The sequence below is a fragment of the Eurosta solidaginis genome, chromosome 5, assembly GCF_040869045.1.
Source record: "Eurosta solidaginis isolate ZX-2024a chromosome 5, ASM4086904v1, whole genome shotgun sequence".
Lineage (NCBI taxonomy): Eukaryota > Metazoa > Arthropoda > Insecta > Diptera > Tephritidae > Eurosta > Eurosta solidaginis.
The window spans coordinates 175,747,819-175,819,907 of NC_090323.1; the positions used below are offsets into that span (position 1 = coordinate 175,747,819).

Here is a 72,089-nt window from a genome sequence, read left to right on the forward strand (position 1 = left end):
TTTTTATAATCCGTTGGACCTTCACCTATAACTTTTGGGCACTGTTTGCATCCCAATTACGTCATTAGGTCGAGGATTGATCTCAATGAGCAGGAGTGTGAGAGCCGAAAGGTGCTATCAGCGGCTATCCGTTTCAAGAGCACCTTTTCAACAGCAAGCTTTACTTGTGTCGCTGTGGGCACCCTCTTCGCCGTACAGAGGGATGTGCATATCTTGGCTGCCACGAGGTATTTACTCTACATAATAAAACTTGTAAATTGCGCATGTCCATAGCATTGGTGCTACGACTGCCGGAGATAATTTTTTCGCTACGAAGTATTTTTTTCGCTACAAAACATACACCGGAAGCTTGGTTTGCTTTTCCATGCTACTGACCATTGTCATATACTACGTCGCAAGGTTGTAGCCTTTCTCCGTTGTTGTGGTTGTTGTTGTAGCGATAAGGTTACTCCCCGAAGGTTTTGGGGAGTGTTATCGATGTGATGGCCCTTTACCGGATACAGATCACGTACGCTCCGGTAACACAGCACCAATAAGGTGCTAGCGCGAACTAGGAACGCTAGCGCTAGGGAACGATTTACATGACCACATTAAACTTTCAGGCCATCCCTTCCTCGCCAGAACCTCGTCTGTTAGTGAAACGGGATTCGCCGCCCAAGCTGTTGCTTTCCCTTCTTTGAAAGGGTCCAAACGTGCCATCAAATCTAAGTCATAACAATTAAAGAGATCATCATCCGAAAAAATAGTTCTCTTACAAGTCTTGCTGCCACTTTTTTGTTTCATTTTAGGGGGTTTTATGTGACGAATCCCAAGCTCATGCTTCACTAATTGTAAGAGATTAATCGATAATTACAAATTTATATGGAAGACATAGGCGCACTTAGTAGTGAAAATACTCTGCAACCTTTGGCGATTAAGCCACAGGTGGGCCGTGTTTGTGTCTCCTTCTGCAGTGATCTCAGGCGTTACACGAGTTTATTGCCGCATCTTGGGAATGCATGCCCAGTGGTACAACCACACTCTATTGCACTCCACAAGCACAGGTAATTCAGAGGATGCAACGCTTTTCAAATATATAACGAAAGACTAATTCGCCTAAAGTACTTCTGACAGCCCTGTTTTTATAAAACTAACTTTTTACCTAGTATTGTCACCAGAACCCCCAAATGCACCTTTAAGAAAGAACGTGCTGCTTTTGTTGAGCTCTGAGAGCTTCGTTTTCCCACAACTGTGCATATCAATGCATATAGCAATCCTTTGTTGCCTTTGCTTTGAATTCCATGTAACTAAAAGAAATTTGTTATGCAGTGATGTTATTATTCGTAAATTAGTGTTATTGTAATTGTTGTAGAACATTGCTGCATTGACATAAAATTTGTCATAATCAAGCACCGATTGGCCGGATATCCGTCAATGCTACATATCCTGTCAACATCAAACTTTTCAAAAGCAACAATAACGCAATTCATTTACATGAACGTGTACATGTTTGGTGTAAATTGTTGTTGTTATTTTGTTCGATCTTAAAAAATTACAAACATATTTTGTATGTACATTGTCATATATGGATGAACTTTACTTGTTGTGTTTGCAAATAAGCTTATTTCGTATGTGAGTGTGTATGTACCTCTTGTATTGTGTGTTATAATGCCAAACATATGTATGCTTGTAGATCATTAAGGTGACTGATAGAAAATCAGGCCTCTTAAGCTAGCCAAACACTCCCAGTCCAATCAAAAAACGAGACCGTACTGCAATTGCACAGTATCTAGTGAAATTTCGCGTTTCTAGGACGAGGATTGAAAGAGATGGCGGGCGATGTGCACAGTCATTTTATTCAAGGAAAGCTTGACTTGAATTCCAGTAGATTTAGAACACTCCGAAATCCACTATGTAACATCTCTCCATGTTTTTAAGCTGGTCGACTTCATCTCGGATTGAAATATGGCCATCTTACTTCAGTACCAGATTGAGTTAGGTTGGCTGGTCCGTGAAGAACTTACATCTAAGGAATGAGTCCATAAAGTTACCAACAATTTGCCCAACGACCAAACAGAAAAAACTTATCAAAAAACGGAACCTATGTTAGAAAATTTTTCCGTCCTTGCTGCTTATAAATGTGGTAGCTGTATCAATCCAAATAACTATAGCCTTAGACTGGCGTGCGCAGAACACAAACACTTTACGTGCTCGATCGTTTCCAGCTGCTACCCGCATTTCCTATAGCTGCTATCACTGATGAGGCCTAATCTACAAGCATGTAACGTCAGTAGGCAGTGTTCAGTCAGAATACACATAACGAACTCTTCAGTCTCCTCTTTTTATACTCAGCTGAGCAGAGCTCACAGAGTATATTAACTTTGTTCGCATAACGGCAATCCGTAACGGCATAAATTAATCGAGATAGATATAGACTTCTATATATCAAAATGATCTGTGCGAAAAAAGAAATTCATTTAGCCATGTCCGGCCGTCCGTCCGTAAACACGATAACTTGGGAAAATTTTGAGGTATCTTGATGAAATTGGGTGTGTGGGTTCCTGGGCGCTCATCTCAGATCGCTATTTAAAATGAAAGAAATCGGACTGCAACCACGCCCACTTTTTCGATATCGAAAATTTCGAAAAACAGAAAAAGTGCGATAATTCATCACCAAAGACGGATAAGGCGATGAAACTTGGTAGGTGGGTTGACCTTATGACGCAGAACAGAAAATTAGTAAAATTTTGGACAACAGGCGTGGCACCGCCCACTTTTAAAATAAGGTAATTTAAAGGTTTTGCAAGCTGTAATTTGCCAGTCGTTGAAGATATCATGATGAAATTTGGCAGAAACGTTACCCATGCTACTATTAGTGTGCTAAATAAAAATTAGCAAAATCGGATGGCGAACACGCCCACTTAAAAGAAAAATGTTTTTTTCATAAAATTTTAACAAAAAATTTAATATCTTTACAGTATAAAAGTTAATTATGTCAACTTTCGACTCCAGTAATGATATGATGCAACAAAATACAAAGATAACACAACATTTCAAAATGGGCGTAACTCCGCCCTTTTTACCCAATTTACCAATCCTTGTGAAATTTGGTAGGGACATAGATTCTATGACGATAACTGTTTTGTATGAAAATGGGCCAAATCGGTTGAAGCCACGCCCAGTTTTTATACACAGTCGACCGCCTGTCGTTCCGCTCGGCCGTTAACACAATAACTTGAGCAAAAATCGATATATCTTTACTAAATTAGTTCACGTACTTATCTGAACTCACTTTATATTGGTGTAAAAAATGGCCGAAATCCGACTAAGACCACGCCCACTTTTTCGATATTACGAAAAATGAAAAAAAATGCCATAATTCTATATCAAATATGAAAAAAGGGATGAAACATGGTAATTGGATTGGTTTATTGACGCAAAATATAACTTTAGAAAAAACTTTGTAAAATGGTTGTGACACCTACCATATTAAGTAGAAGAAGGGTGGAATCTTGTAGGAATACTGTTCGTGGTATTGCATATATAAATAAATTAGCGGCACCCAACAAATGATGTTCTGGGTCACCCTGGTCCACATTTTGGTCGATATCTCGAAAATGCCTTCAAATATACAACTAAGGGCCACTCCCTTTTAGAACCCTCATTAACACCTTTCATTTGATACCCATATCGTACAAACACATTCTAGAGTCACCCCTGGTCCACTTTTATGGCGATATCTCGAAAAGGCGTCTACCTATAGAACTAAGGCCTATTCCCTTTAAAAATACTCATTAACACCTTTCATTTGATACCCATATCGTACAAACACATTCTAGAGTCACCCCTGGTCCACCTTTATGGCGATATCTCGAAAAGGCGTCCACCTATAGAACTAAGGCCTATTACCTTTAAAAATACTCATTAACACCTTTCATTTGATACCCATATCGTACAAACACATTCTAGAGTCACCCCTGTTCCACCTTTATGGCGATATCTCGAAAAGGCGTCTACCTATAGAACTAAGGCCTATTCCCTTTAAAAATACTCATTAACACCTTTCATTTGATACCCATATCGTACAAACACATTCTAGAGTCACCCCTGGTCCACCTTTATGGCGATATCTCGAAAAGGCATCTACCTATAGAACTAAGGCCTATTCCCTTTAAAAATACTCATTAACACCTTTCATTTGATACCCATATCGTACAAACACATTCTAGAGTCACCCCTGGTCCACCTTTATGGCGATATCTCGAAAAGGCGTCCACCTATAGAACTAAGGCCTATTCCCTTTAAAAATACTCATTAACACCTTTCATTTGATACCCATATCGTACAAACACATTCTAGAGTCACCCCTGGTCCACCTTTATGGTGATATCTCGAAAAGGCGTCTACCTATAGAACTAAGGCCTATTCCCTTTAAAAATACTCATTAACACCTTTCATTTGATACCCATATCGTACAAACACATTCTAGAGTCACCCCTGGTCCACCTTTATGGCGGTATCCCGAAATGGCGTCAACCTATAGAACTATGGCCCATTCCCTTTTAAAGTGCTCTTTAATACCTTTCATTTGATACCCATGTCATACAAACACATACGAGGGTTACCCTAGGTTCATTTTCCTAAATGGTGATTTTTCCTTATTTTGTCTCCAAAGCTCTCAGCTAAGTATGTAATGTTCGGTTACACCCGAACTTAGCCTTCCTTACTTGTTAATATAATAATTTTGGCCTAAGCTCGTAAGACCTGCACAAGATCTTAGACACTTTTCAGCCCTGCGTTTGGATCCGTCCATCTTCTCGTGCGTGTTCGATAATGTGCAAGTCTTGTCTTATCTTAATCTCACCCAATTAGGACGTCTACGGAGCAAGCTTCGAGGGATGCACCCTTTTAGCTAATTCATAAACTTTTTCATATCCAGCTGTTCTGATATGTTCCGGAACCCAATATAGATATATGTATGTCTATTTCGATTCATCATAGGGATTGCTTACATTCTAACAAAAGGCTTCGGTATATATAAAAACAAGAAACTACTGGGCTGTCTCTCTGATTTATCAATATCTAAGATCACTAACCGCTTAAGTGTTTAAAGATGGTGATCACTATTTCTATTGTGGTTCTACATGCAAATTAAAGTACAGGTAGGGGCGAGTCCGATGTTAGAGGACGCTGTACGGATAAGTTTTTCAATAAGAAAATTATTTTAAGCTTCTCAGTGAAAACTCGTCTGCCTTGCAGATACCATTTGGAGTCGGCAATACAAAGTATTCCTCCTGCAGCATAACATGCTATCTATTCGACCCGTCAAGGTGGTATGTATTTCAATGGAATTACGACCATTCATGATCTCTTGTTTCGTAACATTATTGAAAGCCCTGACAATATCCAGAAAATCACTTAGGGCACATTCGTGATAATGCTACCTCATGACCACCCTATGCAGTGCTCCGTATGCCGACTCGCCTTTAATGGAGGTGTGTGACTTTGTATGCACTAAAAAGATTTAGAATATATAAAGATGATGCCAGACATCCCAAAAGCGTGCGGCACATGAATTATTCGTATGATCCCATCAAATATTATCTTTAGCCACTTTATTAGCCTACTCCCCAACGTTTGCAGCATGGTGGGGAATATTCGATCCAGAATCGTCAATTTAAGCCTGGAAAGTTTTTAATCATAGAGTTAACTTTAGAATAATCACTCACGCTGACACTACTTACTGCCAGATCGGAATCTAAGTATTGCCTTTTGACTCCTTCTCATCATCCACCAAATTAAAATGTGCACCGACGAGCGCTACAAAGACTCTCCACTGCTCAAATTGCATTTCACATCAAACTCTTTATGACTCTCTGAAATATTTTGCTTCTAAATGTGGTTATCAAAAATTTGTTAATATATTAGACCATGGCGCAATAAAACCAGAAGGATGAAGTCATTAGCACAACAAAAAAACTTTGACGGCTCTCATATACCGGTCTTTATCCCCGACAGAACGGACTATTGTATGTCGATAACTGCTCCCTATACAACCTTCATCCCAGTCATTCCACCGAGAGAGGAGTGGGGAAGAGGAATTATCTGGGGCATGGGACCGGTTAAATTGTTCACGGAGGGGTCGAAGCTGGACGGAAAGGTTGGGGGGGGGGTCTTTTGTAAAGAGCTAAATGTAAGCCGCAAGTTTAAGTTAGCTGATCACTGCAGTGTATTTTAAGCGGAAGTTGCTGCGATTAAGGTTGCGGTGGATGGAATGCTATCCAGTGCTACTACGGTTAAGAAATTTAACATCTACTCTTATAGCCAAGCGGCTATCAAGGCCTTGAGCTCAACTACAGTGCAATCGAGGGTGGTCGGGGAGTGCTTCACCTCGCTTGCGATTGCATCGGATTATTTTACAATTAAGATTATCTGGGTCCCGGGCCTTAGTGATATCCCGGGTGACTGTCAAGCGGATCTCTTAGCCCGCATCGGTACAACTGAACCGGATGAAGATGGCTGTAGGGATTTCGGGATTCCGCTAGCCACCTGTGGATTGCTTCTCCATAGCTGGGCCTCGAATCAGCTCAGCAAAGGTTGGGCGGACACCACGTCTTGCAGGATAGCAAGATCTTTCTGGCCGAAAGTGGATGGCAGGAGGTCTGCTGAAATAATTGGGTTCACTAAGGCTCACCTATCAATGGTCATTGTGGTTTTGACTGGGCACTGTCCCATGGGTATCCATGCGGTACGTCTCAATATATTTGAAACTCCACCCTGCTGCAGCTGTATTGAGGATGATGAGGTGGAATCACCAAATCACTTTATGCTTGATTGCCCAGCTTTTGAAAGATCTAGGATAAAGTACATCGGTCGCGACTCACTTGGATCTCCAAAGTTGAGATCGGTATCATTTGGACCTTTATCGTTGCTACTCAACGATTCTCTAAGTAGCTAGATCTAAGTCACCGTTATTTTTGATATATGTGGTATCACAACGGACCTTCGTGTTGTCCAAGTGAGCTATCCTTATCAGGGCAGCTATCACCTAACCTAACCTAACCTATAATCCGGTCATGAATTTAAATTAGCAGGAAGGGAAAATTTTTTGGTCCTATTTTGCTACTTTTTTACTGCCTTGTTAATGTACTGTGCAGAAAAAAAGAAACTCGATGTATTTCCACATTGGAAACAGTGACATGAAAAAAAAGAAGAGAAAACAGAGGGAATGGGTTGAAAAAGTACAGAAAGTTGGGAGGAAGTGGGAAAAGTGAAGAAACAAGACGAAGAGAGAAAGTGAGAGTAAAAGTAAGAATAAAGATAATGGTCTGAGGTTAACAGGAAGGGTAAGAATAATAAAGTCAGAGATAGAACTAGATAAGAGCAAGATCAGGACGATTAAGAAAAAAAAAAAAACGGGAAGATTTACGGAAGAATAAAAGGCATGGGGGAGTTGAATGGGACGATTATGGTAAACTTGAAAATGCAGAGGGGAGAGGAAATAAAAGAGGAAGAAAAGGGATAGCCAGAGGAGAAGCTGGTAGATTATAAAGAGGGTCAAAACCATGTCTGTCGGGTTTCATAATATGGTTATTTCATGTCTGTCTAAACGTTTCCGGGGTCAGCGAGATCTGTTTAAAAAAACGTTCTTATAAATCACATATTTCTTTTTTGTCTTCAATGAATTTCTATAAACTCTGATTTTTTAAGCATCGTTGATGTAAAACCTCTGCCGCTTAATATTTTTACGTTAGCCATCTTTTTGTGCTCGATGAGCTTACATCATAACGCTTCGATTACATAGATAAATGTTGGGTCTGGGGACTGTGTACCGCCAATCCTGAGTTTTGCTATTAGAAGCCACCCAGATACTCTGAAAATCCAGCTATTCAGTTCCGTCGACTAAAACTTTTCAATTTCCACTTAGGAAATACAGACGACGGGCATTGTTTTCCTGCACATTACTTCGTATTTCAGAATGGCATTAAATTAGTATTTTTATATTATACTGAAGAAATGAATGCTGTGGTTAGTCAAGAAGCAACACTTAAATTCATGAGGGCGTGTATGATGGAATACGAATCCATTTTGTAGATGAAGTCTTCTTTTCCTAAGTACAAATGGAAAAGTTTTAGTCCACGAAACTGTCCACCACCTCCTTAGAGTACCCCACTGTCCACAACTAAGAAATATGGCAAGAGGCTTTTGACGTTTATGAGATGATTGACGACCTGGAAAAATATTATAAAATCGCGGAGGAGTATCTGGGTGGTTTCTAATAAGAAAACTATAATATAATAAAGAATGGATATAACGAGTACTATTTGTCGCTAGTACAAATATGCCATTAATCCGATCCACCTTTCAAGAGCTATTGTGATTTAAAAAATTAGTTTCTATCACGGATCGTAACACGTAATACGAGCCCAGGATTGGCGGTCCCAAGACCCAATATTTACCTATGTGAACGAACGTTAAGTAGTAGGTTCATTAGCAGAAAATGTTGACTGGCGTAGAAATATAAAGCGCAAAGGTTTTATAGCAAAGATGTTTACAAAAATCCTGCTCTTTTTTTATCCAAGTCTCACTTTCGCAATTACTCTTGATCTTATCCATATATTATTCTTACTCTTCCTGTGAACCTCTTTTTACTAATTTCTCTCACACCATTAACCTTATTCTTACTTTGACTCCCACTCTCCCTCGTCCTCTTGGTCTCTTTACTTTTCCCATTTCCCACCAACTTCCTCTTCTTTATCTTCCTATTGCCTTTGTTTTCTCATCACTTTTCTGTCATTTCCCGGTTTCCAATGTGTGAGATATATCGAGTTTGACTCTTTTCCGCACATTACATTGCTAAAGTACTAAAAAAAGTAAAAAATAGTACGAGCAATTTTCTTTTCCTGTTACTTTAAAACTCATGACGGATTTTGAGGGTCGCAAAATTTTTGTTGTTGTAATAACTACTGAGTTCACCTGCCTGGTTTTATTGTGTCATGCTCTGATGGAAATAGAAAAGAACTAGAGTGCGACAAGCTGTGCAGGTTTTGTTCGAGTTGGTACGAAGTTGTATTGATTGAGATAACGTCCGCTGGCTGAGACTATCCATAATAAACATTTCCCGTGTCCTGTGAATAGGGTAAATCCGGCTTTTTCATTCGCACGTATATTGAAAAAATTTCTGACTGCCCTAGTGCAATGAAAGACATATACATATATATACTTGATAATAAATAAACATATAAATATAAGTAATTTGATATCCTTTTAATTTGCGAAAAAATTATGTCTTAGTGTCACATCTGTGATTATTGGATGAAGGAATTAAAATTGTACATGACTTCACTAACATATTTTCGATATTTAATACAAATAATCTATTGCTTTGTTATAACTGATATCATAAGACATATTAAGTTATTCGAACGTGCCTTATGCTCACAGTATAAAGTGTATGTGTAATTTTATATTATTCGAAGACAATCATACCTACCATCCATGATTCTAGAAATGCAAAGACATATTGAAGGTAGATACCAATTCTGACAAAGAATAACTGATTCCGCTTACGTATTGCACGCATTTGCCTCGAGACCACCGGATAATGTCGCTTATCTTGAATCTCCGTATGAGACTGGAATAGTATCGCGAGATGCTAAGGAGGTTTGTGACCCGTTCTTTTGCAGGGTCCTATCCGTCAAGAGCTCCCACTAAAACATCGAAATCAAGCGCCGTTGGATGATCAGCAAGAGTCTGATCAGGCTAACGAACCGACTGACTTCGTCACATATAATGATGTCTGGCCTTAACAACACCAGATTCCACCGTTACCAGCGTCGCTTTCAGGCCGAAGAGTGTAAATAGCAATGGTTTACTACATGGAGAAGGGTCTCAAGGTCCCTTCCACATTTGATACAGCGCTTATCAGCGAAAGTCGCAGAAACTATGAATTTACCAGTTCGGAGGAAGTTGTTCGTCGAATTTCCCTTGGTCCGGTATTTCTATCAAATGGTACTACACCGCGCAACTTCGAGGTGATGCACTTACACTCCTCTGTCTCGACAACGGCGAAACCAGGTTTGATCGGTCGGCCACACTGGATCCAAAACTCCAACCTTGCTGAGAAATATGTCAAGTGTATTTTGATCTTGGTGTTAAATCTGGCCGATGATTTCCCCACATTCGACCAGTAGCGGTTTGTTGGATAAATACCTCGCCTCGCATGCTGTATTTCTTCATCTTCCATAGCCTGCCTTGGCGATGATACCGCTAGACTGATCGAGACCAAGCCCTTTGAGCTCAACATCTTAAACGCATGGGCTACGATGAGCAGATTTCTCATGTCGGCCAGAGGTAGTCACCCTCCAGAGGGGGCAGAAATACAAGTACGCGACGAGCATGTTGAACCAGGTTCATTCATGTCTTAGCAGTCTTTTAAGATAGTTTCTACCTACGTGTTGTTGTTGTATTAACGATAAAGACACACTCCGAAGGCTTTGGGGAGAGTAATCGATGTTCCGGTACGTTCCGGTAACAAAGCACCATTAAGGTACAAGCCCGACCATCTCGGGAACGATTTATATGACCATATTAAACCTTCTAAGCCATCCCGCCCTCCCCACCACCTAGTTCCAACAGCAACTTGGGGTCGCCAGAGGCTCGGCTGATAATGAAACAGGATTCGCCGCGGGTAGGTGAGGTTGACAATTGGGTTGGAGAAGCTATAAATTGCGCTGAACCTCTTGAGAGGGTTGCGCTACACAACCCCTTGAATCAATTTGGTATTTTAGTCGCCTCGGCATACCTACCGCGGGTATATTGTAATCCCCCTACCAACATCTGCAAAATAAACGGCGCAATAAGAAGGTTGCAATAGCGTTTTTCTTCTGTCTAGCTCCGTTTCGTCCCTAGCGGTCCAGCACTCGCCATTTTCTCAGAAAGCCAACTATGGTGGTCTGCCAAATATGAAAGCGATTGGGTATTCCTAAGTGGTCATAATGCTGTTCTGGTTCCAATGTTCGGATAGGCTATCCCTGTAGTAGCTGTCGTGTTGTTTCCCGCAGGACGGTGCACAATTGACTGCTTCTATAGCTGAGCGCGATGGCTCGCTACCTGTGATTGGCACCATATTGTCGGCGTAGGCCAAATTATTGAAAATAACGTTGCCCAATTGGTAGCTGAACCCTGCTTGATCCACCGGCGGATGATGATCTTCAGAACCAATTCAAGCACAATATCTTCCACTACAAAGCTGGCGCACAGTAATCTGCCTAGCTCTAGCTGTGGTCATTCTTCTAGCAATGCATAAGCGCTAGAGTTGGTACTGTACGGAGATACCCGGTGATTCCAACCAGAATCATTCGTTGCACTTTTTTCACTTTTTCGACATTAGAAGCCATGCCTAGTGCGTTTTATCAGACCAACACTGCATAGAAGAAGGGATCGGCTGGACCATCATATCATGCAGCCAGCGCGTAAAACGGGGAGAGAGCGTCCAGCATCTGCCAATGGTCTTAAAGCAGAAGTACAAGCCGAGCGAGGCCGTGTTAGCTCTGTCTTCTATATTAACTTCTACGACACCTCATTGTCAAGTATAATGATAAAGTATATAGTCTGATATGGTGATTTTTGACCTCCTATAAACATAACCTGCTCAGTTTTATTGGGGGTTTGTTGGGGGCTATAGCTTATTCGCGGGATTCAGTTAATTTAGTCAGTTATCTCTGCAGAAGATCCCATAGGGTGTATGGAAATTTCTCCTAGATGAAGCCCTTGTTTTCAACGTCTTGAAGAAGATAGTTTACGATCACGGCACATAGACAGAAAGGCGTTAACAAGAGGAAGAAACAGAGAAGGGTCAAAACGGAAGGGGAAAGGCAGACATGAACTAACATGGGGAAGAATATTAAGAGGAATAGGAGAAGGAAATAGAAGAAGAAATTAAAAGAAAATATAATGAAAAAATGTACGCACCGGCTAAAGGGCCTAAAAATGACTTAACTACATCGAGATAAAGAAAAGATAGAGAAATTGTTTCACGGGAGTCGGACCAGTACTTAAAGGTCCTAGTACCTGAGCGTACTGGATTCATATCCTGCATAGGACTGCTTAAATCCAAAAAATTTCTCTGAATCTTCGCTGATCGTTTTTGTGGTTAAAAAACAAAAAATTCAACAATATCAGAAAACTAAGAGGGAGAGGAAAAAGAGAAAGATTGACCTTGTGCAAGAGAAGGAGAAGGGAATGCTTGTCTGTTAGCTCCAAATATATTAATCCTTTTAAATTTTTCTATAGTTTGCAAATCGATATCCAATTTTTATAAATACTCATTTCGCGAGCCCGAAAAATTTCAATTTTCCATTAACCCCTTAATACAAATTACATAACCGGTATGAGCATACCCATTTATTTACCATATAAAAAGAGTTATTTATGTAGATTACACACACACACACACATACACAGTGCACACGATATGGAAAATAAGCTGAGTTTTATTATTTTGCCCTCTACATTCAGCGACTGTGGGATTAGTGGTGGCGGTGAATGTCAATTGTTGTGACACTTTGCACGCTACCGACCCATCAAGGGAGTGAAAGTGAACGAACGCAAAACGTGTGTGGTTGGGGTAAGTGAAAGGTTAAAGTTGTTTAAAGTAAAATTGGGTGCTAATTTAAATTTCAACACATCGACCATAGCAGGTTTTCATCGCATTTGTTGTTGTCGGTCGAGTGTAAACGAGAGGTATTACATATTTTATGAGTTCTATACTTAAGCTGAGTAAATTCATACTTACATACATACATATGTACATATATTATACATGTGTAAGTAGATGAGCTTTTGTAAACATGAAAACAAGTAGAGTAATCGCGTTGAACTAACAATAAATATAAATTTGTTTTGAGCGCAAAGATAACGGGTATTACGAAACTAATGCAAAATTATTAGAAAACGAGAGTTTTTTGTTAAACAGAAAATTGACCACGATTAAGTTTGCTTGCAAATAATTAAATAATCTGTATTTTCAATTGGGTATCGCAAAATCCTACGTTTTGTTATAATGATCGTTTTTTTATTATTATGTTTTGAGTTTGATTCTTCGCTCAGAAAATAATACTTAATCTTTGTTTTTTTTTTTTTTTATAAAAAAAATTTTAATTTCCTGAGGGAAGTAGAACACAAGCTGCAAGCAACTGCTTGATCTAGCCCTGCCTCCAAGAGGGTTAAGGCAACATCTCCATAAGCACTATGATGAGCTCCGGCACCTGCAAATACAGCCGTTTGGTCCAGAAGAGCATAAGGAGCTCTCCTTTGTCAGGATGCGCTCGGTGAGCCCCGTTATCAATATACAATATCCTACTCTTGCTGCAGAATAAAGCAACAAACGAGACACCCTGGCCCAACTTCGTTCTGGATACTATAAGGGGATAATTTCTTACTTTCCCAGAATCAACCCCGACACACATAATGTATGTCCTGCATACGATGTGTCTCCACATGACAACAACCATCTTTTCAATTATAATGTGGAACCCTTTAACAACACCATCCCTATGGTCAGCATCTGTTGGAACTGGTAGTTTCCTTGGACTTTGATAACAATTTGTGAGTGGTCGCACCCACTGAATGGGGCGAAGCACCGTTAGCACAACAATAAACACAGAAATATTTTCAAAGTGAATTAAAAAACTCAATAAATAACGGTTATTTTCGGAACGAAATAAAATATGCATAATTGAAAAAACTTGTTCCTTAAATTTTGAGAGTATGAATTATATATATATGCTTGTAACGCGAGTACCTTCCATTTTAGGCTCAACCTCACGGTGTCAAAACACACGGATTTAATTACATGATCAGTGGCCCAACTTTAAACTCTACGTTCCTTGATCAAACACTTCGTAGCCGAATCATTGGCAGCAAACTAGCTTGTAATCGAGAATACAATCACAAGGTCTTTTCCTTGGTAAGATACGGAGCCTATCAAACCTCCTACCATTTCAAGGATAATGGAATCCGGTTGAAGCGCAACTGTATCTTGAGTTCCATTATCTTCGATTCGATAAAGAATTTGCCGCATCAGTTTTAACGCTTGGGAAACCGCCAGATGCATGATTCCATTTCATAATTTTATTAGAAGTATGAAGGAATGTAAACAATCTCTTTTGAGCATCAGGATATCGCGCATCACAATTAAGGGATGCGATTACAACCTTTCCGCCATATTGAATTGAAATTCTCGTTCACTGTAGGGTTGTAACCTATCTCTAGTCCCCAGCATCTAATCACATTTCAAAGGAAGATTGAGTACAAACCTACTCTTGCAATTGTCAATTGTTATTTACAAAAGATAGGCATCTGTTTTCGCCATTTACCCAGAAAAGTTTCATTAAATGCACACAGCACAATTTAGCGATGGCGTATCTCAACTTTTTCTTTGACCTTCCGCAGATGATTCTTTGAAAAATGTATGCTTAGACCAGAGTAGATAAAGAGGCTGTTTTACCCTTGTGGCAAGCCAAGGAAAAACTTTATTTCCAACTTTACAAGGAAGAAGACCGCATTACTCCGAAGAGAATACTTTATTGTCTATTCCGAAAGCCAAACAGAGCATATTACTCCGAAGAGAATGCTTTATTGCCTACGTCAGCAGAGAAGAGACTGCAAAGCTTCTTTAATATGCTTTATTGTCAACTTCCCCAAAAGTGAACTTCCCCGTATGTAACTAAGGAATAAACAAAACATGCGAGTTTAAATACCAGCGTACCGTGAATCCGGGGGGAATACCGGGGGCCAATCCCAACTGATACAACCATCAAGATTTGTCTACTCCCCACGGTACAGTTTTTATCGACCATGACAAGGTAGTGTCCGCATTGCTCCCTTTCGAGTTAGCCCCACTCAGGATTGGAGAGCCTGTTGGTATTTTGCTCGCCTTTTACAACCAGTATACCTACTGCGGGTATATTTCAAACCCCTTACCCGCAGGGGGATCACCAGTATGAATGTAGGAGATTTCGAGTTCAAAACTTAGCTTCCGAAAAGCTACCTGATAAAGAAGTAAAAAACAGAAACATTCCCTGGTAATATCATGGATCGATAAAAATAAAAAAATAAAAACTCAGAAAGTAAGTTTTATTTCCCCAGCAAAATAAGGAACTCATAAAATAATTTTTATATTTAAAGTGAAAGCTCAAGAAATAACTATTAATTTCCAAGGGATATAAAAAACCCAATACACGCCCCTACTTTCCGAGTAAAATAAAAAAAAACTGATTAAAAAACTCTTAGTTTAAGAGCGAAATAAAAAACATAAAAAATAATTCTTGATTTTCTAGCGAATAAAAAAACAAGTAAGGAAGGCTAAGTTCGGGTTTAACCGAACATTACATACTCAGTTGAGAGCTATGGAGACAAAATAAGGGAAAATCACCATGTAGGAAAATGAACCTAGGGTAACCCTGGAATGTGTTGTTTGTACGATATGGGTATCAAATAAAAGGTGTTAATGAATATTTTAAAAGGGCGTGGGCCTTAGTTCTATAGGTGGACGCCTTTTCGAGATATCGCCATAAAGGTGGACCAGGGGTGACTCTAGAATTTGTTTGTACGATATGGGTATCAAACGAAAGGTGTTAATGAGTATTTTAAAAGGGAGCGGGCCTTAGTTCTATGGGTGGACGCCTTTTCCAGATATCGCCATAAAGGTGGACCAGGGATGATTCTAAAATGCGTTTGTACGATATGGGTATCAAATGAAAGGTGTTAACGAGTATTTTAAAAGGGAGCGGTCCTTAGTTCTATGGGTGGACGCCTTTTCGGGATATCGTTATAAAGGTGGACCAGGGGTGACTCTAAAATGCGTTTGTACAATATGGGTGTCAAACGAAAGGTGTTAATGAGTGTTTTAAAAGGGAGTGGGCCTTAGTTTTATGGGTGGACGCTTTTTCGAGATATTGCCATAAAGGTGGACCAGGGGTGACTCTAGAAATTGTTTGTACGATATGGGTATCAAATGAAAGGTGTTAACGAGTATTTTAAAAGGGAGCGGTCCTTAGTTCTATGGGTGGACGCCTTTTCGGGATATCGTTATAAAGGTGGACCAGGGGTGACTCTAAAATGCGTTTGTACAATATGGGTGTCAAACGAAAGGTGTTAATGAGTGTTTTAAAAGGGAGTGGGCCTTAGTTTTATGGGTGGACGCCTTTTCGAGATATTGCCATAAAGGTGGACCAGGGGTGACTCTAGAAATTGTTTGTACGATATGGGTATCAAACGAAAGGTGTTAATGAGTATTTTAAAAGGGAGCGGTCCTTAGTTCTATGGGTGGACGCCTTTTCCAGATATCGCCATAAAGGTGGACCAGGGATGACTCTAAAATGCGTTTGTACGATATGGGTATCAAATGAAAGGTGTTAATGAATATTTTAAAAGGGCGTGGGCCTTAGTTCTATAGGTGGACGCCTTTTCGAGATATCGCCATAAAGGTGGACCAGGGGTGACTCTAGAATTTGTTTGTATGATATGGTTATCAAACGAAAGGTGTTAATGAGTATTTTAAAAGGGAGCGGGCCTTAGTTCTATAGGCGGACGGATTTTCGAGATATCGCCATAAAGGTGGACCAGGGGTGACTCTAGAATTTGTTTGTACGATATGGGTATCAAATGAAAGGTGTTAATGAGTATTTTAAAAGGGAGTGGGCCTTAGTTCTATAGGTGGACGCCTTTTCGAGATATCGCCATAGAGGTGGACCAGGGATGACTCTAAAATGCGTTTACATAATATGGGTATCAAACGAAAGGTGTTAATGAATATTTTAAAAGGGAGTGGGCCTTAGTTTTATAGGTGGACGCCTTTTCGAGATATCGCCAAAAAGGTGGACCAGGGATGACTCTAGAATGCGTTTATACAATATGGGTATCAAACGAAAGGTGTTAATGAGTATTTTAAAAGGGAGTGAGCCTTAGTTCTATGGGTGGACGCCTTTTCGAAATATCGATATAAAGGTGGACCAGGGGTGACTCTAGAATTTGTTTGTACGATATGGGTATCAAATGAAAGGTGTTAATGAGTATTTTCAAAGGGAGTGGGCCTTAGTTCTATAGGTGGCGCCTTTTCGAGATATCGCCATAGAGGTGGACCAGGGATGACTCTAGAATGCGTTTATACAATATGGGTATCAAACGAAAGGTGTTAATGAATATTTTAAAAGGGAGTGGGCCTTAGTTTTATAGGTGGACGCCTTTTCGAGATATCGCCAAAAAGGTGGACCAGGGATGACTCTAGAATGCGTTTATACAATATGGGTATCAAACGAAAGGTGTTAATGAGTATTTTAAAAGGGAGTGGGCCTTAGTACTATAGGTGGACGCCTTTTCGAGATATCGCCATAGAGGTGGACCAGGGATGACTCTAAAATGCGTTTAGATAATATGGGTATCAAACGAAAGGTGTTAGTGAGTATTTTAAAAGGGTGTGGGCCTTAATTTTATTGGTGGACGCCTTTTCGAGATATCGCCAAAAAGGTGGACCAGGGATGACTCTAGAATGCGTTTATACAATATGGGTATCAAACGAAAGGTGTTAATGAGTATTTTAAAAGGGAGTGGGCCTTAGTTCTATGGGTGGACGCCTTTTCGAAATATCGATATAAAGGTGGACCAGGGGTGACTCTAGAATTTGTTTGTACGATATGGGTATCAATGAAAGGTGTTAATGAGTATTTTAAAAGGGAGTGGGCCTTAGTTCTATAGGTGGCGCCTTTTCGAGATATCGCCATAGAGGTGGACCAGGGATGACTCTAAAATGCGTTTATACAATATGGGCATCAAACGAAAGGTGTTAATGAATATTTTAAAAGGGAGTGGGCCTTACTTCTATGGGTGGACGCCTTTTCGAGATATCGATATAAAGGTGGATCAAGGGTGACTCTAGAATGCGTTTATACAATATGGGTATCAATGAAAGGTGTTAATGAGTATTTTAAAAGGGAGTGGGCCTTAGTTCTATAGATGGACGCCTTTTCGGGATATCGTTATAAAGGTGGACCAGGGTTGACTCTAGAATGCGTTTGTACATTATGAGTATCAAACAAAAGGTGTTAATGAATATTTTAAAAGGGAGTGGGCCTTAGTTCTATAGGTGGCGCCTTTTCGAGATATCGCCATAGAGGTGGACCAGGGATGACTCTAAAATGCGTTTATACAATATGGGCATCAAACGAAAGGTGTTAATGAATATTTTAAAAGGGAGTGGGCCTTACTTCTATGGGTGGACGCCTTTTCGAGATATCGATATAAAGGTGGATCAAGGGTGACTCTAGAATGCGTTTATACAATATGGGTATCAATGAAAGGTGTTAATGAGTATTTTAAAAGGGAGTGGGCCTTAGTTCTATAGGTGGCGCCTTTTCGAGATATCGCCATAGAGGTGGACCAGGGATGACTCTAAAATGCGTTTATACAATATGGGCATCAAACGAAAGGTGTTAATGAATATTTTAAAAGGGAGTGGGCCTTACTTCTATGGGTGGACGCCTTTTCGAGATATCGATATAAGGGTGGATCAAGGGTGACTCTAAAATGCGTTTATACAATATGGATATCAAACGAAAGGTGTTAATGAATATTTTAAAAGGGAGTGGGCCTTAGTTCTATGGGTGGACGCCTTTTCGAAATATCGATATAAAGGTGGACCAGGGGTGACTCTATAATGTGTTTGTACAATATGGGTGTCAAATTAAAGGTATTAATAACAATTTTAAAAGGGAGTGGTGGTAGTTGTATATGTGAAAGCGTTTTCGAGATTTCGACTAAAATGTGGACCAGGGTGACCCAGAACATCATCTGTCGGGTACCGCTAATTTATTTATATATGTAATACCACGAACAGTATTCCTGCCATGATTCCAAGGGCTCTCGATTTCGCCCTGCAGAACTTTTTCATTTTCTTCTACTTAATAATGGCATGTGTCACACCCATTTTACAAAGTTTTTCTCTAACATTATATTTTGCGTCAATAAACCAATCCAATTACCATGTTTCATCTCTTTTTTCGTATTTGGTATAGAATTATGGCATTTTTTTTCATTTTTCGTAATTTTCGAGATCAAAAAAGTGGGCGTGGTCATAGTCGGATTTCGGCCATTTTTTATACCAATACAAAGTGTGTTCAGATAATTATGTGAACTGAGTTTAGTAAAGATATATCGATTAACGGCCTAGCGGAAGGAGAGACGATCTACTGTGCATATAAGCTGGGCGTGGCTTCAACCGATTTTGCCCTTTTTCACAGAAAACAGTTATCGTCCTAGAATCTAAGCGCCTACCAAATTTCACAAGGATTGGTAAATATTTGTTCGACTTATGGCATTAAATGTATCCTAGACAAATCAAATGAAAAAGGGCGGAGCCACACCCATTTTGAAATTTTCTTTTGTTTTTGTATTTTTTTGCACCATATCATTACTGGAGTTGAATGATGACATAATTTACTTATATACTGTAAAGATATTAAATTTTTTGTAAAAATTTCACTTTAAAAAAATTTTTTTTTAAAGTGGGCGTGGTCGTTCTCCGATTTTGCTAATTTTTATAAAGCATACATATAGTAATACCTGTAATGTTCCTGCCAAATTTCATCATGATATCTTCAACGACTGCCAAATTACAGCTTGCAAAACTTCTAAATTACCTTCTTTTAAAAGTGGGCGGTGCCACGCCCATTGTCCAAAATTTTACGTATTTTCTATTCTGCGTCATAAGTTCAACCCACCTACCAAGTCTTTGGTAATGAATTATCGCACTTTTTCGATTTTTCGAAATTTTCGATATCGGAAAAGTGGCGTGGTTATAGTCCAGTATCGTTCATTTTAAATAGCGATCTGAGATGAGTGCCCAGATACCTCAAAATTTACTCATGTTATTGTGTTAACGGACGGACGGATGGACATGGCTCAATCAAATTTTTTTTCGATACTGATGATTTTCATATATGGAAGTCTATATCTATCTCGATTCCTTTATACCTGTACAACCAACCGTTATCCAATCAAAGTTAATATACTCTGTGAGCTCTGCTCAACTGAGTATAAACAGACTGGCATGAGAACTTCCCACATTTTCACTCAATAAGTACCAGGTGGTAGCACATTGGTCCAAGCACATTACTTCCTAGTAGTTCGCAACCAACCACATTCTTTCTCTGAAGATATTAAGTAGGAGTAGGAGGATGATCAACCTGCTCAGTTTCTGCCAGACCGTTAAAAAATTGTGCGGCCTAAATACCGAGTCGTCTTTTTTGCAGTCCTATACATCTGCAGTGAAAGTGAAAAATCAAGTCCTCTTATTCTGAGTCGTCTTCTTTGCAGTCCTAGACGTCGGCAGAGAAAGTTAAGAATCGAGTCTTCTTCAAATTTTTTTTAGCTTGAGAAGGAAACTAGTACCTTTCCTATTCAAAAATGGCCATAAGGACTTTGACACCTCGCAATCATCGGAGTTTGTCCACAGCCGCTGCAATAAGTTTCATATTTTCGACATTCCTCACGAAATAATCCAGCAGTGGTCGTACGTAGTTTTCCGCCTCGCTTACGTTTTTTTCCGAACCCTTACTAGCCATCTTATCTTCAAATTAAATATCTCTGTACCCAGCGACCTTAAAAAAATTATTTTTTTCTCAGCAAAATAAAAACGCCAAAAAATAACTTATAACTGTTACAATAAATGCCGCATATACTTAACTCGAATCTTTAAATACTCAAATTTCCATTTACGCACCCTGTATTTTATATCAAAGGCTGCTGGAATGCTGTCATATGAGCATAACCTCGCAGTAATTTTATCTTTTTAATTTTAGAAGTGAATGTAGTTTACTGGGCGTAGCTCTTTGAATTTGGTATTCATAACGCAGACTGAAGCACGTGTCATGAAAATGCATCAAAAATAGCAGCAGCAGCAGCAGCAGCGAGTATTAATAATGAAATAGTAAACGCTTTTTTAAGCTTAAGCAAGTTTTTAGCTCTGGTGTTATATTTGAGTAGTTGTTGAAGTTATTACAAACTGAACAGTGCTTCACCTTAAATGAAAAAGGAAGCATTCATTATTCCAAATGTCTGGAAAATATTACCGACCATCTCTTCCGCAGCATGTTGGATGCGTCGTGATTGATAAGAGACCAACATGGCGGCTGATTTGTGTACCAAAACGATTCGCGCTAGGCTTAGTGAGATACCCCACAAGGCGGTATCCTGTTCCTGTCCTGAATGCTCTGAATTTGAGTAAAAGAAAGCACATTTCATATGCTCGACAGAAATTGGGATAAAGTAGGGGCTTACGCGAATGACGTAGTAATAAGTCGATGACTAGCGGCGTCACTGAGAAAACTGAATGAATGGGAGAGACCTTAGAACTTAGTTTTAAAGTCTAAATAAATGAAATGCAATGTGCTGTTGTTTGACTGTTTTATCAAGAAAACGAAATACAAGAGTATTCTCAGGAAGCTGGAGCCTCGTCAATATCTTAGCATATCTCTAAATAGCACCGGTTACAGGGAAGCCGTATTATCCAATAGCCGCGGTATATGCGCTCTAGCGTCTGTAGTTGGAAGGCGATGAGTCGAACTATAAGCCAAAGTGACGAAATACTATATTCAGCCATTTATAAAATTAATAAATTAGTGAATACATTACTTGCGCGACTCAACGAGTATTGGGTTCGTACAATAATATGTGCAACATGTTTCCAGTGTACGGATACAAATTTTTGCACCTTAGCTAACATATCGAAACATTTAAGCTGTTGTGATCTTTCTTACCGATTGATATATTGCAGGAACTCGTCGGCTTATAGAGGTCAAAAAATGGCCACACGTAGAGTTTCTATAAGACGAACATTTGTAGGTAATACAAAAGTTTCTGCACAGAAATTAATAGCTTCTGCTTTTCAATCTTAACTACTACTGGCAAATCCTGCTTAAATGGTGGGCGAGGCTGTGGCGATTCCAAGTTTTCACGGAAGGAGGAAGGTGTACGACCTAGAAGGTTCAATGTGGATATCACAGCGTTGCCAAGATGAGCTATTACATTAATTATCTTCAGCATTTAACTAACTTTTTTTCTCTAAGTATTGACTGTCATAAGCATCCGGACTATACTGTAGATCCCAATCAGTAAATGTCCAATTTTGAAAGGACTTCTTCAAACATTCGAAGACTTCAGACATTTTTTGTATCTTTTTGTTACATTGTCTCGTTGCTCTAAACCATGCGTAGGGTTTGAAGACTGTAGCCCATTGCGAGTTATCTTAATAGAAGTCTCTTTACCTCTGAAACGCGATTGCAATTACCAGTCTTCAGCTTAACGAAAGCTAAAATCCACGCGCTCCCTTACGGAAAGACTCAAGTTTATTGATCAATGCTCAAAGTTAACTTGATTCTTGCCCCGTCTAGCAGAACTTTTATAATAAAAAAAAAAAACTCTTGGTTTGATGGTATCTAAGGCAATGTTCAAAGTTTCAAGGGAAAGTGTTATCTTTTATGTTGCAATGTAACTTGGTGCTGTACCGAGGAGCTTGTATGTGGAAATTTCGAGGACACATAACTGCACCGGAATTGCTTAGAAATTGATTTCAAAACTTGCAAAAATGAAAAAATTTCTGAACAAACAAGAAGGTAACATAGTATGAGGGTAGTAAAGTTTCACTTGATTTCAAAATAGGGGCATAACGCTTCTTAAACTTTACTCTCTATGTATTAAGTATGTCTCTATTGGACACTAAGCCATGTAGTTCGAATGGAAAAAGATGTACCTAGCTTAACGGCCCCCAGCGGGTCAGCAGGTTTAGAATATACCCGCGGCAGGTAAAATACAAAATTGATTCAAGGGGTTGCGTAGCTCAGGTGTAGCGCAACCCTTTCAAGGTCTTGCTAGTTCAAATTATAGCTTCTCCAACACAATTGTTAACCTCAACTACCCGTGGCGAATCCTGTTACCTTAACATCCGAAGCTGTGGCGACGACCAGTATCTCAAGGATTTAGGGCGTAGGGGGGCGGGATGGCCTTAAAAGTTTCATGTGGTCATACTAAATCGTTTCCGATATGGTCGGACTGGTGCCCTAATGGTGCTTGTTGCCGGAACGTACCGTATCTGCATCCGGCAAAGGACCATCAACATCGATAACACTCCCCAAGGCCTTCGGGGAGTGTAAGTAAGTAAGTGACGCCTAGTCCTTAAAAATACTGTTCTGAAACTAGTGAATTAGACCAAGGAACTATGCGATTATCTACACATGCACAAATCATATAAGTTCAAGACCTTTGCGTTCAATGTAATTTTAATAAATTTACAATGAAATGACATTAGCGGCCATTTATTCCCAAAATACACACGCGTGCATATTGGGGATGTCAATCTTTATGATTTTTGTGATACCGAATAACGTTGGTGTTTGTGAAGAGATATTTCATATTAGAACTAAAATTCGTATAACTGTTTTAAGTGAGATACAGTAAACCTTATGAATTATTTGGTGTTACATAGTGGTGATTACGGTTATGAGCGACCTGTCTCTTAGCTTGCAAGGGCGGATTCCCTCTTCCTTTTCTTTTTTACGGCCGCTGAATTTACAAGACCGTGGTACTGTATTCGGGCTCAATAGCCCTCGATTTACTCATATATAGATTTGTCTATATTTTTTCCTTTTCAAAGGACGCTTCACTCCTCTTCTTATGGATATTTTACCAAAGCATTGGCGGTCGTCCACTCATATCGCTATTTCAAATCCCGGTTTTCCCGGGGCTTATAAAAAACCAAACCCAAAATGCATATTAGGTAAAAACACACGCACGCTCAGACACAAACGTTTACACACCAAAATATGAAATCTTGTTGTATGTGCAACAATAACGACAACACAATGACACCCACCAACAATCACATTCTATTATTGTACATTATCCACCAAACATTTTGTATGTCAGTCAAGTGAACACAAAAATATTATGCAGATTCAAGCGTTTTGTATAGAAATAGAAGTTAGACAGGCTGTACTTTGGCATTATCAATGAGTTGCAGCTATAAATCAGTGCGTTTTGCAGCACTTAAAACCCACCAGGGGGGTGTGGTAATCAGAAATTGATTTTCGCCTTCAATGTTACTGGGATTTAGACAATTACACTTTTGTGGCACAAATGTGACATTATTTACACGGGCACAAACATACACATGCACATGAATGGGTATTAGTGATGTATAGAACTAGAGAGCTAAAGACCGAATATCGTTTTTTTTGTTATAGCTGCAGTTTGTGCCAAAATACAGAAACGATACGCATTAGTAACAACAGCTCACGGAGAGCTTCCAATAGCGAAATATCTGAAACAGCTTTCTAAGAATCAGCTGTTGTTGTTATTGTAGCAGTGCTTCGCCCCATCCAATAGGTGCGACCAATCTGAAATAGTCATCAATATCGCCTAACAGCAGTCCTAGGAAACTTACCGTTTCAACAGATGTGGACCAGAGTGAGAGGAGCGTTAGGGCCATTGGCTCTACATTGCAATTAAAAATATGGTTGTTGTCATGTGGGGGCACATTGCAAGCTGGACATACATTATGTATTTTGGGGTTAATTCTGGATAGGTAAGCTCGAAGTTGAGCTAGAGTGACGCTCGTCTCCTTAGGTTGATTGCTTTCCTCTTCTGCGAGCTCAGGGTATTTATCTTTAAAGACAGGATTCGCCGCGCAATTCCCGGCATAGAGGTCTGACGTCTTTTTATGGATATCACTGCTGTGTTATCGGGTGCCGTGTTTTCTCATAATGCTTGCGAATATGAATTCTTAGGTCCCAGGGAGGCGGCCCCTTCAATCAGATATCTGTTGGGATGGCCAGGTTTCTGGGTATTTAACAGCAACTGTTTGTTTAGCATTTAATTTCTGTCCCTAATGGTGAGAACTCTCATCTCATTGCGTAGGTGATGTTCTAGGCACATGAGAATACAGCACGTTGCGGCTCTGAGAGCGGTATTTTGGCAGGCATGTTGTTTCTTCCAGTGAGTAACCTTTAAACTCGGCGACCATATCGGGGACGCATTGCATGCAAGCGGCCGGCCAATTGCTTTGTAAGTGGTAACTAGCGTCGCTTTATTTTTACCCCAAGTGCAACCGGCAAGAGATTTGAGCATATTTTTACGGCTCTGGATTTTAGGTACAATTGCGGATGCACGATTACCAAAATGTAAATCCTTATTGAACGTCACACCCAGTATTTTTGGATGTGAGACAGTCAGTAATGTAATGCGATCGACGTGGATTTCCAATATGGTCGACATTTGTTTTTTGTATGTTGTAAATAAGGTCGCCGATGATTTGGTTGGCGGCCCCTCAATAGATGCATTTTTTTCCAAATTATATGGTATTCTTCTCCGTCTGTCTAGTTTTCTCACCACGCGTGATCTGAAATTGCCACCGACCGAAACCACGGCTACTCCGCTCACGACGTGGAATCAAGTGATTTGGCAATTACTGAACGTTCAAAGATAATATGTGAAACATTCGACAGCAGTCTTAGCTTCAAGGCTCTGACAAAGACGCAACAAAATTCTCAAGTCGCTTACCGGCAGCACATGGAGGATGGATAAAGAAAAGTTGCTAACAACATAATGCAATTGTTTACCATTTTGGTCGCCTGAATATGTGACTGAGAGGCCTTTGCATCTGCGCCTCATATGAGGACAGCGGTATGACCAAGTATTGCAAGCTTGCCTAATCTAGGGTGTTATGCGAACTATGCCTTTTGGATGATTTGCAGCCCATATCGGGCCACCTCAGATGTGGAGGACAGCTATTTCTCCCCATATTTAGTACTAGACAGTTACAAGCTTAGCATCGGACCTGGGTAGTGAGGGAGGAATGGAGTCAGTGTGTTCGGTGAGCTCGTAGAGGTAGTAATTTTTGTGCCCCGACAAAGAATGAGTGTCGACGAGGGAGCAAGATAGATAGATAAAGAGAGCCCTTTCAAAATAACGCGCGGACTAAAAAATTATCCAGCCATAGTTGAGCGCGAGAACAAGCGCTTGTAATTGGCCCGTGATACAGTGAAAGCAGGTCGAAGGCAATTAGCTGATAAGAGCTTTGATGCGAGCAATCCTCGATTATGTTACCAAATTGCAAGCTCCTAGCAGGCAAAGGAGGCAGCGAATAGCTGAAGTTGAAAAGTCTGATTTTAACCGACGGAAGCATAAGCGGCGAGGAGACTAGCAATAGGGAGAAACTACTAACAGGGAAAAGTGCTAAGCAAAAAAAGAATGGTGGTAAGTAAACTAAAGGATGGCAACGAAGATACTCTAGCTTTCCTGCAATTTCTAAAGGTAGCAAGCGCTGCCAGTTTTCCTCGAAGGTTTTGGCAAATGTTATCGGTGTTTACAATCATTTGCCGGTAATAGATGTGGTACGCTCCGAAACTAGCCTTCAAAATATTTCGAGAACGATTCTTTTTATTCAAGTTTTACCTCCTCTTCCGATCTTTTCCATTATTTCTCCTTAATCGTCCTATTTCTCTGCCTCTTGGCCTTACCTTCGTTTCTTCCCCTTTCACCTCCATTTGGCTCCTATCGCCTTCTGTGCTCAGTTCCGCTCCCTTCGGTGTCGCGCTTACTTTTAAATTACTTGATTCTCTTTGTTTCAAATCCTCGCCCATTTCTTTATACTTTGTCAATTCATTTGCGCCCCTTTTTGATCTCCGTCTTCTCTAATCCTTCCCTCAACTGCTATTCTCTTCATGCCTCCTCTTCCGTTTTGTCGCCACGTCACTCTCTCAATTTTTGTGCTCTTATTTTTTAACACCTTTCCCTCTTCCCTACCTTTCCACTCATTTTCTTCTCTGCCACCAACTTTTTTCCTCCTTCTTGCTCAACGACACCCCCTCCTCCATCGTTTTCTATATCTTTTCTCCCCTCACCCCTATTACTTTCTCCTCTCTTTTTCTATTTTTTTTAATAACCGGCTCAAAGAACCCGTTTCCGCACATCCCTGATAAACACGCGTCAGTGCGTATGCATAAATAACTCTGTGCATTTTGTCTTACGAAGGTTTGACTGCAATCAATTTTGAGCAAAAATTATTTATTTGTCCATTTTGCAGTTTGGTATTAAGGGACTATTCGTTGTTCAATTATTTATATAAGCAATAATGATCGTTTAGTATAAGGTACGCACGTAATAAATGGGTTTTAATTTAAAGTTTTACAAATTTTAACAATGCTTGAGTTTGTATGCCCATTTATAAAAATAATTAGAACTGTAGTGTTGAAGTTTTAAATTAATATCCTTACTTAAAGTGCGAAACAATATTTCTAATATCTGGTACAAGAATTAAGAAAAAGGAGGCTTAGGAACACACGCCCTTTGGCTGCAGGAGGTCAGGTTTTCAAGTCTGATTTGCATAGTTTCACTAGACCAATAACATTCTTATAGAACCTTGGCTAAAAAGGGAAGATGGACTTCCTATTATTCCCACAGACTATCGAAAGAACAAGCCACATAGTATTACAAATTGACTGGGTATGATGATTAGACAGGTTGAGGTGTAATTTTGCAAACATCATCTCATAAATGACATCTTTCCTGTTAAGGTGGTGCACCCGAAGTTGGTTAGTAAGTTAATGTGGATTGCTCAGCTTTGATTCCAATTAGCGCTTATATCCCGGTTTGGTACCACAGCTCGAGAATAAATCAATGGAAAATATTGTAAGAAGACCGAAGAATGTTCAAGAGTCGCATATTTGGAATGCTTCCCAGGCCTAACATCATTGAGTTGCGGTAGGCTTCTGCAAAATGGATTTCCAAAAAACTTCATTCGCTTTCACATTGTACGTGGATTTCGCACAATAGGTGCTTCATCGTTTCCTCTATCTCTTAATGATAAAACTCTGATATGGAGATTGAGTGTTGCAAGGATGTCCCTCTCGTTTCAAAGCACCAATTCAATGAGTCTCGACAATTCTGCAAAAAATCAAATTTTAGCACTTTCGGTTTCAATATTCCCTCCCCATATTCAATTCAGAGAGTAGAAATCTGGAGGAACCATGCCATACAAACTAATATCTCGCAACTCGGCCGTTTAACTTGCGATATTAGTTGTTTGGAAATTCAGAATTCAATTAAGTACGTACATAGTTGCGTTGTTATAAGAGCCCGCTTATTCCATTCACGACAACTCACCACCACTTCCATCCTCTTGACCATTGAAGGAATACCTACTGCTGTCCATCAGAGCACAATTCCATATATATATATATCGTTTTGACCACTATACGATACAACCTATGTACTACCGTCGCAGAGAGAACCCTCAGTATAACCCAATTGCCCCTCCACAACATTGCAAGGAAACCAATGCCTCCCCAGACTTGATTTGTACGCTTAGATAATTAAATTAATCAAACGAAACCAGCGGTTTTCTTCCAAATGAGCCTGAACTACGCAAGAAAAAGAAGCAGTCGGTTCTATGTACCGGAGCGATTCGGGATTTTTCCCGATTAAGGACTGTCATTTCAGAGTAACCCCATTAATTTGTTGCGTCCCTCCCACAAATTGTCATCCTCCCAGCAGCTCCTTGCAGCGGGACTGCTCCATATTCTCTTGCTCCGGGAAGGTATTGAATCCAATCCGGGTCCATCTCCTGACCCGGTCCTGAGAAATGGTTTTGCTGCGTCTGCCGGAAAAGAATCTTTTTAGGACGGTCATACTTTTGTCATTGTGTCTCGAGTAAGGGATGGTTGCATCGGACAGGTTGTTCTGGGCTAGATCCCAAAATCAGACTTCCACGCAACTTCTATAAAGCTTTTGTGGCTCCCTGCTGTTCACGCCCAAGGGCGTCCCGTAGTCTACGCATTAGTGCGCCCCACTACCTTCCAACAGGCCCGATGCTCAGCAAGCCACAACAAGTACCCGCGCCACGGCACCACCAACTCATACGGCTGCTCCCACTCACACCTCAATCTCCGTAGTAGAGTCGGAAGTAATGCCGAGCAGCAGCCCCTGCCCCAGTCTTCTCTCCCCTCTTTTCCGGCAGCCATCGTGTAGGTCAGGGAAACATACTCTTAGTCCCTACCTCCTTTTGCACCGTTTGCCAGCACAGAAGATATATGTTTGCGACATCCGCCCAATGCAGCTCCTGCCTTGGACGGTGCCACTTTCCTAGATGTTCTGGTCGTCGCGACGGCAACCCCCCGACGGGTTTCATTGCGCCATGTTGCCAGGTCGCATACCCAAATACACCGGATACCCCAATGCTTACCCAAGGACGTCCAGTCCCAGGGCCACAAAAGCAGTTGCGTCCTAGCCTTTCACAACCCAGGAGTAGTCACTCTCACTTACTCCCAGAGTGACGACGTCTCCCCCGTTGCACTTCAGAATTCTGCAGTTAAACTGTAATGGTTTAACTGGGAAGATCACGGAGACAGTCGATTTCATGAAGCGGCACAACATCCGCATTGCTGCGATTCAAGAGACTAAACTCACAGCAAAATATGCTCTGCAGACGTATTCTGGGTATAATGTCCACAGAAAAGATCGCGAGAGCGGAAATGCAGGCGGCCTCGCGTTTATTATACACCACTCTGTGCAATATCATATAGTTGATCCCGACATCGGTCGCAGGGACAGTGCCTTAGAACGTCAAGGCTTATCTGTCCGGTCAGGCGATGCTAACCTAGAAATCGCCAACATCTTCATCCCTCCTGCTACCTGTTGCCCCAGTGGATACCGCCCTAATACCAGCGCCTTAATCACTGACAATAATTGCATTATCTTGGGCGATTTCAATGCCCATCACAATCTATGGCATTCAAACTTGCAGGCAGACAGTAGGGGTGAGATGTTGGCGGATGAAATAGAAGAACGATGTTCTGACGTTCTGCACAATAAACGGAGACGCCCCACACGTATGGTAGGAAGCTGTCACAGTTCGCCGGATATATCAATCGTCATCGCAGGACTCGTAAACTGCGTCAACTGGCAGCCGATGGTAACATTGGCATCCGACCACCTGCCTATACTTATTTCGCTCGAGCGTACCGCCGTCCTCATCGTCACAGAAAAACGCACTTTCATAAACTTCAAAAAAGGAAAGTGGAACGAATACAAATCCTTTACAGACAACCGCTTTGCTGCGCTCCCTATCCCGACTGATGCTCGCCAAAAGGAGCGTGTTTTCCGCAAGGTCATTGAATCCCCCTCGGATCGCTTCATTCCCGCCGGTAGTGAGAGAACGTGACCTTATAAGACAGCTCGATCCTGGCGACCCCCAAATAAGGGATATAAATCAACGCATCAGAATGCTTGTGGATGAACACAAGCGGGCGAAATGGGAGGAGCACCTAAGCCGTTGTAACCTCTCTGCCGGTGTAGGTAAACTTTGGTCCACCGTAAAGTCCCTATCGAATCCGTCTAAACACAATGACAAAATTTCCATCACATTTCGCGGTTAAGTGTTGTTGGATGCGCAAAAATGCGCGAGCGCTTTCTGCCGACAATATATAATGCATTCTACGGTCGACAAAGATAGACGGAGGGCCAACAGACACGCACATAAACATAAATTCAGCCCTTTAGCCGTCAACAATTACCATCACCGTCAAAGAGGTTGAGGATGCCATCGGTTATGCTAAACCACCCAAAGCAGTGGACCCAGATGGCATAGCCATGCCGATGCTTAAAAGCCTAGGGAAAGAGGGTTTCAGATATTCAGCACATGACTTCAACCTGTCTCTTTCCACCTTTGTCATTCCCGAAAAATGGAAAATGGCCAAGGTGGTCCCGCTACTAAAGCCTGGGAAACCAGCTAACATAGGAGAGTCATATCGCCCATATATCTCCTATCGCAAGTAGGCAAGACGCTTGAAGCCATTTCGCTCCCCTACTTCAGAGCAAATTTGCAGTTAGCCTGTCCTCAGAATGGCTTTAGAAAACTCCATAGCACCACCACCGCGCTAAATGCCATTAGCACCCAGATAATTTGCGGTTTAAATCAAAACCCCCACCATAGAACAGTACTCGTTGCGCTAGACCTATCAAAAGCTTTTGATACGGTCAACCATGGCACGTTACTGCAAGACCTGGACGGGTCTACCCTTCCCCCATGTCTTAAAAGGTGGAACGCAAATTATCTGGGTGGCTGGCAGGCATCGGTGCAATTTAGAAACGAATCATCTAAACCAAGAATAATTAAACAAGGGGTCCCACAGGATGGTGTCCTATCCCCACTTTTGTTTAGCTTCTGCATATCAAAGCTACCTTCGCCACCAGAAGAAGTTACTATCGTTTCCTACGCCGATGACTAAATAGAACTAAATAGAATGAGAGATAATGGGCAATTAAATAAAGACTAAAAACTTGAAAATAAAATAATTAAAAAAAAATGTTAAGTTACGTGGTTTTATTGAAAACCGCGATTGCTAGGCCTGAAACCATAATGCGTCTTACAACTAAGTTTGTATCCTACTCCTAATTCACAGTCCTGGTCTTTATCTTATTTTTCGTCCTACCATAAAATCAAAGAACAAAGAATCTACATTCGTACGGACGTGATTTCGGCTTCTGCACTTTGTTTCGACAAACTCTATCCTGCGGGTGCTTGTGCATATATCCGGCCTATTAGCAATTTCGTATCTACATATTAGTATTCTCCAATCAATTCACAATCTAAACCAATTGTCACATCAACGCCACTGCATTGCTATTCTACATATTTGACATATTGGCGCCATTTAATTTCAAATATTTGCTTGTGAATTGCATTACACATGTATGTAAATTTGTTTATAAAGAAAATTAATTTGTTTGTAATTTATTTCCGGTGCAGTCATATGTTAAATTGTACAACAAAGCCCTCAGATAGCCACCATGTTGGGTTGATGGAATTATTATGGCATGAGATGACATTTGGCTATAACCGAATATTTATTTTGGCAGGAGACCATGGCGCGTCGCACTGGTACGCATAAATGCTTAAATGCAAACAGTTTTTGTTAGCAAATATTTTTATATATGTGCATGTGTGTAAGTATATGTGTAAGGGTGGGCAAAAAAAAATAAGGTTTGTTTTTGTGAAACAAAATTTGGAGTTAAGCATATTTATAAATTTTCGGAATCCTGTAATTTCTAAAGGACGGTACTGTACCCTTCATGAATCGATCCGAACAATATTTTGGTAAACTTTCAAAAATTCTCAACATCTGAACGATTAGTTGTATAAGATATATCTTTATTTCCAATGAATCTCAAATCCATAACTGATTGGTAGTCCTCACACAAGTTTTTAGCGTTGATACGAGGAAGATATTACGAAAACCGTCTTATCTGAGCAATCGTTGTATGGGATGTAGTTATATAGTATCAATTTTGATGATTTTTCTACACAACAATAAACGCCATACATGTAAATCTGTGGTGAAATTTCAAAGTTCTAGCTTTTAAAATGAGGAAGGAATGTGAAGACCCTTATCTAATCCTTCTTATAACAATTGTTTGGATGGGGCCGATCTTGTTGACTTTTTGGGACAATAATGTATGCTTTAGCTGCAAGCATCTCTTAAAATTGCATACCGAAATGTTGCCGATATCTTATAAAAAAGTTATCGATTTTTTTATAGAAAAGTTATCGACTTTTTATTGAAAAGGTGTCGACATGTTCCCAAAAAGGTATTGATTTGTTATCGAAGTCTTACAAATTGGTTATTGCTGCGTTATCGATTTACCTTCGCAAGGTTATCGATTTATTATCAAAACATTATCGATTCGCTATCGAAAAATTATCGATTTTCACCAAAAAATGGATGCCTATACTTTTTGAAAAGGCAGATCTCACGAGTTTTTGGGAACACTTATATTTTATTCCTCTCTCCTGGCGAGTTTCGGAACACATATATCGAATAGTCTGGAACGATCTACTGTCTATGTTTTTTCCTTGCAAAAAAGGGGAGGAGCTCACGTTCCTGGAAACAGTAGCTTTTAAATTATTTTTTTTTTAACGTAAGGCTCTCAGCAAATTCTAGATTGATGATACTAAGTACGTGTAAATATATGAATCGGGCTGTAAGAAATTTAAGAAAAGTAGGCCATATATGAGACTGGTGACCCTAGAATAATGATATTTAGTATATACTTAGGGCGTAAAGATCTAAAGTAAGCAGTGTTATTTCGGAGTTACCTTCAGATCACTACGAGATTATTTCGCTATTTTTCCAAACTATTTTAACACCATTTGGAAATCCCTATCACTTCAGGACTGCAAATGTTTTGGGATTTGCTGTGGGCAATTCCAGAAAAGTGGGCCATGCACAGTCTTAAACAAAACCTAACTTAATTTAATTTATTGTAGTCGTGCAGAAGGAGAAAAATGATATCGATTTTATATAATGCATGATTAGGTCGATGCAGCTAGCAAGTCACTTACCTAAAATGGTGATGAATAACCATTTTACTTAAGAAAAATTGAAATATTTGTTGAATATTTTTTTTGGGATGGTTTGCAAAAAGCTTTTTGTATGGTATATGAAAAAAGAATAATTTCGTTTTTTGGCCCACCTTTATTTTTTGTAGTGTGCCTGTAGTATATGTCAGAGAATTCTGTTAGCGTGCAATGGTGTGAAGTTTTTAATTACATTTAATAATATGTAGTATCATCAAAATCTCTTTGGGGCTTTTGAATATCGACAACGCATTTGAACATACTAGTTGTAGAAGACTTCAAAACTAGTTTGAGCAGCATGCACAACTTGTCAGCTGAGCTAGTTGCATTTTGAATGCAAGTTTATCAGACGAATTGAAAATTTTCAGATTCTGATCAAATAATTTTTTGAAAAAGAAAATAAACGAGATTGCCGTACAGTATATAATTAGCTTATTCAGGTCAAATGAAACATTTTTCAAATTGAATTAAACTTTATCAAGTTCAATTCAACGTTTTTTAAATCAAATGAAACTTTTCTAAATTCATATGTAACCATTTTCAAAGATTTGTTTTTCAAATTAAATGAAGTTTCTCAATGCAAACGAAACATCTTTCAAATCCAGTGGAACTTTTTTCAAATCAAATAAAAATTTTTATTTCAAAAGAAAAAAAAAATGTTTGGCTTATGTGATCTCCAGTTTTTGAACCTTGCTTTTACGCCCTAAAACTAAATAAATAAAAAAATAAAACTAAAATAAAAAAATCTTAAGAACTTCCCTTATATAAATGGACAAAAATCAGCGAAAAATATCTCCTTATATAAAGACATATTCTTGCTAAACTTTGATTTTTAAATTTGTGAGAAGTGAATGGTTACTTATGAATTTAGAAAAGTTTCATTTGATTTAAAAAACGTTGAACTGAACTTGATTAAGTTTAATTCAATTTGAAAAATGTTTCATTTGACCTGAATAAGCTAATTATATACTGGACGGCAGTATTTTTATTTTCTCCTTTTCTTATATTTTCTCGATGTCTTAACCTATCTGTTAAGTTTTACGCTTGTAGCTCAATGAGAACTTACATAAAAATCAATCCCAAAATTTCCTCCGTTCCGTTTGATTTTTCTAAATATCTCCGCCCGTGTGCCCCCTAGCGAAACTTTTTGTATTGTGTCATCGGCTGTCATCGACCTCTGAATTAAGCTCTAAATTTTTAGCCCCTGGCTCATCGAGAAGATACTTAAAATCCGGTTTCAAATTTCCAAATTATTATCTAATTTTTCGATCCGTGCGCCACCTAACGGAATTTTTTCTCCTTTTGTTCCTTTGTCACGGTATCTTAACCTGTCTCTGAGGTTTCATGTTTGTAGCTCAATGAGAAGTTACTTTAAAATCGATATCAAAACACCAAATTTCCAAATTCTTATCTAAATAACAGAATTTTTTTCGCCTTTTCTTAAATTTTCTTGGCGTCTTATCCTATCTGTGAAGTTTTACAGTTGTAGCTCAATGAAAACTTACATAAAAATCAATCCTAAAATTCCCTCCGCTTCGTACGATTTTTCTAAATATTTCATCCCGTGTGCCCCCTAGCGAATTGTAGCGAATTGTATCGTGTCATCAGCTGTCATTGACCTCTGACTAAAGCGCCAAATACACGACACGAACATTTCCGCGAACATTCCCGTTATGTCATATTTCTGCGATCTTTTCTGTCGTGTATGGTGGTGATTGGCAGTTCGCGCAAATGTTCGCCAAAAATCTAAATATTTTAATTTTTGGCGAACATTTGCGCGAACTGTTCGTGCGTGTATGGCGAAATAGCTCATAATCGTAGTAATTTCTGAACGGAACAGACGTGCGCGGAAAAGTAAAATGGACAATAAAAAATTTCTGAGTGAATTTATTGAAATGTATAAATCTTTGCCATTATTGTGGCAAGTAAAAAGCAAAGATTATTGTAATAGAATTAAAAAGAATAATGATTATGCGACTTTAATCGAAAAATTAAAAGAAGTAGATACAGTTATAAAAAAATAAGTAGTTTGCGGGCGCAATACCGGCGTGAATCAAAAAAAAAGAGAGATAGTTTGAAGTCTGGTGCTGGTGCTGAGGATCAATATGTTCCTACTCTTTGGTGCTATGATTTGCAATGCTTTTTGAAAGATCAAGAAGAACCTTTGGCAGGCGTTACCACAATACAGGATGAAAATACAAACACATTTGAGGTAAGAAAAAAAGTCAAAATTTTATTGTTTCTTTTTTTTTTGTGAACACAAACATTCATTTTGTTTTTATTCCTTAAATGATTCACTTTCTTATATTTAATATATTGTTCTGCCACGGAACTGCTCCCACTGTATTAAAATAATTACAATATTTTTCTCGAGTAGTTTTTGCTAAATTGGATGCATTCTTTGCACTTGAAGCTTGAAGAGCTGTAAGTATATGGTCATTATGCCAATCGGCGTATTCTATCGCTCCGGCATCTCTTTCTTCAACATCGAATCCACCTTCAAAATACGTCTCCTCATTTTGCCTCCGTAAAAAGTTATGCAAGTAGCAACAGGTTAACACAATTTTCGTGACTTTTTCTGGTGATAAATTAATAGTTTGTAGGAGAATTCTAAATATTGATGCTAAAATGCCAAAACAGTTTTCAACAATTCTTCTCGCCCGAGAAAGCCTGTAGTTAAAAATTATTTCTTCTTCCTTGAGTGTGTTGTGGCTAAATGGCTTCATGATATTTTCTAACAGGGGAAAATCATCGTCAGCTACGAATACAAATGGTAGTTTTTCTTCGCAGTTTGGAAGCGGCTGAGGGTCAGGAATTTTCAATGTTTTATTTTTTAGAGATGAAAAAAATTTTGTTTCGCTAAAAAGACCGGCATCAGATGCTCTTCCATTTGTGCCAACATCCGCCATCAAAAATTCGTAATTAGCATTAACCACTGCCATTAAAATGATGAAAAAATTTTTTTTATAATTATAATAAAAAGATCCAGATCCAGGCGGCTTTGTTATATTGACGTGTTTTCCATCAATTGTGCCTATACAATTTGGGAAGTTTCAGCGCGCATCAAAATTTTTCGCTTCTACCTTCCAATCTTTTTCTGTTTGTGGAAGCTGAAAAGTAATGAAAAACTTATAAAACTTTCTTTTTAGGAATTCACTGTTCGACCAAGCAAAAGAAAAGTTTCTGAAGAAGATACACTTATTAAAATTGCATGCGAGAGACTTGCCAACAGCCGCGAACCCACAGAAGGTGACTCCTTGGCTCAATCGTGGGCTTCGCAATATAGTGAAATGGAGGCCTCCCAGAAAACGATTGCGCGAAAAATCATATCAGATGTTTTATTTCAAGGTTGCTTGGGAGCATTGGAATTTAGACACGCGATTCAAATCCAAAATGTTCTTAACCCAAGTCAAATATTAACACCAAATGTCATTCCGCAATACCCAATGCGCACGTCTACGCAACTTAACTACGCGGTGCCCCAACACATGCAGAATTATACAATAAGAGTTCCGACTCCTTTAAGTAGCGACTCGTCCATAAACAGTAGTAGAATGTCACCTCAAGTCACAGCAAACGTACGAATCGTTGAAGATACATCATCCATTAATTCGAGCTCGGTAGAAAACTTACAAAATTTCTTTGCATCGTTTGAAACGAACGAATAATTTATTTTTATTTTTACTTCAAAAAACCAATAATTTTCAGACACACATATGTACACATGAAACTTTTCTTGTTTAGTCGAAAACAAATAATTTAATCAATAAATAATTACCTTAATAAAATCTTTCAATTGACTTATTATGGCATCACAAGTCTCTGTAACTATTTTCCCAATCGTTTGGGGTGCAATTGCTGTCAAAAATTTTAAGTCTTCAAAGCTATTGCCACTAGCTAGAAATCGAAAAGTTAAAGCAAGGCGGTGATGAGGGGAATCGCTTCTCTCATTATTGTATCCCGTTTCGTTATGAGTGGTAAAATTTTTTGTAAAAGTTGGTCAAATGTTGCCTTGCTCATACGAACGTAATTTTTAAAATCATTTTGTAACGTGAATTCCAGTTCTTTAATAAGCTCACTTTGTCCAAGAACTGCTCGTTTTTTAAACCATTCTTTGCACCAAATTCTTTTTTTGCGATCCTCTCTTTTTTTACGCTTAATTGCCACAGCGAGCAATATTGCTGCAGCACAATTGTTGTCCGTATTCACTGCTGTCTGAAAGAGAACTAATGTTCGGCCAAAAGTTCGTATGGTGTATGGCCAAAGCTGCGAACAAGATTGCGGAATGTTCGCGGAAATGTTCGTGTCGTGTATTTGGCGTTTAAAGTTTGAAATTTCAAGTCTCTAGCTCATCGAGAAGTTACTAAAAACTGGTTTGAAAATTTTCAAATTCTTTCCGTGCGCCACCTAACGGATTTTTTCCTTTTGTTGCATTGTCACGGTGTTCTAACCTATGTGTAAAGTTTCACGTTTGTAGCTCAATGAGAAGTTATTTAAAAATCGATTGCAAGATTTGTATGAAAAGCGGTCAAACATTAAACAGACCTAATATAAAGGAAGTAAAAAGGATGCCATGGTACCTCCATTAATGAAATGCTGAGTGATATATCATCCTACTTCGGCTGCCGATTATAAAAAGTCTTGTCTCAGAAAATATGTCAAAAACAGCCTATATCAGATTTTGTTAGAAGAGTAGACTACTTCAGAATTTTATTAAAAAAATTTAGGTTTCGGAGTTTTTGAAAAACGCCTAATGGTTTCAATTGAAATGTAAAGTTTCGTTTGATTTGAAAAAAATTGCATTTGATTAGAAAAGATTTCATTTTGATGTCGCCTTATCCGTCCTGATGTCAGGATGCTTAAATTTTTCCCAAATTATTCAATAAATTATAAATTGCTTCATACATTCATACATTTAAATGCAATAAGGGCATTCTCCGCTTAATACCAACTTCATTTTATTTGAGAACAGTTTCTTTTAATTTAGAAAAAGTTTAATTTGACTTGAAAATAGTTTAATTTGATATAAAAAGAGTTTCATTTCGTTTGAAAAAGTCTCATTTAATTTGGAAACATTTTATTTGAGCAGAAAAAAGTTTCACTTCATTGGAAAAGAGTTTAACTTGATATGCACAGGCAGATTACCCAGCAAAGCAGGGTGCTAGAGCAGCATTCTATGGTCCAGAGCCCATTTGTAGACTCACAAAATCACACACCAGGGAAACCAAAGTGACTGGGAAACAAAACAATTCAGATGTCACTGGATTGACTTCCCAGGGTAAAGACAGGGAGGACCTACGACCTATTTCAAAGCAAATTTGCAACTAGGCTGTCATCAGCATGGCTTTAGAAAACTCCATAGCACAGCCACCGCGCTAAATGCCATTAGCAGCCAGATAAATTACGGTTTAAATCAATACCCCCACCATAGAACAGTACTCGTTGCGCTAGACCTATGAAAAGCTTTTGATACGGTCAACCATGGCACGTTACTGCAAGATCTGGAAGGGTCCACCCTTCCCCCATGTCTTAAAAGGTGGACCGCAAATTATCAGGGTGGCCGGCAGGCATCGGTGCAATTTAGAAACGCAACATCAAAAGCAAGAAAAATTAAACAAGGGTTGCCACAGGATGGTGTCCCATCATTTTCACATGTCGACCATTTTGAACATCCACGTTAATGGCACTACGCTACCGACTGTCTAACACCCCAAAATCTTGGTTGTGACGTTCGATCAGGATCTACATTTTGGTGAGCACGCAGCCGCAATTGTACCGAAAATCCAGAGCCGTAATAAAATCCTCAAATCTCTTGCTGACAGCACTTTGGGAAAAGATAAAGAAACGCTCATTACCACTTACAACGCAGTTGGCCAGCGGATTACATGCTACGCGTCCCCGATATGGTCGTCAAGCCTAAAGACTACTCACTGGAAGAAGCTACAGGCCTGCCAAAATATCGCACTCAGAACTGCCACGGGTTGTCTCCTTATGTCCCCAGAACACCATCTACGTAATGAGGCGAAAATACTCCTAAATAATACCTAAACAGTTCCTGTTGAATACCCAGAAACCTGGGCATCCCAACAGACATCTGATTGATGAGCCAACACCGCCCAGGGGATTAAGGAGTCATCTCCGTAAGCATTATGAGGAAATACGGCACCTGAGAACACAGCCGTATGAAGCCAAAATATACAAGCAGGTCCTCAGTGAACTCCACAAATAGACGTCGGACCTCTATTGCAGGAATTGCCCGGTTAATCCTGTACTCAAAAAACAGTACCCAAAACTTGCGGAAGAGGAACGCATACTCCCCAGGGAAACGCGAGTCACTCTAGCTCAACTTCGATCTGGATACTGTAACAGGTTAAACTCTTCCAGAATCAACCCGACATACAAAATGTATGCCCTGCTTGTAATGTGTCCCAACATGACATCAACCATCTCCTCAATTGTAATGTAGAACCAACGCCTCTAACACCCCTCTCATTATGCAAGTTTCCTCCCGTTAGAGGATATTGATGACAATTTGTGATCGGCCACACCTGAAGCACTGCTACAACAACAACAACAACAACTGTCCCGCTATTCATTGTGTCGTGCTTTTTTAACTTGAACTATGACTTTTCCATTACTAATTTTTCTACATTGAAAACTTAAAAAAAACAGTAATGACAATTTTTTATTAAATTTCGTCAATTTAGTTCTTCTTTATCTTCTATAATTTTAAAAGAAACTTCTTTAAATATTGTAACTGCAGCTATGCGAGCCAATGTCAAAGACGTTTTCGAAAAAGTTCGAAAATTTGAAAGTTTTGCGAATATTTCGAACTTTTTATTTAGAGTTTTCTGAATTTTTTCGTGTATGGAGTTTTGTAGACCAATCAATTCTAGTCTGAAAAAGTACAAGTTATAGGCCTTAAAAAGTCATATTGCTTTTTGACAATTTTTCCCGTAAGGTGTTTCAGATTTTCTTCCATATGAATATAGGGATTTTGTTATAATATATTTACTTGTTTAAATAATGCTTTGTATTTTTATTTTGTTTAGATTTAAGAATGCTTTTGTTTATTTGTTTGTTTATTAATATATAAAATATCTTTGACTACATTTATTAAATATTTGAAAACTGAATCCATTAATAAAAAATTTTCTTTTTAAAACAAATAAACAAAAGCATTCTTAAATCTAAACAATATAAAAATACAAAGTATTATTTAAACAAGTAAATACATTTTAGCAAAACCCCTACAATGAAAAATTAAGAAAAGCGGTCGCGTATTAAAAACACCCTTAGAAAAAAAGTCTGCCAAAAATCAATATAAGTTTTGAGACTCTTAATGGGGTACAAAACTGTATACTCGCAAGAAGCTCAGAAAATTCTAAATTTGAAACGGCCATAAAATGTTTTCAAATCTTCGTACTTTTCGAATATTAAAATTTTCCCTACAATATGTCTGCGGTTGGCGTGAATAGTTTCAGATAAAAAATTCAAAAATTTTTTTTTCTCAAATTATTGAAAATAAGAAACAAAAAAAATTAACTGACGAGATTTGATAAAATTTGGCACTGCCATTTTCGTGCTCGCAGCTGTATATGTATACATATGTACTTATATATTCAAGCGAATTCTTTTGTTTGGCTTATAAACTAAATAGAAATTGCAAATTGAATAAAAACTAATTGCAATCAAAGTTGCATCGCAGCGAAACAAAATTTGTTTTCACCATTTTTTAAATTTTAATTGCTGAGATCAATAACTCATGCAAGAAATTGTTAAATTTATTATTATTTTTTCAACAAGCAATAAAATAAAATGATTTTGTTGGCAAAACTGTTTTCGCATATTTAACAAAAATCATAACTACAAACAAATACACATATACATATATATATATACACAGTGCATGCAAATAATTGTTTAAGCCTGGTGCATTTGAATAAATTTTTGCTACGTATACATTAGGGCGGGTCGATTCATTGCTCTGTGAAAATCGTATTCTAGGGTCAAAATAAGAAACTTTGCCGAAGGAACCATACCTCTAAAATGAATTCTGATGCCCCCACCCCCATATGGGTCGAACTTTTGGGTAGGGGCAAATTTTAAAAAATCCCACTTTGACCCATTTAGAGTGCTCCAATCGAGTCCAAATGTATGACCGACCCCCACTAACTTTGGAGGCCCGACCCACCGATGCCAGTGGCACACCCCCTGCAACCCGCTGGGGGTTCACCATAATTTTCAAGAGCAATGGGCGATTTTTTTGCCTCCCCACAAATCGACCCGCCCTAGTATACATAGTATAAACAATAGGGTGGATAAAATCCCAAAATTTCGTATTTAATGATATAGGGATGGTAAGTTGTTGTTGGTGGAAAGTACCATCTACATCCATCATTTATTGAAGGTTTTTTTTTTAGCAATTGTGACCTTCATATTCCCTGTTCTTCCCAAAGGCGTGCCTTATGGTGAGGCTATTTTAAGCCCCTTAACCCGTATATTGGGTTTCGATGGCTGGACCGCCTATGCTTTTATTGATAAGTTTGAGTCCGTAGAGAAATTCCTGCGGTTCTTTATAAAAAAGCTAATAAGTATTTCTCCCATCTAACACTCCAAACTATATGTTGCACCTCGAATCAGGTTTATGTTCGCTGTTCTACCATACTTTAAGCACGCACATGTATTATATCGCGCGCTGTTTTAGTTTATCACCAAATAGACTGCCCCGCATTGTAGCCGAGGAGACAGTGCGTTAAGGCTCGTACTGGGTGAAAAACTGGGAAAATGTTTATGTAAGTGTTGATATGAACCCTCAGCGTGATTTCTCGTCTGCAGCGCTAAAACTGCGAATCCCTGTAGTACTAGAGAGATTGCTGCAAAAAGAGTTTGCTAGCTACACCGAGAGTGCACTGCAATCTAGGTCACACGATCTTTACCCTTACTTGATTGCTATGGACGCTACTTACTTCTGCGATGAGATTTCGGCCTTCGCCATAAGTCTGATCATTCGCGCTAGAGGTGGCTTGCTAAACCTCAATACAAGAGCTTTTGAAATTTTCACTTCTGTAAACTGCTCGGTTTGCAACTTATGTACTGCTGAAGACACCTTTCATTTTATTGGGATATGTCCTATTTACAAAGATAACCGGTTTCAATGTTTTGGTGAGAAAGTTTTGGACCTGCAAAAGGTTTTAACTATTCTTAGTGGTGGTAACTATCACTCGCTACGCTCTTATATAAGTAGTTGTGTTAAATGTAGGAAACTTATTGTAACAGAATTTGCTTAAACTAATGTTTTTAGCTCTATGTGCTATGTAGACACACAACAATTAATGTTATTGTCTAAGATCCATTATTTATTATTTTAAAGTATAGTCTTATAATTTCTACTTTTGTAATTCTCTGTTGTAATATAATAAATAAAACTAGTATCGCCTGTGGTCGAAGTTCGACCAATGTGTATTTTTTTCAACTCGGTCTATGCATTAAGTGTTGGAAATATAGCAAACTGGTCTAACATACTTAACTTTTTCTTTAAAATTTTGAATTTGAACTAAGACTTTGTACTTTTTGATTGTATTTTCTTAAATTTTCTACAAACTTTCACATGTAATTATAACGTTTTGGTATGGAGCCCCTGAAACAAAAATATAAAAAATATGTAAAATCAATTGAAATTGACATAGAATTATGGTGAAATTGCTTGAAATTGAATTGAAAAACACCACCCGGAAGGTCCCCGTTGGCGCGCCACCGAAGTTAGTTTTGGGAGCTCGGTTCCACAGTAGGCCTATATCGCCCATTTATTTCAATAGTGTCATAATTCAAAAAACATGAACTTTTAGTTAAAAACGAAGAAATTTGCTTAAGGAATTTAACCTATTTCACGCCACCCGTTTAATTTTGCATAAATACATATCTAATATGTAAGTGTGACACAAAGCAAAAATTTTGAGTAAAATAGAGGATACTTTCATAAAAAATAAAATAAAAATATAAAAAAACAAGTAAGGAAGGCTAAGTTCGGGTGTAACCGAACATTACATACTCAGTTGAGAGCTATGGAGACAAGATAAGGAAAATCACCATGTAGGAAAATGAACCTAGGGTAACCCTGGAATGTGGTTGTATGACATGTGTATCAAATGGAAGGTATTAAAGAGTATTTTAAGAGAGAGTAATCCATAGTTCTATGGATGGACGCCATTTAGGGATATCGCCATAAAGGTGGACCAGGGCTGACTCTAGAATGTGTTTGTACGATATGGGTATCAAATGAAAGGTGATAATGAGTACTTTAAAAGGGAGTGGGCATTAGGTCTATAGGTGCACGCCTTTTCGAAATGTCGCCATTAGGGTGGGCCAGGGGTGACTCCAGAATGTGTTTGTATGATATGGGTATCAAATGAAAGATGGTAATGAGTATTTTAAAAGGGAGTAATCCTTAGTTCTATAGGTGGACGCCTTTTCGAGATATCGCCATAAAGGTGGACCAATGGTGACTCTAGAATGTTTGTACGATATGGGTATCAAACGAAAGGTGCTACTGAGCATTTTAAGAGGAAGTGGGCATGAGGTCTATAGGTGGACGCCTTTTCGAGGTATCGTCATTAGGGTGGGCCAGGGGTGACTCTAGATTGTGTTTGTACGATATGGGTATCAAACGAAAGGTGTTACTTATCATTTTAAGATGGAGTGGGCATTAGGTCTATAGGTGGACGCCTTTTCGAGATATCGCCATTAGGGTGAGCCAGGGGTGACTCTAGAATGTTTGTACGATATGGGTATCAAACGAAAGGTGTTACTGAGCATTTTAAGAGGGAGTGGGCATTAGGTCTATAGGTGGACGCCTTTTCGAGATATCGCCATTAGGGTGGGAAAGGGGTGACTCTAGAATGTTTTTGTACGATATGGGTATCAAATGAAAGGTGGTAATGAGTATTTTAAAAGGGAGTAATCCTTAGTTCTATAGGTGGACGCCTTTTCGAGATATCGCCATAAACGTGGACCAAGGGTGACTCTAGAATGTTTGTACGATATGGATATCAAACGAAAGGTGTTACTGAGCATTTTAAGAGGGAGTGGGCATTAGGTCTATAGGTGGACGCCTTTTCGAGATATCGCCATTAGGGTGGGCCAGGGGTGACTCTAGAATGTTTGTACGATATGGGTATCAAACGAAAGGTGTTACTGAGCATTTTAAGAGGGAGTGGACATTAGGTCTATAGGTGGACGCCTTTTCGAGATATCGCCATTAGGGTGGGCCAGGGTGACTCTAGAATGTGTTTGTACGATATGGGTATCAAATGAAAGGTGGTAATGAGTATTTTAAAAGGGAGTAATCCTTAGTTCTATAGGTGGACGCCTTTTCGAGATATCGCCATAAAGGTGGACCAAGGGTGACTCTACAATGTTTGTACGATATGGGTATCAAACGAAAGGTGTTACTGAGCATTTTAAGAGGGAGTGGGCATTAGGTCTATATGTGGACGCCTTTTCGAGATATCGCCATTAGGGTGGGCCAGGGGTGACTCTAGAATGTTTGTACGATATGGGTATCAAACGAAAGGTGTTACTGAGCATTTTAAGAGGGAGTGGGCATTAGGTCTATAGGTGGACGCCTTTTCGAGATATCGCCATTAGGGTGGGCCAGGGGTGACTCTAGAATGTTTGTACGATATGGGTATCAAACGAAAGGTGTTACTGAGCATTTTAAGAGGGAGTGGACATTAGGTATATAGGTGGTCGCCTTTTCGAGATATCGCCATTAGGGTGGGCCAGGGGTGACTCTAGAATGTTTGTACGATATGGGTATCAAACGAAAGGTGTTACTGAGCATTTTAAGAAGGAGTGGGCATTAGGTCTATAGGTGGACGCCTTTCCGAGATATCGCCATTAGGGTGGGCCAGGGTGATTCTAGAATGTGTTTGTACGATATGGATATCAAATTAAAAGTATTAATGAGGGTTTTAAAAGCGAGTGGCCCTTAGATGTATATGTGAAGGCGTTCTCGCGATATCGACCAAAATGTGGACCAGGTGATCCAGAAAATCATCTGTCGGGTACTGCTAATTTATTTATATATGCAATACCACTAACAGTATTCCTGCCAAGATTCCAAGGGCTGTTGATTTCGCCTTGTAGAACTTTTTCATTTTCTTCTACTTAATATGGTAGGTGTCACACCCATTTTACAAAGTTTTTTCCAAAGTTATATTTTGCGTCAATAAACCAATCCAGTTACCATGTTTCATCCCTTTTTTCGTAGTTGGTATAGAATTATGGCATTTTTTTCATTTTTCGTAATTTTCGATATCGATAAAGTGGGCGTGGTTATGGTCGGATTTCGGCCATTTTTTATACCAAGATAAAGTGAGTTCGGATAAGTACGTGGGCTAAGTTTAGTACAGATATATCGGTTTTTGCTCAAGTTATTGTGTTAACGGCCGAGCGGAAGGACAGACGGTGGTCTGTGTATAAAAACTGGGCGTGGCTTCCACCGATTTCGCCCATTTTCACAGAGAACAGTTATCGTCACAGAATCTATGCTCCTACCAAATGTGAGAAGGATTGGTAAATTTTTGTTCGACTTATGGCATTAAAAGTATTCTAGACAAACTAAATGAAAATGGGCGGAGCCACGCCCATTTTGAAATTTTCTTTTATTTTTGGATTTTGTTGCATCATATCATTACTGGAGTTGAATTTTGACTTAATTTACTTATATACAGTAAAGATATTAACTTTTTTGTTAAAATTTGAATTTAAAAAAAATTTTTTTTAAAAAGTGGGCGTGTTCTTCATCCAATTTTGCTAATTTTTATTTAGCACATATATAGTAATAGTAGTAACGTTCCTGCCAAATTTCATCATGATATCTTCAACGACTGCCAAATTACAGCTTGCAAAACTTTTAAATTACCTTCTTGTAAAAGTGGGCGGTGCCACGCCCATTGTCCAAAATCTTACTAGTTTTCTATTCTGCGTCATAACTTCAACCCATCTACCAAGTTTCATCGCTTTAACCGCCTTTGGCAATGAATTATCGCATTTTTTCGGTTTTTCGAAATTTTCGATATCGAAAAAGTGGGCGTGGTTATAGTCCGATATCGTTCATTTTAAATAGCGATCTGAGATGAGTGCTCAGGAACCTACATACCAAATTTCATCAAGATACCTCAAAATTTACTCAAGTTATCGTGTTAACGGACGGACGGACGGACGGACGGACGGACGGACGGACGGACGGACGGACGGACGGACGGACATGGCTCAATCAAATTTTTTTTCGATCCTGATTATTTTGATATATGGAAGTCTATATCTATCTCGATTCCTTTATATATGTACAACCAACCGTTATCCAATCAAACTTAATATACTCTGTGAGCTCTGCTCAACTGAGTATAATTATGTAATGAGAAAGAAGGCAGAGTTTACTAAAAAACTGTTTAATTAAAGAAAAAAAAAAATAAAGTACTTAAATTGCGAAAAAATTAAGTGAAGTGAACAAACAGTTCCATATAAAAACGCAATAAGTGCACTTAGACTTTTTTCCGGGTTTTAATGTGATCATTGTGGAAATATGAAGATTCTAATGTTCGGATATTTAATGTTGGGATTCCCATTGATATCCATGTATGTAATTAATTTGTATTAAATTTGTAAACACTCCATTTCATGAATATATATTACCATATCTACCATAAAATATCGTCTGTGAACAATATAATACTAGCATATAACAAAGCAGAATAAATTAGAAAGAAAAGAAAAACAAACAAAAACATTGAAATTATTCACGCAAACATATTTACTAAAATAAAATTGATTTCATAACTTTAAGCGACATAAACAAATTAGGGTTATGGGATCTAAGCATCCGATTAATGGATATATTGCTTACTTACTTACTTACTCAATTGGCGCTTAACCGTCGAAACGGTTATGGCCGTCCAACAAGGCGCGCCAGTCGCTCCTTCGCTCCGCCAACCGGCGCCAATTGGTCACACCAAGGGAGTTTAAATCGTTTTCCACCTGGTCCTTCCAACGGAGTGGGGGCCACCCTCTACATCTGCTTCCATAGGCGGGTTCCGATAGAATCACTTTCTTGACCGGAGCATCATCTTTCATTCGCATAACATGACCTAGCCAGCGCAGCCGCTGCGTTTTAATTCGCTGGACTATGTTGATGTCTGCATATAGCTCGTACAGCTCATCATTAAATCTTCTTCGGTACTCGCCATCGCCAACGCGTAGAGGTCCATAAATCTTTCGAAGAACTTTTCTCTCGAACACTCCCAAAGTCGCTTCATCTGCTGTTGTCATGGTCCATGCTTCTGCTCCATATAGCAGGACTGGTAAGATAAGTGACTTGTAGAGTATGATTTTCGTTCGCCGAGAGAGGACTTTACTTTTCAATTGCCTACCTAGTCCAAAGTAGCATTTATTGGCAAGATTGATTCTTCGCTGGATTTTAGTGCTGATGTTGTTGCTAGTGTTGATGCTGGTACCCAAATAAACGAAGTCTTTTACTATTATGGCTGCCAACTGTAGCGTGGTTGCCAAGGCGCATATGCGCTGACTCTTTACTCGATGACAGCAGGTACTTCGTTTTGTCCTCATTCACCATCAACCCCATCTTTACCGCTTCTTTTTCCAGCTTGGAGTAAGCAGAACTAACAACGCGGGTGTTTAGGCCGATGATATCAATGTCATCAGCATATGCCAGTAATTGCACGCTTTTATAATATATTGTTCCAGTGCGGTTAAGTTCTGCAGCTAGTATAATTTTCTCCAGCATCAAATTAAAGAAATCGGACGATAAGGGGTCACCCTGTCTGAAACCTCGTTTAGTTTCGAACGGCTCAGAGAGGTCCTCCCAATTCTGACTGAGCTGATGGTGTTGCTCAACGTCATTTTGCACAGCCGTATAAGTTTTGCGGGAAACCAAATTCAGACATAGCGGCATATAGGCAGCTCCTTTTCGTGCTGTCGAAGGCGGCTTTAAATTCGACGAAGAGGTGATGTGTGTCGATTCTTTTTTCACGAGTTTTTTCCAAGATTTGGCGCATTGTGAAAATCTGGTCGATGGTAGATTTACCAGGTCTGAAGCCGCACTGATATGGTCCAATCAGCCGGTTCACGGTGGGCTTCAATCTTTATCACAATACATTTGAAAGGACCTTATATGCGATATTGAGAAGGCTGACTCCACTATAGTTGGTGCATTTTGCAGTATCCCCCTTCTTGTGGACTGGACAAAGACACTTAGATTCCAACCGTCGGGCATGCACTCTTCCGCCCATATTTTGTTAAGAAGCTGCTGCATGCGCCTTAACAACTCATCGCCGCCGTACTTGAATAGCTCCGCAGGTAATCCATCAGCGCCCACGGCCTTGTTGTTTTTCAATCTGGTTATTGTTATTCTAAAATCGTCATAATCGGGCGGGGGTACATATATTCCATCATAATCGATTGCGGGATCGGGTTCTTCATCTCTGCGCGGTGAATTGCTGTCTCCATTTAGGAGAACAGAGAAGTGTTCCCTCCATAATCTAAACACTCTCTGGACATCAGTTACAAGGTCGCCGTTTTCGTTCCTACATGAGTTTGCCCAGGTCTTAAAACCTTCCGTCTGTCGCCATATTTTTTGGTAACATTTTCGGGCGTTATTCCTGGTGGCTAGCAGCTCAAGCTCCTCGCACTTATGCCTTTCTGCTTCTGCTTTTTTCTTCCTGAAAAGGCGTCTCGCTTCCTTTTTCAACTCACGATAGCGTTCACACACTCCTCTTGTCGCGCTCGCTTTTAACGTAGCCCAGTAGGCAGCGTCTTTTCTTTCGGTTGCAACGCGGCATTCTTCATCGTATCAGTTGTGGCCGCCGGTAACCAATTTTTTCCTCGGCGCCAGTACGAAGTGCTTTCGAAATATGCTTCCACTGCTCCTGTATTCCTTCAGGATGAGTTGTGCTTTCAGAGAGCAGGTATGATAGTCGAGTTGCGAAATCGTTCGCAGTCTGTTGTGATTGAAGCTTTTCGATGTCTAGCTTTTCTTGTGTTTTTTGTTCCTTTGTTTTAGCCGCGTTGAGGCGGGTACGTATTTTGGCTGCAACGAGATAATGGTCCGAGTCGATGTTAGGTCCTCGGATCGTGCGCACATCTTAAAGACTGGAGGCATGCTCTCCGTCTATCACAACGTGATCGATCTGATTGCGAGTATTTCGATCAGGAGACAGCCATGTGGACCGCAATTTAGAGGTACTAAGGAATTTTTGTTTAACTCAGGAGAGTCTTTAGTTGTTCATGTGCAAATTTTAAGCCGAATTTCAAAAACAACGAATACTTATTTATTTCTTTATTTATTTGTAGTCATACATGACGAGAGTGCACTTACAGACTAATGACAAATCTTTGGATTTTTTTTTTGTTTTTTTGCTTAGTATAAATAATAAATGTAAAGTGATCAATATAAATATAACAAGATTATACAATTACAACATTAATCAAAACTTTCATGTAGTGAAGCTACAAATGACAATGAATTTTTGCCTGGGTTTGAGGAGACAATAAAAACATCAAACAAAAATGTGTTTCTCAGGGGGACCGCGATTTAGAGGTACCAAGGCATTTTCTTTAAATTCAGGAGAGTCTTTGGTTTTTCCGTGTGCAAATTTTAAGCCGGATTTCAAAAGCAACGAATATTGATAATGATTTTTTGCCTGGGCGTGAGGAGACAAGAAAAATATAAAACAAAAATGTATGTTTACATGAATCCGAAATCGCAAAGTTTTGGTGGTGACACTGATGAAGGTTCATCTCCAAAAAGTCTTCCAACAATACCACCAACTCTGTATCAATGTCCAGATTATTTAAACGACTTCGATATCGGTACCGTGAATAATGAGGTTTTTCGATCTGAAGAAGCAAAAAAATAATTCGGTTATTTTTCCACGTGATTGTCATGACGAGGCATTTCCTACCTCGTTGTTAAACAGAATCTTGCCAAATGGAGAGAAAGTGGAGCGTGACTGGTTAGTGAGGAGTGCCAGTAGCAATGCTTTTTATTGCCTACCATGTCGTCTGTTAAGCACAAATACTTTAAATCGACCTAAAATTTGATGTGCGGATAATCGAAATTCCATGTATAGAAGAAGCTATACTATAAACTGCCTTCACACGAAAATACTCAAGATCGCACTACATGTTATATTCAATGGCGATCTTTACAAAATCTAACTCAAAAGGAGGCTACAATTTATGCACTTACCAATGAACAGCTAATCACTGAAACTCAAAAGTGGAAAGAAATTTTATATAGAATTTTGGACACTATATTATTTTTGATTGAAAGAGGTCTAGCTTCCAAAGGCGAAGGTATATATCTTGGCGAACGAAACGATGGACATTTTTTTGGGCATATAAGATCTCTCAAGCCATTATGATCCGATACTTAGAGGTCATTTGTAGAAAGTTAGGATTTCACAACAGCAGCACAAACGTTTACAAGATCACTATCTTTCCCCAGACATTCAGAACGAGTTTATAGAAATTTGTGCAAAGCACGTGAGGGAAACTATATTAGATCAAGGCAGGAAAGCCAGGTATTTTGCTATTATCGTTGATGCAATGCCTAATGCTAGTTACGTTGACTATGCTCATTTTGAGCTAATTCCATTTCAATTCGAAAGCACCAAATTTTACAATTCAAGAACGATTTTTTGCTTTCGTGAATTGGGACCTAAAACTGGTCAGAAAATCGCTGATCTCAACTTGGTTCAAAATGCTGACTGCCATTAATGACAGAAACGTGGTTCTCCAAGCTAGAGACGCTGCCATAGATGTTGATATCCGACATCTAGATGCCTTATTAGCTGATTTAAAGTTGGTCAGGAACCAATGGGAAACAATTTTAAACGAATGAAAAACAGTTGCTATTCAATTGAACATCTCGCCAAAGTTTCCGGACATTCGAAAGAGAAAACCCAAAAGACGTTCTGAAGATAATTTAAATGAGATGATTACGGATGATTCAGAGTCTGATTTTAAAATCAAAAACATTCCTGGTGATCGTTGATTCGGTAATCACTGGCACTACTGAACGATTTGCAACTATGAGAAAGTTGAGCGAGCCGTTTTCCTTTTTGTGGCAATTTGAAGACATTTTCATCCATCCGGTTCGGGCGAGCAAAATTTGTCGAAAAATACAAGTGGGACATTTCTCAAAGCTTAGAATGCGAAACAATTCACTTGAAACACATTTACGAAGCAAATTTTGATAAAGGTCTGTCACCATTGTAATTGCTAAATGCCATCTAAATAAATAAAAATAAATGTAAGGTACGATAACCTCCGAAGAGATCTAAGGCCGAGCTTCTCTCCAATTTGCGTCGTACTCCTCTAGATTTTCCCTACAAATTGACCGGACGGGACCTACATATTTTATGCCGACTCCGAACGGCATCTGCAAGGCCGATGAGTTTTCACAGAGTGATTTTCATGGCAGAAATACACCCGGAGCGTTTGCCAAACACTGCCGAGGAGCGGCCCCGCATAGAAAAAATTTCTTCTAATTGAAAAACCTTATTTATGAAATTTTGATGTTGCTATGCCCGGGGTGTGAAACCAGGGGATATGGTGTGGTAGGCGGAGCACGCTACCATCACACCACGGTGGCCGCTAGCTGCCATCTATATATGTTCAAAATCTGTATAGGATTTTCCCCAACATGTGTGTTGCTTTACGTATCTTTTGCACTATACCTGTCACTGTAGCTAGTACAGAACGTTCCCTCAGCGTCCTTTCAAGAATTGATATTGATTGATGATATTATATATTATAAAAATTTTGCAGCGAAAAAAGCAAGTAAAGCCACTTCTTGATATCCGAACGTTCTATATTGAATAATGAAAATTTATAATCATCATTAAATTTATCAGAAATGTATTAAAATGTTACCAAATAACTAGAAAAGATTATTTGAAACAATATGTGGATGTTAAAAGAGAATTTTATTTCTACGTTACAATAAAATAGTATAAATACTTAGTAAATATTCTGTGTTAATTTTATTGTCAGCTCTTAGTCCAAAAATTATTTAGTTGATGTGGCAAACATTTTTTTTATGTAATCCATCAATAATAATTCATGAATGAGACGTCGTTAATTCAAATTAATCAAATGTATTAGTGGATTTTTTATAGGGGGCCCGTAAATTGTTTAGTCCTGGGCCCGTATTTTCTCTCTACGGCCCTGCCTATGCATACGGCCGCCATGATGCCGGTTGCCGTTTTCACCTAAAATCAAGGGACGTTTTTTTTTCGTTTAATATACAACGTGAAATTTTCCGATTCAGTCAAGTTGCATTTAAATAATAATAAACTAAGTTGAAATAAAAGAATATATAATAAAGTAAAATTAGAAATAAAATAAATTAGCATAAAAGACAATATAAAAAATTTAATGTTTTATTTTTGTAACTTTTTTGCCTTTTGTTCAGTATAAGACGTACTTTATTTAAAATGAGGATTAAATCTGCAAATGCAAAAACATTTTCAGGCAAATTTGGCATTAATTGTTATAAATGAATTTAGTTAGTTTCAACAAAAGTTAACTCATTATTTGTGATTTCATGTTTTTTTGAAAACAACATTAATAAAAAACAAAGAATCTGTTAGATAAAGACTTATGTATTTACGTGTAAGTGAAATTTTCCACAAAAAATGGGCCGGTCAAAAACTAATTCTATTTAAGATTTTTTGGTACGCTAAAAATTATTTTGGAACAATTTTTTAGGATCTTGCTAGAGGCTATTATAGGTAAGTGGCAACAATAGGAAACCATATTTGTATGTAGGTGAAACATTTGTGCTTTCGAATTTAGCGGGGATACATAAAGGTTTCGGTCTTTGAAATTCGCATTAGAACACATAGATAATTGTTCCCAAAGATGGCGCGCTTGTGCACGAAAATGAATTTCGATATTTGTATGAATTGTTCGAATTTACAAAAAACTTTTTCTATTAATTATAAACAAACAGAGTAATATTGGTTAACAAAACTAGGCCTATGAACTACGGCTGATCAATACGAATCGATTCATATAACTTTTATATGATTTTACGTACGCTAACCAAAGAGATAAATCAACAAGAGACATCACTTAACATGTTTGCTTCGAACCCAAACTACGCGCTGATTAAGATTGTGGTTACTGACATTTCTTTTTAACAAAGACCATTCCGGCACATATAGGAGTAATGTCGGATTTTCCAAAAAACAAATTTTGTATATATGTACATATGTAGCTGATGAAACAACGGACTTATCGGAACGAGAGGTCTAGTTTTGGTGGTTAAATGTTTCGATCGATTAACAAACAAATTTCGTTATAGATTTTAGTCACAAGTTGAGTATAATAAAAGTGATACAACACTGAATTAAAAATTTATTTCAAAATCACCTTTTGGTAATTTTATAAAGCTTGCATTGATGGAGCCAATAAGATGGCTCGCGAAAAAATTAATTGAAAACAAAATTTTGCATTTAGTGCATTCAGGCGAATCGACTTGAACTAGGTAACCTGGCTGAGTTTGTGATTTTGTAATGCCACGATTTGTAAGCTGCCACAAATTTGTTATAAGAAAGGATCTCATTAATTCTCATACATCAGATGATGAATAGCACTGTGGGACTAAGCAATTTGCGGGCCCCCTATAAAAAATCCACTAATACATCTAATTAATTCGAATTAATGACGTCTTATTCATGAATCAGTAGTGATGGATTACATGAAAACAATTTTTTGACTAAGAAAAAAAAAAAAATAAATGTAAAGCGCGATAACCTCCGAAGAGATCTAAGGCCGAGCTTCTCTTCCAATTTGCGTCGTGCTCCTCTTGATTTTCCCTACAAATCGGCCGGACGGGACCTACATGTTTTATGCCGACTCCGAGCGGCATCTGCAAGGCAGATGAGTTTTCACTTTTTATGGCAGAAATACACGCGGAGCGCTTGCCAAACACTGCCGAGGGGCGACCCCGCTTAGAAAAATTTTCTTCTAATTGAAAAACCTTATTTCTAAAATTTTGATGTTGCTTTGCCGGGGGTGTGAACCCAGGGCATACGGTGTGGTAGGCGGAGCACGCTACCATCACACCACGGTGGCCGCCAACTTTTGGCTAAGAGCTGAATATAAAATTAACACAGAATATTTAATATTTATACTGTTTTATTGTAACGTAGAAATAAAATTCTTTAACAGCCACATATTGTTTCAAATATTCTTTTCTAGTTATTTGGTAACATTTTAATACATTTCTGATAAATTTAATGACGATTATAAATTTTAGTTATTCAATATAGAAGGTCCGGATATCAAAGAATGGCTTTTCTTGTTTTTTGCGCTGCAAAATTTCTTATAATAATATCGAAATTTAACTGTCTTGCCAAAACGGATTCAACACAAAGCGTGGCAAGTCCTGAAACTCGCTCTTGAAATGAACACGAGCTATGAAACTTTTTGGTTCTTGCAAGGACGCTGAAAGAATATTCTGCACTAGCTACAGTCACAGGTATAGAGGAAAATATACGTAAAGCAACACAAATGATGGGGAAAATTTTATACAGATTTTGAACATAGACTGCATTTAGCAATTCCAATGGTGACAGACCTTTATTAAAATTTGCTTCGTAAATGTGTTTCAAGTGAATTGTTTCGCATTCTTAGCTCTGAGAAACGTCCGAATTGTGTTTTTCGACAAATTTTGCTGCACTCGCCCGAACCATAGTTTCATCCATGTCTTCAAATTGTCATAAAAAGGAAAACGTCTCGTTCAAATTTCTCATAGCTGCAAATCGTTGAGTAATACCAGTGATTACCAAATCGACGATCACCAAGAATGTGTTGTATTTAAAATCAGACTCTGGATCATCCATAATCATATCATTTCCATTATCTTCAAAACATCTTTTGGGTTTTCTCTTTCGAATGTCCGGATACTTTGGCGAATTGAATAGCAACTGTTTTGCATTAGTTTAAATTTTTTCCCATTGGTTCCTGATCAACCTCAAATCAGCTAATAAGGAATCTAGATGTCGGCGAAACACTGTTTTTTTTTTTTTTAAATATTAATCAGAACCATTTTTTCAGAAAGACAAAATTCAGAGGTCAAAACTCTGAGGTAAATCTCAGAAGTCAAATTTCAGAAGTCAAATCGCAGAAGTCAAATTTCAGAAGTGAAAATTCAGAAGTCAAATTTCAGAAGGCAAAATTCAAAAATCAAAATTCAGAAAGTAATCAGACGACAGAAAAAACATATTTTTCTCAAAATTCAGAAACGTTTATTTATTTGGAAGGAATTATCTATAAAGAAAACGTAATAAAATTTAAAATTTTAAATTGTGTGCAATAGCAAGCATGTAATTAATTAAACCTTTTCGCGTTTATCTTTTTCAAATGAATTTACAATATTAAAAAACGAAGTCTTTATATTTTATCTTGCGTTTCGGATATGGCTCGCCTCCAGCTGAAAATTGCTGCATTTTTGTTTCTGTTATTGCATATTCGTCTTTTATTTTATTTATGAAATTAAATATGTTAGCGTCTGTCCCAAACGCACTTCGAATGATGTTGTGCCACTTTTCGATAAAATTATTTGTACGGACTTCACCCAATTTGGTGATATTATACATATTCCATAATTCCATTCGACGTTTCTTTCGATGTTTCTGTGTTCCAGGCTGAAAAAAATTTCAGAATTCAAAATTCAGAAAGTAAGCAGACAGCAAAAAAAAATTTATTTTGACTTCTGAATATTGATTTCTAAATTTTGGCTTTCTGAAAAAAGTGTTTTGACTAATGTTTTCTGAAAAAATCTGTTTCCGAATTTAGCTTGGAATACGACGTTTCTTTCATTAATGGCAGTCAGTATTTTGAACCAAATTGAAAACAGCAAGATACGTTCGAACATGTTGATGTACTTGAGAATGCCGGTATATGTCCGTATGCTTGTGCAGTCAAATTTAGCTTAAGTAATGCGTTTAGTGCTTGTGTTAATCCTGGAACATGGTTTGCGAATGGCCTGATTGCCTCAAATTCTAGCCAACTACCTAGTGTCTGAAAGACTGTGAAGAGAGCTCGGTACATTTTTTTTGAGGATGTCCCATTGTGCACTGCTGCTGAAAATAGTAAAACATTTTTATACAACTCCGAAGAAAGTAATTGCAGCCGTACAACATTCTGCAGTATCAACACCACATAAATTGAGACAGTGGGTTGCACAGGGCGAGTAATCAGCATTCGAGTTTTTGTCGAGAATGTTACGTAGTGCTCCGTTGTAAGATCCTTTCATATTGCCGCCGTTATCGTACCCTTTTGCACGACAATGTTTTAATGGGACTTCATGTTTATCTAGAGTATGGCAAATTTAATTTACCAGTTTTTTGGTTACAATTCATGAAGCCAAGAACCGTTCTTGAATTGTAAAATTTGGTGCTTTCGATTTGAAATGGAGTTAGCGCAAAATGAACGTAGTCAACGTGACTAGCATAATGCGTAGCATCAACGATAATAGCAAAATACTTGATCTTCTTGCGTTGATCTAATGTAGTTTCCCTCACGTGCTTTGCTCAAATTTCTATAAACTCGTTCTGAATGTCTGGGGAAAGATAGTGATCTTGTAAACGTTTGTGTTGCTGTTGTGAAATCCTAACTTTCTCCAAATGATCTCTAAGTATCGGACCATATTGAAGATATATACTTTCGCCTTTGAAAGCTAGGCCTCTTTGACCCAAAAATAAAATAGTGTCCAAAATTCTATATACAATTTCTTTCCACTTTTAAGTTTCAGCAGTTACTAGCTGTTCATTGATAAGTGTATCAATTGTAGCCTCCTTTTGAATTAGATTTTGTAAAGATCGCCATTGAATATAACATTTAATGTGATCTTGAGTATTTTCGTGTGATGGCAGTTTATCGTACTTCTTCCACACCTGGAATTTCAAATATCCGCAGAACAAATTTTAAACCGATTTAAAGTATTGGCGCTTAATGGACGATTTGGTAGGCAATAAAAGCATTGCTACTGACACTCCACACTAACCAGTCACGCTCCACTTTCTCTCCATTTGGCAAGATTCTGTTTAACAACGAGGTAGGAAATGCCTCGTCATGACAATCACGTGGAAAAATAACAGGATACTTTTGATGACCTCGACAAATTATTTCTTCGTCGTTCATTATTCACGGTACCGATATCGAAGGCTTTTAAATAATCTGGACTTTGATACAGAGTTGGTGGTATTGTTGGAAGAATTTTTGAAGATGAACCTGTCACCACGAAAACTTTACGATTTTAGACTCTTGTAAACATACATTTTTGTTTGATGTTTTTATTGTCTCCTCAGGGCCAGGCAAAAAATGATAATCAATATTCGTTGCTTTTGAAATTCGACTTAAAATTTGCACATGGAACAACTAAAGACTCTCCTGAATTAAAACAAAATATCTTAGTACCTCTAAATCGCGGGCTCCCTGAGAAACCCTGGGCCCGGGGGGAAACTTTACAAAAACAAATCTACAAACACACAAATTAATAGAGGCAGAATATCTCAGTTGTGTTGTTAGTGTAGAAATAAGATAAACTGAATTAAGGAAGGAGACAAATAAATACAAGCAGGATAGGCTAGTGGTTAAGGCAACTGCAGTTTCACAACAAATAATTTAAAGTGGAATTCACTCGTACTCGTTACAGTGCGCGATAAAATAATATAATAATTTATTGTGTAATAAAATTTATGTTTCAGTCTTACCAGCAGCTGTAAATTTCCACTTTCTTTCAACCTCTTAAGAAAAAAAAGATTGAAGAGGCTTTTTCAGATCATGCTGACGTCGAAAATCAACTTACAGATACTACAGAAAATAATACCGCATTGGATCAAGAAATTGCAAGTTCATCGAAAGTCGACATAGTCGGCACTATTTCAATGTTTTCAAAAGAAGCAAATGATAATGCTATGTTCGATTTCTCCAGGGAGGTAGGTATTATATCGGCCTATATATAAGCGACTTAGTGAAAAGAGAACTCCTGGAAAACCCTTGGATACCATAAAATAATTACACATTTCCATTTTCTACTAGAACAATTTGTGATAAAGATATTAAAAATTATGTATCGCATAAACATTTAGCTGATTACAGTGTGTGCGATACTAAACCAGCGGACTGTATATTAAATGCTTGATTATGGATTTTTCCTACGAACGGTATTTTATTTTATGTACGGTTTATTATTTTACATGTTATGCTGAAGCGAATCGAGTTTGGTTACCGGTCGTACGTACTCCCCCTTTGCGGTTTTTATTCCGACTACTCTCACCATGCCATCAGCGCTTGGAAAAAGTTTCGCAACCTTTGCAAGCATCCACTGCGACTGAGGTACATTCGACTCGCGAACGAATATGATGTCATTTAGTTGTATATTCCTTTTCTCGTTTTGCCACTTCTTACGATGTTGAAGGCTTGTGAGATACTCGGCATGCCATCTATTCCAGAAACCGTGTGCCATATGTTTTACCTTTCCCCATTGCTTTAGCGGATGTATATTTACAGCCTTGTCGACGGTAGGTTCTGCTCGTGCAGTAAGTGGTTGCCCAATCAAAAAATGAGCAGGCGTAAGTGCATCAATTTCTCCATCATTGCTAGGGCACAGTGGTCGGGAATTTAGCAGCGCCTCTATACGAGTCAAAAGGGTATAAAAGCGTTCGTATGTTAAAGTTGTTTCGCCGATAACTCGTTTTAAATGCGTTTTTATCGATTTTACACCGCTTTCCCACATACCCCCGAAATGTGGAGAGGAGGGGGGTATGAAACGCCAAGTAATGCCATGCACTGAAAGAAAATCTGCTACTTCCGAGCTGCTTCGTTGAGCTTCCAAAATCTGGTGCATTTCGTGAAATTTGCGTCTGGCCCCAACAAAATTTGTAGCATTATCGGACCAAATTTCTTCAGGTTTTCCACTCCTCATGTCCAACGGCCAACCTTTGAAAATGGTCGCTGGAATCTCACCCTCTCTATAGGCAAGTCGCTCATTATTTGCATCAGAGTTGTTTTCCGTAGCTTGAAGCACGTTAAGCATTTACGGACTATTTTCCTCGCTAGGTAACGTGAGCCCAAAATCCAGTACTGCTGTCTCAAAATAAATATAAGCTGTGTTATTCCAACGTGCAAATGTGAAATATGTGTATATTTAACTATCATCTCGACAATCTTATGTTTCGAAGCTAAAATGATTGGGTGCCTAATGTCGAATGACGCTGATGAATTACTTATTCTTCCTCCTACCCTAAGCACTCCATGGCCATCTAAGAATAGCGATAGTGACAAAAGCTTGCTTTTATTAGAAACGCCGCTTGGTTTCTTTAAGGCATCAATGTCAGCTGAGAAGAGTTCTTCTTGAACTGCGCGAATGATAAAAATTGTAGCATCTTTGATTTCATTTGATGACAAAAAAAAAACCTTTCATATTTTTGTTTGCGTAAGGGGCCAATAAATCGTAGACAATATGACGCCGAACGCACCAGCCTAGACCAGTTGGAAATGCGCAATGACAGTGGACCAATGATTGTATGATTTTCTGTAGATAGAAAGAACAGATTAGTGTGATAATTGGGTTGAGCCTTACGTTCTTCTAGATCAGTATAACGGATATCTGATGGCGCGCTTGACTGTGGCCAGAACTTTTGTTTGTTAAGCCAAGGAGGCGCATACGACCATATGTTTAATGTGTGTAATTCCCAGGCCACACACTCCTAGACCCGGGATCAGCTGGATTATATGACGAGCGAATATGCCGCCATTGAGTGCTCTTATAACTAGTCAATATTTCGGACGTCCGGTTTGCTATGTAAATGGACCACCGCCGCGGCACTGCCGATAACCAATGAATAACGATCGATGAGTCCGTCCACATTTGAGCTTCCATTCTATCATATTGCAAAGTTTTCACGACACGATTTATCAGTCGACAGAGGAGAAGAGCACCGAAAAACTCCAAGCGAGGTAAAGATATTTGTTTGAGCGGAGCGATCCGACTCTTTGCAGCTACCAGGTGAGTTGTTATTTTGCCTTGATAATCAGAGACAATAGATTACGGCTACGCAAGCATTTTGCGAAGCATCGCAAAAGCCGTGCAATTTATTATGCCCTAGTGCGAACAATGCCCTTCTTGGAATTTTTAATGAGTTTAATATTGGGAGTGTGTCTCTGAGCCGTAACCAATGTGCAGAAACGTTAGTTGGAACTTCATCTTTGAGAAGCCACAGTTCTTGGAAAAATATTTTTATCAAAATTGTGCATGGTGCCAAAAAACATAAAGGGTCATATACAGGTCTGACGAGAGGGGAAGGGGAATGGGGGGATTCCACCCGGACCCGGGTTTTCTCCGGGGGCCCGCGATTTAGAGGTACTAAGACATTTTTTTTAATTAAGGAGAGTCTTTAGTTCCATGTGCAAATTTTAAGCCGAATTTCAAAAGCAACGAATATTGATAATAATTTTTTGCCTGGGCATTCGAGCAGTGAGGAGACAATAAAAACATCAAACAACAAGTAAAGGTGTCTAAGTTCGGGTGTAACCGAACAGTATATACTCCGCGTGAGCTTCAATTGCACCTTTCATTTCAGATAAATTACTTTTCTACATAACACGTGGCACCGCCCGTTTAAAAAAAATTTCTCCCCATTTCCTCTTACAATAAAACTTGAAAAGTGAAATATCATTGATTCAAAATTATTTTTTGCTAAGTTATAGCTTTTTATTTTATTATCGACCCTTTTAAACTTGTTTTATATCTAAGTTGCCGTGGTCTTTAACCGATCTCGTCCATTTTTTCTAGAAATATTTCGTGCTATAGGGAAAATCTTTGTACCCAATTTTATTACGATCCGTTAATTTTTCTTCGAGTTATGGCTCCCGAAACATAGAAAATTGCTTAGTCATAAAGGGGACGATGCCACGCCCATTTGTTTTTTTTAATTCAAAGTTTTCATATTGATCAACATCAGTCCATACGTCAAATTTCAACATTCTAGATGTATTATTTACTAAATAATCAGGTTTTTTGTGTTTTCCATAATGTTATATATATAAAAAGTGGGCATGTTTATCATCCGATTTCGCTCATTTTCAACACCAATCTATTCTGAGCCCAGATAAGGAGGTATACCAAATTTGGTGAAGATATCTCAATATTTACTCAAGTTATCATGTTAACGGGCAGACGGACGAACAGACGGACATGGCTCAATCAAATTTTTTTTCGACACTGATGGTTTTGATATATGGAAGTCTATATCTATCTCGATTCCATTATACCTGTACAGCCAAGCGTTATCCAATCAAAGTTAATATACTCTGTGTGCAAAGCACTCTGTGTATAAAATTGTATGTTAACATAAATCAGAAATCGTAAAGTTTTCGTGGTGGCACTGATGAAGGTTCATCTTCAAAAAGTCTTCCAACAATACCACCTACTCTCTATCAAAGTCCAGATTATTTAAACGACTTCGATATTGGTACCGTGAATAATGAAAGAGGCCTAGCTTTCAAAGGCGAAAGTATATATCTTGGTGAACGAAACAATGGACATTTTTTGGGCATCTAAGATCTCATAAGCTAGAGCATAGAGATCATTTGGAGAAAGTTAGGATTTCACAACAGCAGCAAAAACGTTTATAGAAATTTGTGCAAAGCACGTGAGGGAAACTATATTAGATCAACGCAAGAAGGCCAAGAATTTTGCTAATATCGTTGATGCTATGCCTGACGCTAGTCATGTTGACTACGCTCATTTTGCGCTAACTCCATTTCAATTCGAAAGCAACAAATTTTACAATTCAAAAACGGTTTTTGCCTTTCGTGAATTGTAACCACGAAATCACTGATTTAATTTGCCATACTCTAGATAAACATGAAATCCCATTAAAAGATTGTCGTGCACACGGGTACGAAAACTCGAATGCTGATTACTCGCCTTGTGCAACCCACAGTCTGAATTTTTGTGGTCTTGATGCTGTAGAATATTGTACGGCTGCAATTACTTTCTTCGGAGCAGTCCACAACGATCGGACATCCTTAAAAAAATGTACCGAGCTCTCTTCATAGTCTTTCAGACAAAAGCCAAATTTGACTGAGTAAGCATACGGAGATATTACCGGCACTCTCAAGTACATCAACAATTTCGAATGTATCTGGCTGTCCTCAATTTGGTTCAAAATGCTGACTACCATTAATGAAAGAAACGTGGCCCTCCAAGTTAGAGACGCCACCATAGATGTTGAGGTCCGACATCTAGATGCCAGTTGCTATTCAATTGAACATCTCGCCAAAGTATCCGGACATTCGAAAAGGAGTGTTTTGGTCGAAAAATTACCCTTTTCGCCATTTTATTTTCGCAGGCTCGAAAATTATTTTTTTGGGTAGTTCCACTTTTTTCCTGAGTCCAAATCCTATCGAAAAATCGATGGCGCGATATCGGTTAATACATCAACCCAGTCTAATCTACATACATATGTTCAAAATCTGTATAAAATTTTCCCCAACATTTGTGTTGCTTTACGTATCTTTTGCACTGTAGGTACCTGTCACTGTAGCTAGTGCAGAACGTTCCTTCAGCGTCCTTTCAAGGATCAAAAACTTTTATCGATCTTATTCATCTCAAGGGCGAGTTTCAGGACTTGCCACGCTTTGTTTTGAATCCGTTTTGGCAAGACAGTTAAATTTTAATGTTATTATTAAAAATTTTGCAGCGAAAAAGCAAGTAAAGCCACTCTTTGATATCCGAACCTTCTATATTGAATAATTAAAATTTATAATCATCATTATAGTTATCAGAAATGTATTAAAATGTTACCAAATAACTAGAAAATATTATTTGAAACAATATGTGGATGTTAAAAGAGAATTTTATTTCTACGTTACAATAAAATAGTATAAATACTTAGTAAATATTCTATGTTAATTTTATTTTCAGCTCTTAGTCAAAAATTCATTTAGTTTATGGGGCAAATTTTTTTTGATGTAATCTATTGATAACGATTCATAAATGAGACGTCATTAATTCAAATTAATCAAATGTATTAGTGGATTTTTTATAGGGGGCCCGTAAATAGTTTAGTCCCGGGCCCGGATTTTCTCTCTACGGCCCTGGTCATATATATGTGCCGCTTCTGACAATATTGACTGCTTTGTTACAACTTTTGATGAAGAGTATGAAAGGCAAAATGAGAAAACGTCATTAAATGGATTCCATTTCATTCCAAGTCATTTTAAGGTTTTAGTTGGTTCTAAGTTAATAGGCGACATCTCCCGCATACTTTCAGGAAGCGATGTAAGTAACTCATTACAGTTGCTACTCCACTTACGCAAATTCATACCTGCACTTTCTAGAAGAGCAACTAGCTCTCTACGGATTTTAAGTAATTCCTCTGACATCTCTGCGCTTGTCATTACATCGTCCATATAAAAATCATTAAGAATTACTTGTGAAGCCAAAGGGTGAAAGTGTTGATTTTTTTGTGCAAGCTCCTCCAATACTCTCACTGCAAGAAAATGGTGCACAAGCAGTGCCATAAGTTACAGTTTTTAACCTGTAGTGATCTACGGGCTGCTCTGGTGAACTTAGCCACAAAATGCGTTGGAAATCTCGATGGTAATCGTGCGCCCATATCATGCGATACATCTTTTCAACGTCACCAGACATTATATAGCGATTCCGACGGAACCGCAGTACAATATCGAAAATCTCTTAAAAGTGGTGGCCCAATGAGGAGTGTATCGTTCAGCGAAGGGTGATTGCCACTGCGAGCAGATCCATCGAGCACAACACGCAGTTTCGTTGCTGTGCTATACGTTTTAAAAACGGGGTGGTGAGGTAAATAGTAGCATTCGTTAGATGATTTACTAATTTCTTCATTTGGAATGTTTTCTATATGATCTAGCGCTAGGTAGTCTGCCATAAAGTTCAAATACTGCAATTTTATATCCGGCTTACCTGCCAACCTGCGTTCTGTTGCTTGCAGTCGTTTGAGTGCGCACTCGAAAGAATTTCCGAAATTGTTAATATTAGTTAATAATTTTTGTTGTTATATCGGCCTACTGATTTTAAGATCGCGGGTTCGAATCGAGCTCAAGGCCTAACAATAATTTTTTATCATTATTATTGTTATGATAAATTTTTTCTTAATTGAAAAAATTTTTAAATTAGAATAGAAGAAAGAAAAAATTTTAGACAACTGCCAAAGCTCGTTGTATAGATCCATTTCGGGAACTGCTAAATTCCTTCATCGGCAACGTTTAGGCGCCGCTGCTATAACCATTCAGCCATCACAGTGGTTTTTTGTTTGTCTTCATTAATCCTACTTCTATTCTGTTTCGTGCCAATTGATATTCACAACACTGCGACATCTGTTGCAGAATGGCTGTGAAAATTGGACTTGTTTGTTGGCAAAGCTGCCATAGTGTCATATTTTATTGACACTTTTTTCCCCGTGCTCTGGGATGTATTAACAATTTTTGTTGTTATATCGGCCTACTGATTTTAAGATCGCGTGTTCGAATCGAGCTCAAGGCCTAACAATAATTTTTTATCATTATTATTGTTATGATAAATTTTTTCTTAATTGAAAAAATTTTTAAATTAGAATAGAAGAAAGAAAAAATTTTAGACAACTGCCAAAGCTCGTTGTATAGATCCATTTCGGGAACTGCTAAATTCCTTCATCGGCAACGTTTAGGCGCCGCTGCTATAACCATTCAGCCATCACAGTGGTTTTTTGTTTGTCTTCATTAATCCTACTTCTATTCTGTTTCGTGCCAATTGATATTCACAACACTGCGACATCTGTTGCAGAATGGCTGTGAAAATTGGACTTGTTTGTTGGAAAAACTGCCATAGTGTCATATTTTATTGACACTTTTTTCCCCGTGCTCTGGGATGTATTAACAATTTTTGTTGTTATATCGGCCTACTGATTTTAAGATCGCGGGTTCGAATCGAGCTCAAGGCCTAACAATAATTTTTTATCATTATTATTGTTATGATAAATTTTTTCTTAATTGAAAAAATTTTTAAATTAGAATAGAAGAAAGAAAAAATTTTAGACAACTGCCAAAGCTCGTTGTATAGATCCATTTCGGGAACTGCTAAATTCCTTCATCGGCAACGTTTAGGCGCCGCTGCTATAACCATTCAGCCATCACAGCGGTTTTTTTGTTTGTCTTCATTAATCCTACTTCTATTCTGTTTCGTGCCAATTGATATTCACAACACTGCGACATCTGTTGCAGAATGGCTGTGAAAATTGGACTTGTTTGTTGGCAAAGCTGCCATAGTGTCATATTTTATTGACACTTTTTTCCCCGTGCTCTGGGATGTATTAACAATTTTTGTTGTTATATCGGCCTACTGATTTTAAGATCGCGGGTTCGAATCGAGCTCAAGGCCTAACAATAATTTTTTATCATTATTATTGTTATGATAAATTTTTTCTTAATTGAAAAAATTTTTAAATTAGAATAGAAGAAAGAAAAAATTTTAGACAACTGCCAAAGCTCGTTGTATAGATCCATTTCGGGAACTGCTAAATTCCTTCATCGGCAACGTTTAGGCGCCGCTGCTATAACCATTCAGCCATCACAGCGGTTTTTTGGTTGTCTTCATTAATCCTACTTCTATTCTGTTTCGTGCCAATTGATATTCACAACACTGCGACATCTGTTGCAGAATGGCTGTGAAAATTGGACTTGTTTGTTGGCAAAGCTGCCATAGTGTCATATTTTATTGACACTTTTTTCCCCGTGCTCTGGGATGTATTAACAATTTTTGTTGTTATATCGGCCTACTGATTTTAAGATCGCGGGTTCGAATCGAGCTCAAGGCCTAACAATAATTTTTTATCATTATTATTGTTATGATAAATTTTTTCTTAATTGAAAAAATTTTTAAATTAGAATAGAAGAAAGAAAAAATTTTAGACAACTGCCAAAGCTCGTTGTATAAATCCATTTCGGGAACTGCTAAATTCCTTCATCGGCAACGTTTAGGCGCCGCTGCTATAACCATTCAGCCATCACAGCGGCTTTTTGTTTGTCTTCATTAATCCTACTTCTATTCTGTTTCGTGCCAATTGATATTCACAACACTGCGACATCTGTTGCAGAATGGCTGTGAAAATTGGACTTGTTTGTTGGCAAAGCTGCCATAGTGTCATATTTTATTGACACTTTTTTCCCCGTGCTCTGGGATGTATTAACAATTTTTGTTGTTATATCGGCCTACTGATTTTAAGATCGCGGGTTCGAATCGAGCTCAAGGCCTAACAATAATTTTTTATCATTATTATTGTTATGATAAATTTTTTCTTAATTGAAAAAATTTTTAAATTAGAATAGAAGAAAGAAAAAATTTTAGACAACTGCCAAAGCTCGTTGTATAGATCCATTTCGGGAACTGCTAAATTCCTTCATCGGCAACGTTTAGGCGCCGCTGCTATAACCATTCAGCCATCACAGCGGTTTTTTGTTTGTCTTCATTAATCCTACTTCTATTCTGTTTCGTGCCAATTGATATTCACAACACTGCGACATCTGTTGCAGAATGGCTGTGAAAATTGGACTTGTTTGTTGGCAAAACTGCCATAGTGTCATATTTTATTGACACTTTTTTCCCCGTGCTCTGGGATGTATTAACAATTTTTGTTGTTATATCGGCCTACTGATTTTAAGATCGCGGGTTCGAATCGAGCTCAAGGCCTAACAATAATTTTTTATCATTATTATTGTTATGATAAATTTTTTCTTAATTGAAAAAATTTTTAAATTAGAATAGAAGACAGAAAAAATTTTAGACAACTGCCAAAGCTCGTTGTATAGATCCATTTCGGGAACTGCTAAATTCCTTCATCGGCAACGTTTAGGCGCCGCTGCTATAACCATTCAGCCATCACAGCGGTTTTTTGTTTGTCTTCATTAATCCTACTTCTATTCTGTTTCGTGCCAATTGATATTCACAACACTGCGACATCTGTTGCAGAATGGCTGTGAAAATTGGACTTGTTTGTTGGCAAAGCTGCCATAGTGTCATATTTTATTGACACTTTTTTCCCCGTGCTCTGGGATGTATTAACAATTTTTGTTGTTATATCGGCCTACTGATTTTAAGATCCCGGGTTCGAATTGAGCTCAAGGCCTAACAATAATTTTTTATCATTATTATTGTTATGATAAATTTTTTCTTAATTGAAAAAATTTTTAAATTAGAATAGAAGAAAGAAAAAATTTTAGACAACTGCCAAAGCTCGTTGTATAGATCCATTTCGGGAACTGCTAAATTCCTTCATCGGCAACGTTTAGGCGCCGCTGCTATAACCATTCAGCCATCACAGCGGTTTTTTGGTTGTCTTCATTAATCCTACTTCTATTCTGTTTCGTGCCAATTGATATTCACAACACTGCGACATCTGTTGCAGAATGGCTGTGAAAATTGGACTTGTTTGTTGGCAAAGCTGCCATAGTGTCATATTTTATTGACACTTTTTTCCCCGTGCTCTGGGATGTATTAACAATTTTTGTTGTTATATCGGCCTACTGATTTTAAGATCGCGGGTTCGAATCGAGCTCAAGGCCTAACAATAATTTTTTATCATTATTATTGTTATGATAAATTTTTTCTTAATTGAAAAAATTTTTAAATTAGAATAGAAGAAAGAAAAAATTTTAGACAACTGCCAAATCTCGTTGTATAGATCCATTTCGGGAACTGCTAAATTCCTTCATCGGCAACGTTTAGGCGCCGCTGCTATAACCATTCAGCCATCACAGCGGTTTTTTGGTTGTCTTCATTAATCCTACTTCTATTCTGTTTCGTGCCAATTGATATTCACAACACTGCGACATCTGTTGCAGAATGGCTGTGAAAATTGGACTTGTTTGTTGGCAAAGCTGCCATAGTGTCATATTTTATTGACACTTTTTTCCCCGTGCTCTGGGATGTATTAACAATTTTTGTTGTTATATCGGCCTACTGATTTTAAGATCGCGGGTTCGAATCGAGCTCAAGGCCTAACAATAATTTTTTATCATTATTATTGTTATGATAAATTTTTTCTTAATTGAAAAAATTTTTAAATTAGAATAGAAGAAAGAAAAAATTTTAGACAACTGCCAAAGCTCGTTGTATAAATCCATTTCGGGAACTGCTAAATTCCTTCATCGGCAACGTTTAGGCGCCGCTGCTATAACCATTCAGCCATCACAGCGGGTTTTTGTTTGTCTTCATTAATCCTACTTCTATTCTGTTTCGTGCCAATTGATATTCACAACACTGCGACATCTGTTGCAGAATGGCTGTGAAAATTGGACTTGTTTGTTGGCAAAGCTGCCATAGTGTCATATTTTATTGACACTTTTTTCCCCGTGCTCTGGGATGTATTAACAATTTTTGTTGTTATATCGGCCTACTGATTTTAAGATCGCGGGTTCGAATCGAGCTCAAGGCCTAACAATAATTTTTTATCATTATTATTGTTATGATAAATTTTTTCTTAATTGAAAAAATTTTTAAATTAGAATAGAAGACAGAAAAAATTTTAGACAACTGCCAAAGCTCGTTGTATAGATCCATTTCGGGAACTGCTAAATTCCTTCATCGGCAACGTTTAGGCGCCGCTGCTATAACCATTCAGCCATCACAGCGGTTTTTTGTTTGTCTTCATTAATCCTACTTCTATTCTGTTTCGTGCCAATTGATATTCACAACACTGCGACATCTGTTGCAGAATGGCTGTGAAAATTGGACTTGTTTGTTGGCAAAGCTGCCATAGTGTCATATTTTATTGACACTTTTTTCCCCGTGCTCTGGGATGTATTAACAATTTTTGTTGTTATATCGGCCTACTGATTTTAAGATCGCGGGTTCGAATTGAGCTCAAGGCCTAACAATAATTTTTTATCATTATTATTGTTATGATAAATTTTTTCTTAATTGAAAAAATTTTTAAATTAGAATAGAAGAAAGAAAAAATTTTAGACAACTGCCAAAGCTCGTTGTATAGATCCATTTCGGGAACTGCTAAATTCCTTCATCGGCAACGTTTAGGCGCCGCTGCTATAACCATTCAGCTATCACAGCGGTTTTTTGTTTGTCTTCATTAATCCTACTTCTATTCTGTTTCGTGCCAATTGATATTCACAACACTGCGACATCTGTTGCAGAATGGCTGTGAAAATTGGACTTGTTTGTTGGCAAAGCTGCCATAGTGTCATATTTTATTGACACTTTTTTCCCCGTGCTCTGGGATGTATTAACAATTTTTGTTGTTATATCGGCCTACTGATTTTAAGATCGCGGGTTCGAATCGAGCTCAAGGCCTAACAATAATTTTTTATCATTATTATTGTTATGATAAATTTTTTCTTAATTGAAAAAATTTTTTTTGGATAGGTAAGAGTTTAACCTGTTACAGTATCCAGAACGAAGTTGAGTAAGAGTGACACGCGTTTCCCTGGGGAGTATGCGTTCCTCTTCCGCGAGTTCTGGATATTTTTCTTCAAGTACTGGATTGACCGGGCAATTCGCGACATAAAGGTCCGTCGCCTGTCTATGGAGTTCACCAAGGACCTGCTTGTGTTTTTTCGCTTCATACGGCTGCGTTCTCAGGTGCCGTATTTCCTCAAAATGCTTACGGAGATGACTCCTTAGGCCCCTAGGCGGTGCTGGTTCGTCAATTAGATGTCTGTTGGGATGCCCAGGTTTCTGGGTATTCAACAGAAACTGTTTGGTCAGCATCTCATTTCTCTCCCTGATGGGGAGTATTCTCGCCTCATTATGCAGATGGTGTTCTGGGGACATAAGAAGACAGCCCGTGGCGATTCTGAGAGCAGTATTTTGGCAGGCCTGTAGTTTCTTCCAGTGGGTAGTTTTTAGGCTTGGCGACCATATGGGTGACGCGTAGCACGTAATCGGCTGGCTAATTGCTTTGTATGTGGTCATGAGCGTTTCTTTATCTTTTCCCCAGGTACTGCCAGCAAGGGATTTGAGGATTTTATTACGGCTTTGAATTCTCGGGACAATTGCGGTTGCGTGCGCACCAAAATGTAGATCCTGATCAAACGTCACACCCAAGATTTTGGGGTGTAGGACAGTCGGTAGCGTAGTGCCATCGACGTGGATGTTCAATATGGTCAACATTTGGGGCGTCCATGTTGTAAATAAGGTCGCGGAAGATTTAGTCGGTGACAATGCCAGGTTTCGCGAGGCGAAAAAACTGGAGAGATCAGGGAGATAGCCGTTTATTTTATTGCATAGCTCATCGATCTCTGGGCCTGGGCCTGTGGCCATTATTGTGCAGTCATCGGCGTAGGAAACGATTGTGACTCCTTCCGGTGGTGAAAGTAGCTTAGATATGTAGAAATTAAACAAAAGTGGGGATAGGACACCACCCTGTGGCACCCCTTGTTTAATTCTCCTTGGTTTTGATGTTTCCTTTCTGAATTGCACCGATGCCTGCCGACCACCCAGATAATTTGCGGTACACCTTTTAAGACATGGGGGAAGGGTAGACCCTTCCAGGTATTGCAGTAATGAGCCATGGTTGACCGTATCAAAGGCTTTTGATAGGTCTAGCGCTACGAGTACTGTTCTATGGTGGGGGTATTGATTCAAACCGCAATTTATCTGGGTGCTAATGACATTTAGCGCGGAGGTAGTGCTATAGAGTTTTCTGAAGGCATGCTGATTAGGGGCTAGCTGCAAATGTGCTTGGAAATAGGGGAGCAAAATGGCTTCAAGCGTCTTTGCCACTGGCGATAGGAGAGATATCGGACGATATGACTCACCTACGTTAGCTGGTTTCCCAGGCTTTAGTAGCGGGACCACCTTGGCCATTTTTCATTTCTCGGGTATGGCAAAGGTGGAGAGAGACAGGTTGAAGACATGCGCTAAATATTTGAAACCCTCTTTCCCTAGGTTTTTAAGCATCGGCATGGCTATGCCCTCTGGACCCACTGCTTTGGATGGTTTAGCGCGACCAATGGCGTCCTCAACCTCTCTAGCGGTGATGGTGATTGGTGACGCGCTGAATTTGTGTTTATGTGCGTGTCTATTGGCTCTCCGTCTATCTTTGTCGACCGAAGGATGCATTATATATTGTCGGCAGAAAGCGCTCGCGCATTTTTCCGTATCCGACAGCACCTTATCGCCAAAGGCGATGGAAACTTTGTCTTTGTGCTTAGTCGGATTCGATAGGGACTTTACGGTGGACCAAAGTTTACCTACACCGGTAGAGAGGTTACAACCTCTTAGGTGCTCTTCCCATTTCGCCCGCTTGTGTTCGTCCACAAGCAATCTGATGCGTTGGTTTATATCCTTTATTTGGGGGTCGCCTGGATCAAGCTGTCTTATAAGGTCGCGTTCCCTCGTTAAGCTCGCGGCCTCCGCGCGAGATTGCAGTAGCTGAGTTGTCCAAACCATGTACCGGTATTCTGGCATGCTTACGATGTAACCCTAAGCCACTGATGGCACTCTCTTATATAATAGTCTTCTCAGAGCCACTGTCTAACAACAATCGATGCTTCTGTTTACACCCATAAC

The 72,089-nt window shown here is 38.7% G+C and overlaps 1 protein-coding gene across 1 annotated transcript; it reads left to right on the plus strand.

Annotated features, from left to right (window-relative positions):
• Nucleotides 1-9,845: 9,845 nt before the first annotated feature.
• On the plus strand, nt 9,846-37,113 carry LOC137254338 (uncharacterized). Its single transcript, XM_067791991.1, has 3 exons — nt 9,846-10,013; nt 35,634-35,657; nt 36,595-37,113. The coding sequence occupies exons 1-3, from the start codon at nt 9,846-9,848 to the stop codon at nt 37,111-37,113; spliced, it is 711 nt and encodes a 236-aa protein (XP_067648092.1).
• The last annotated feature ends 34,976 nt before the right edge of the window (nt 37,114-72,089 follow it).

Excerpts from the sequence above, each read along its gene's own strand:
- LOC137254338 (XM_067791991.1), top strand. The coding sequence starts at position 9,846 with ATGGTTTACTACATGGAGAAGGGTCTCAAGGTCCCTTCCACATTTGAT. Across the intron at positions 10,014-35,633 it reads CTACACCGCGCAACTTCGAG|GATGAAAATACAAACACATT; the intron begins GTGATGCACTTA and ends ACCACAATACAG. Across the intron at positions 35,658-36,594 it reads AAAATACAAACACATTTGAG|GAATTCACTGTTCGACCAAG; the intron begins GTAAGAAAAAAA and ends CTTTCTTTTTAG.